Source organism: Balaenoptera physalus, assembly GCF_965194825.1.
Source record: "Balaenoptera physalus genome assembly, chromosome: 19".
NCBI lineage: Eukaryota > Metazoa > Chordata > Mammalia > Artiodactyla > Balaenopteridae > Balaenoptera > Balaenoptera physalus.
Genome location: NC_138900.1, coordinates 6,457,885 through 6,518,832, shown reverse-complemented (window position 1 = coordinate 6,518,832; position 60,948 = coordinate 6,457,885). Strand labels below are relative to the sequence as shown.

At 57.5% G+C, this 60,948-nt stretch overlaps 3 protein-coding genes across 12 annotated transcripts; all 3 read right to left on the bottom strand.

Moving 5' to 3' along the window:
- Positions 1-581: 581 nt before the first annotated feature.
- On the bottom strand, positions 582-8,539 carry JOSD2 (Josephin domain containing 2). Of its 7 annotated transcripts, none has more exons than XM_082437986.1 (5): positions 8,381-8,539; positions 7,567-7,772; positions 5,954-6,079; positions 4,823-5,017; positions 582-4,720 (listed from the first exon to the last, which is right to left on the bottom strand). In XM_082437986.1, the coding sequence occupies exons 1-5, from the start codon at positions 8,420-8,422 to the stop codon at positions 4,621-4,623; spliced, it is 669 nt and encodes a 222-aa protein (XP_082294112.1). In that variant the 5' UTR covers positions 8,423-8,539; the 3' UTR covers positions 582-4,620. The 7 variants fall into 7 exon arrangements, with proteins under 7 accessions (XP_082294112.1, XP_082294113.1, XP_082294111.1 ...); XM_082437987.1 differs by having other exon boundaries at positions 7,613-7,772; XM_082437985.1 differs by having other exon boundaries at positions 7,567-7,775; positions 8,381-8,518.
- Positions 8,540-8,864: 325 nt separating this feature from the next.
- On the bottom strand, positions 8,865-11,598 carry ASPDH (aspartate dehydrogenase domain containing). The gene is made up of 7 exons (XM_082437944.1): positions 11,116-11,598; positions 10,567-10,711; positions 10,224-10,308; positions 9,982-10,131; positions 9,679-9,899; positions 9,455-9,609; positions 8,865-9,041 (listed from the first exon to the last, which is right to left on the bottom strand). Exons 1-7 carry the CDS (start codon positions 11,447-11,449, stop codon positions 8,998-9,000), a joined length of 1,134 nt encoding a protein of 377 aa, XP_082294070.1. The 5' UTR covers positions 11,450-11,598; the 3' UTR covers positions 8,865-8,997.
- Positions 11,599-13,453: 1,855 nt separating this feature from the next.
- LRRC4B (leucine rich repeat containing 4B) lies at positions 13,454-53,928 on the bottom strand. Of its 4 annotated transcripts, XM_082437934.1 has the most exons (4): positions 53,559-53,928; positions 39,873-39,990; positions 37,377-37,708; positions 13,454-16,460 (listed from the first exon to the last, which is right to left on the bottom strand). In XM_082437934.1, exons 3-4 carry the CDS (start codon positions 37,671-37,673, stop codon positions 14,628-14,630), a joined length of 2,130 nt encoding a protein of 709 aa, XP_082294060.1. In that variant the 5' UTR covers positions 37,674-37,708; positions 39,873-39,990; positions 53,559-53,928; the 3' UTR covers positions 13,454-14,627. The 4 variants fall into 4 exon arrangements, with proteins under 4 accessions (XP_082294060.1, XP_082294061.1, XP_082294062.1 ...); XM_082437935.1 differs by lacking the exon at positions 39,873-39,990; XM_082437936.1 differs by lacking the exons at positions 39,873-39,990; positions 53,559-53,928 and adding an exon at positions 40,314-40,552.
- Positions 53,929-60,948: the final 7,020 nt, after the last annotated feature.

The window sequence follows — 60,948 nt, the reverse complement described above, 5'->3', positions numbered from 1 at the left end:
CCGCCCCTACCCCCCCAACACCGGGGCCCAGCCAGCCCAGCCCCCAGCTGCCCCGACAGAGTCAAGGCCCTGTCAGGACAAGGGCCCGTCGTCTGGGGCCTGGCACCGCCTGGCGGGAGGGGGAGGGGGCTGCCCAGCCCAGTCTGCCGTGTCTGGGGGGATGCGGGGCACCGTCTAATCTCTGTCTCTCGGCCTCCGAGTCTCTCCGTGTCTCCGCATCTCCCTGCCTCTGAGATGGAGACGTCGCCCCGTCTCACTCTGTGTTTCTCCGCGTATCTAGGTCCTGCTGTCCCACTGGCTCTCCCATCTCTGAGTCTATGGCCCCCATCCCAGTCTCTCTGTCTCTGAGTCCCTGTCTCTTGCCGTTGCTGGGTCTCCCTCTGCATCCATCTCTCGGTTTTTCTCCCCATCTCCTCCATCTGTCTCTCAGACTCTGTTTCTTGCAGTCTCTGGGAGGGAGGAACCCCGACCCCGACCCCAGCCCCGGATTCCCGACCTCCACCCACCCGGGTTCAGGGCGGGGGTGCTGAGCTCAGAGGCAGAGGGGTGAGAAAGGAAAAGAGGCGAGAGGAACGGAGAGGTGAGGACAGAAACAGCTTTATTCAGCAGAAACCGCAGCAGAGGCCCCGGGCGGCCTCCATCCGGGGCGATGGAGAGGTAGGGTCAGAGAGAGACGGGGAGAGAAAGTCAGGGAGAGGCAGAGAGACAGAGACAGGGAGCGATTGAGAGAGACCAAGAGAGAAGTGAGGAGAGAGACAGACACACACACACACACACACACACACACACACACACACACACACACACACACGGGAGAAGGGAGAGAGATGGGCGGAAGGGTCAGAGATGGGGAGAGAGACAGAGACAGAGAGACAAAGAAATGGAAAGAGACAGGAGAGATACAGAGAGATGAAGAGAGATTAGATAGACATGGGAAGACAGAGACAAGAGAGAGAGGATGGGGCAAGAGAGACAGAGAAAGAAGGATAGAGGCAGAGTTAGGAACAGGATGGGGAGAAATGGAGAGCGGGAGGGTCGGAGATCGGATGAGACAGAAAGACAGATGGAGAGACGAGAGGGAGAGAGATGACAGAGAGAGAGAGAGAGAGAGAGAGAGACAGGAGAGCCGGAGAGAGAGGGGCAGCGCTGTGCAGGCGGGACGCGGGGAGTCAGGAAGGAGCGCAGCCCCTCTCACCTGGCATCGCTGGCGGCCACCCCCCAGGGCCCGACCGGGTGATTTAAGGGGTGCCCTGGGGGCGGGGCTGCACCCCTCACTGCCTTATCTGGCTAGCCCTGGGCTCCGAGAGCTAAATTGGGCCTCAGCTGTCAGCACCCGGGGGGCACGGAACAGCTGTCACCTCCCCCTGCACCTTCCGCGTGACCGGCCCCCCTCCTTCCCTCCTGCAACCAGGCCGGCACTGAGAGGCCCCTGGGGGCCTGTGTGGGGCGCCCCCAAAGGGCAACCGGGGATCCCCAGGAGCCCCCGCCAACCGATGCTCTGGGACCAGCCTGGCTGGGCACCCTGGGACAAGGGACAGCCTGACTCAGGCTTGTGAGAAGTGGGGTGGCCCCAGCAGGTGGGGGCTTTCGAGGCTGCATGGGCCCGTCTGCACCCACCGTAAGGGGCAAACAGTAAGTGCTCAATCCATGCACTGGTCCAGCCTGCCGATCCTCTAGCCTGCAGAGCAGGAGGGGTTAGCACCTGGGGGGGGGGGGCTGGGAGCAGGAGGAGGGAGGCTGCAGGGACCCCCCACGCCCCCTCCCCAGGTCCCACCCTTGCCCTCTGGGCTCCTGCTCTGACCATATTAGGCCACCGCTGAGAAGGCACCTGGGGAGGTCACTCAGGCCCAGGAATAGAAACACTCAGGGAGCCCCGCCAGGCTGTCTGGGACCGGATGGGACAGGCGACAGGCACAGGGGGCAGGAGGGGGCCCCAGAAGCTGAGAGCAACATGGAGAGACAGAAACATCCAGAAAGAGAGCCCAAGAGAGGGACCCAAAGGGAGGAACAGAGGGAGTCAGAGACTGAGTGGGTGTGGGGGGCACCCCCGAGTTGGGGTGTCCCGGGACCCCAGCAGTTTCCCCTCACGTGCTGCTTGACTTTTCACTTTACAAGTTGCCCTTTGACCTCTGAGGTCTTGGGAACCAGAACCCACCAAGCCCAAGTGCCCCCATCACCACGGGTCAGCGTGTCCTGCCGGCGCCTGCTCCCCGCCTTCTTTCTTGTGTCCCTCAGAATTTACTGTCTGGGTGGAGTGCAGCCTCAGGCGGGCTCGGGGAGACGCCCCCAGCTGGGGCCCTGCCTGCCTCTCCCTGCCCACGGCCTCCCTGTGCCTCCAGGTCCCCCATATCTGCCCGCCACCTAATGGGGGGCCCCTCTTTTGCCCATGTTCCTCCTTCACAGTTTTAGGCCCGTGACCCCTAAAACCATCCCCTGGGTCCCTGACCCTGGTCCTCCTCCCCTGATGTCACCCGGCCTGTCACACTCCTTACATCCCCCTGAGCTCAGCATGTCCCCCACACCCACTCCTCCTCCCTCGGTCCCATCTGTTGGGGCGGCCCTACTGTCCCCCAGGTCCCAGGGCCAGACACCGGGTACCTCCTTCCCTGCCCCTCACCCCCAGAGCCTGCCCTGATTCTCTTGTCACCTCCACTCTGCCCCCAGGGTCCTGACTCAGGCCTTGTCCTCTCCCATTGGGACCCTCAGCCTCCAGCCTTCCCCCACATGGCCCCAGAGGGGTCTTTCTGCACCCGGGACCGACCTGCCCCCCCTGCTCACAGCCCTACCCATTGCCCTGGACCAGATCCAGCCCCTCAGCTGCTCTTGGAGGCCCTGTGGGCCGTGGACCTGCCAGGATCCACCCTTATCTCTTTATCACCTCCTCAAATAGCTACTGGAGAAATCATCTCCCTCAACATTCCAGGTCTCAATCTGGGCTGTTTCTAATTCTGGAATGGGCCCTCCCTCCCTTCCCACTGGCTCCCTGGAGAATGCCCCTCAGCCAGCTCCCCCAGGACCCCTCATCTTCCTGTGGCCCCCACCTTGTCCCATGGGACCCCTGTTAAAACACCCCACCACTGGGACTGGGGGTCTTTACCTCCATCCCCTTGTGTCTTCCTCGCAGCCTGAGAGCTGGGGAGGGCAAGCATCCAGCTGCACAGGCCAGACCCGGAGGGACGGGGGGCCCTGGGGGAAGGGTACATGGGGGGCTGCTCAGGGGAGACTGTGGAGAGGACGCCCAGTGGGAGTCTGTCCTTCCCCTGCTCAAATCCCACCGGCCACCATCTTCCCCCTCCGTCACCTCTCCACCCTCTCTCTCCCTCGCTCCCTCAGCTCCAGCCACACCAGCCTGCCTCAGGACCTTTGCACTGCCTGTTCTCTGCCTGGAATGCTTCTCCTGCAGACCTCTCTGTGCCTGCCTCTCTCCCTCCCCTTCTCCCAGTCTTTGCTCAAACACCTCCTCAGCAACACCTTCCACTGCCCTGAGGAATTCTACGCTGTGTTCCTTTCCCTGGTGTTCCTTTCCCTGGCTGCTCTAGCAAACGTAGTGGCTTAGAACAACACACATTGATTCTCTTACATTTCTGGAGGTCGGAAGTCCAAAATGAGTCTCACTGGGTTAGAGTCAAGGTGTGGGCCGGGCTGGTTCCTTCTGGGGGCCTGGGGGAGAATCCGTTTCCCTGTGTATTTCACCTCCTAGAGGCTGCCTGCGTTTCCTGGCCCGTGACCCCTCTTGTCTCAAAGCGCCCCCCTCCGTGTAGCATCTCTTTGACGCTGCTTCCTTAGTCATGTCTGAGATTCTCCTCTCCTGCCTCCTTCACTTTTTTTTCTTTTTTTTGGCTGCACCCCCATGCATGCGGTATTGACCAGGGATCGAACCCGTGCCCCCTGCCGTGGAAGAGTGGAGTCTTAACCACTGGGCCACCAGGGAATTCCCGTGCCTGCTTCACTTTTAAGGGCCCTCGGGATTACATCGGGCCGACTCAGACAATGCAGGGTAGTTTCCCGATTTTAAGGTCAGCGGATTAGCAACTTTCGTTCCCCTTTGCCACGCATCTGAACATATTCGCAGGTTCCGGGGGTGAGGATTTGGACATCTTTTGGGGCCACGACTGCAGTTGGTACATGAGTTGGGAGTCAAGAAGTAAACCCTCTCCTTCTCCTTGGGGCTTATCTCCCTAAACACCCTGGACTGCATCTCTCTGTTCGCTCCTGGTCTCTCCCAGGTGCCTCAAGAGGGCAGGCATTTGCATTGTTTTCCCCTGGGCCCACCCCCATGAGGAAACTGAGGCCCGAGAGATGAGTGACTTGCAGGTGGCCAAGCCGGGAGGTGGCAGAGAGCTTGGATCCTGGCCAGGCCTGCCTGGGCCTCTCTGATAAACCAGCGTAACTGAAGGAAAGGGGCCCCCAGTGAGACTCAGGCCAGGCTGGGAGCAAATCATCGGGTTTATTGAGGCAGCAGTGGCATGTGGGGGGGGAGACGGGATGCGGGGAAGGGGCTGGGACCTCCGCTGGGTCCACGAGGGGCGGGGCCTGGCCCTTCCCCCGGCACTTGGGAACCGGATGTGGACGCGCGGGGGCCACGACCGGCGGGCACCCATGGTCCCCTCCTCCGCGGGGTCAGTCTGCCCGCAGCCAGGAGCCCTTCTCCTCCACCTCCTTGGTCACCACCAGCAGCACCTCGCACAGGCCCTGAGCCAGCGCGGCTGCCAGGAAGGCCCTGGGCGGAGAAACGGGGAGACTGAGGCCTGGGGGGTGCCTGGGGCTGCCCCCCGGGGAGGGGGGTCTGGCGCGCAGCCCTGGAGTCGCCCCCGCCCCTCACCTGACACCGTCCTCGTTGCCCAGGACCTCGGGCGCCCGCAGCTTGGAGTCAAGGTTGTAGTAGACGCCGTCCACCTGGCGCAGGGCCACCCAGTGTCGCCGGCGCAGCGGCAGGGACAGCAGCCCCAGGGACACAGGCGAGGGCAGGTTCAGGATCAGCCCCAGCACCCGGGGCAGCACCAGCTGGGACAGGGGCCTGCATGGCGGGGCAGGGACGCCATGGTCAGGGCCCAGCCCCCGCAGGCGCCCGCCGGCCCAACGTTACCGGGTGTGGGGCCCCAGGCTGGTGGCAGCGGTGGCTGCCCGAGCCCACCCAGGGACTCTCTCCCACCGACCCACCCCTTGCTTCCTTCCACTCACCTGCTCCCCCTCCCCACGCAAACCTCCCAGTCAACCACCCCCCACCCACAACTCCCCCTTCACCATCTGCCACGTGCCTGACCATCCATTACCCGCCCGTTACGCACCTACCTACCCATCCAGCCACGCGCCCAACAAGTCCACCACCCACCCCACTCCCCAGCCACTCCTGACGCATCTACTGCTGACTCTACCCATTATCCATCCACTATATACCACCTTCCCACCCACTCACCCGTCCAGGCCTCCCAGCCACCTAACAACCACCCACCATCCAGCTGCCCATCAACGCCTCACCCAGCCGTCATCCACCCGCTGATTCAAGCAACCAGCAGCCAGCCAGCCAGCAGCCCAGCGGCTTCTCCACCATCCACCCAACTCTCCATTCATTCTTTCCGTCCACCCATCCAGCCACTTACCCGTTCATCGACCCAACCGCCTATTTGGTATCCACTGCCTACCAGCTATTCATCCCTTATTCACTCAACCACTCAACCACCCAACCATTCATATCATCCCATCACCCAACCACCTACCCGACACATCCAGCCGCCCATTCACCATCCACTCACCCAGTCACCATCAACCTACCCCACTGACGACCTAGTCATCCCTCTACCGCCTCCCAACCCCTCAGTCTGTCAGCGTCCATGATCCACCCATGCAAACCTTCCACCCATCCCCTCCTCCTGTTTTGTCCCACACTGACCACCATCACACCGCACCCACTGTGCCAAGCTCAGCACACAGGACGCAGTGCTTTCGGTCGCACCTCCTTCTATCCCACCACACGGCGGCCAGGCCCTGCCCCTGCAGGGCGGCCATGATCACGTTGACGTCATAGTTGCCGGTGCCCAGGAGGCTGCGATGGGGGTTCAGCCGGGAGTCTGGGGCCAACCTGGTTGGGAGGTGGGCAGGGCCTCCTGAGATGGGGGGGTCCCTGGAAAGGCCTCCCCCTCCCCCACAAAGCCAAAGAGTCCCAGGGTCCGTGAGTCACCCAGCCTTGGGACTCTTCCCTCTCTTCAATCCCCGTGACTCATCAGCCCCAAGCCCTGCTCCTGTCCCCTCACTCTCTCTGCCCTGGCCTCAAGGATGTGTGCCCTGTCCCTCACCCAGCTTCCAATCCTCCCCCTCCTGGGGGCTCTTTCTACACCCAGCGTTGCCTCGGCCCTGACCCTGCTCCCGGCCCTTCCTGGCACCCCCGTCACCCCAGGAGAGAGCCCCAGCCCTTCAGCCTGGCCTTGCATGATCTGGCCCCTGCTGGCCTCCTGGCTTCAGGCCCATCCCACCCGTTGCAGCCACCTGTCCCCAACCACATCTCCTGTGCTGCTACCCCCAGCCTTTCGTCCTGCTGTCCCCCAGCCCAAGAGGCCCACCCCGCCACCGCTTGTCTCTCTGGGCTCTGCCTCCTCTGGACAATGGCACCTTTGTTCTGTCTCTGGGCCTTTGGTGGGCAGGGCAGGGGGAGGGGTCGGAGAGGGGAAGTTGTGTATTCTTTTTCTGTGTATCTGTTTCCCTGGCTTCCCTCAGCGCAGGGCTCATAGCGGACTCATCTCTGGGTCTCCAGCATGGACTTGCCATGAAAGAGTTGATTGATCCCTGTTTTGAATGACAGAGGAGATGAATACATTCTAAAATAATCAGTCTGAGGGGCTGGGACTTTGCCTGAGGATGCTGGGGCAGGGGCACGGGCACGGGAGGGCTGTGAGCAAGAGATGGGGAAAAAGGGTCATCTCTGGGTGTAGGATCATGCTGGGAATTGACTGGAGGCTGAGGGGAGGGTCTAGGAGACGGTGGGGCCAGAGCTGTGGGGACAGAGAGGAGGAGATCAGGCAGAGAGATAACAAAGAAGTGATGTTTGAAATCTTGAATAGTGAGGAGGAACATTCCAGGCTGCCAAGAGGAGAAAGCTGTGCCAGACAGAAAGAATAGCCTGTGCAAAGGCCCAGAGGCACCATGGCGGGGCTCTTTCGGGGACTGGAGAGGAATTTGCTTGGAGGGGAGCAGTGAGATATGAAGCGACAGACGGGTGGGGATCACAGCACACAGGGTTTTGGTTATCAGACTGCAGAGCTTGGGACTTCTGCCAGGGGTGCTGGGGAGCCATGGGAGGACTGGGAGCAGGGGAGGGGCAGGGTCATCGCGGGAGCTCTATGTAGCCTGGACTGAACGAGATAAACCGGAAGCTGGGAGGCCAGAGGAGAGTGGGGGATGAGGGCCCAGATAAAAGGATGTGGCCTGATCTGGGGCTGAGGCCAGAGGGGTGAACAGGCACAGGAGGCACTCTCAGTCTCTGAGTCCCAGAGTCCAGGCAGGGGATGGGGCAGCAGAAAGCCCCGGGGCTCTGCCCCTGCCTTGCTCTGAGACCCAGGTGGGTTGCCCCGCCTCTGTGAGCCCTGCTTCTCCAGGGGTTGGGGTGGGTGATGGTCACCTCTTGCAGATCTCATCGGCAGCCTCCTGGCTGAAGAGCTGCTGCTGCAGGACGTTGTTGAGGGCGTGGACGGCACAGAGCTCCAGGCGTTGCCGTTCGTGGTACACGGAGGGCGGGCTTGGCTGAGCCCCTGGGGCCTGGGACATGCCGTCCTCGGCTCCTGCTTGGGGGTGGGGGTGGGGGAAAAGGTACTCAGGGGCCTGGGATCTGGAAGCCCAACCTGCCAGCAGGCCCTGGGGGTACCGTCACTGAGTGAGGGCTCAGGCAGCCTGAGCGGCCACCGGGCCACTGACTGCTCTCCTGGCGCTCTCCTGGCAACAGAGTACCTCCATTCCCTATTTCTAGGAAAAAAGCTCTCTTCTGCTCACTTAGCAACAGAGGACCACCCCCGCCACATCCCAAAGTGAAAGGGTCCCTATGGTGGTCACCTAGCAACAGAGAACCCCCCCTCCCCTGTCCCTAGGTAACAGGCTTCCTCTCTGGTTACCTAGCAGCAGAGGACCCCCCCCACCCCCACCCCACTAGGTAACCAGTCTCTCCTCAGGTTACTTAGCAATAGAGGAAGCCTCCTCCCCTGTCTCTAGGTAACAGGGTCTCTTCTGGTCGCCTAGCAACAGAAGACTCCCCTCCCCTGTCACTAACCAACAGAGTTCTCTCCTCCTGTCACCTGGCAACAGGGCCCCCTCCCCGGACACCGAGTAACAGAGCCCTCTCCCCGACCCGTACCCCAACCGTGGCGCTCGCCCGTTGCCTGGCAACGACCCTCACCCCGCCTGCCTCTCTGTTCCCCCGAACCGGGGGCTCCCGCATCCCCCTGGGCGGCGGCTCTGGCCTCCGAGAACAGGGCGGGCAGCACCGCGCTGACTGGGCAGGAGGGACGGACTACAGCTCCCGGCGGCCCCCGCGAGCCGGACTACGACTCCCGGCGACCCTGGCGAGAGCTCTTGTTCCGCACGGAACGCCCGGGCAGCGTGGCCCGGAAGTCCTCTGTCGCCCCCGAGAACGCGGGACTACAACTTCCGTCGGCCCCCTGCGGTGAGTCCCGGAAATGTGCCCTGAGGCGACCCTCTCCTTCGCACACTTCCACGCCCCCTGCTTCTCGAAGGATTCTGGGAAATGTAGTGAATAGGCTCTCGCGATAGCTTCCAGGGGTGTTGCTACCCTGTATGCCCGCTTCCTGTGATGACATCATGCCTAGTGTGAGGACAAAGCGTGACGTCACAGAAGGGAAACAAGTGATCAGACACCAGACTACGTAGGGAGAAGAGCCTCCAATATTTACTGAGACAGGAGGGAGGTCTGGGGATACTGAGGCAGCAGCGGGACGGTGGCGGTGGGAGGTAAATAATGAGATGAGGACGTCCTCTTGGGAAGGAGGAGGCTTCTTAGCAGAGATGGATCCCCGGCTTGGAGGGAAGGTGGCAGCAACCTGTGGAGGAGATACGGGGAATGAAAGGCTGAGACAGAGAGATAAGGAGTGACAGACACCTGGAATGAAGGGACAGACCAAGGTGGGGACCTAGAGGGAGGGACTGAGACCCAGAGAGAGGGACCAAATTCCAGAGATAGAGGGACAGAGACCTGGGGGTAGACAGAGACTCACATGCTAGAGTCCCAGAGAGAGGGGGACACAGAGGCTCAGAGAGAGGAGACTTGGACAGAGAGAGAGATCTATAAAGATTCAGCGTTGCGGAGTAGAAGGTTAAGGAGACTCAGAAATAAAGATCAATCGATAGAGACAGAATCAGAACTGCAGACTCAGAGAGCCTGAGACCCAAGCTCTGCAGAGCACAAGAGCCCAGGGCTTGGGGAGAGGAGCGCCGGGGAGGAGCGTGGCCGCACCCAGGAGGCTGCGCCAGAAGGTGGTGACGGTGGCAGAGCCGGTCACCGCGCCTGGCTCGGTGGGGTTCTCTCTGTGGGTGTGCACAGCAAAGCTTCGGCCTGTGGGGCCCGGGGGTCCGCTCAGCTCCACATCCACCACATGCATGTCCTTGAGGCTGGGGCAAGAAGGGTGGTCAGTCCAGCTGGCCTGGCCCCAGGCCAGACCCCCGCTCAGCTTCGCTCACCTGAAATCGGCCACAAGCACCCCAATCACGTGGTCGAAGCCCAGGCCGGGGGCGGCCAGGGCAGCGGCAGCCATGGTGTTGGAGTTTCGGGGGGCAAGGGGGCAGAGCCCACGGACAGGGCCTTCATAGAGCACAGTGCGAGGCCCGGGGCTGTGCGCGGTAGCCAGGGGTCCCTCGAGCCGGAAGCCATCAGGGTGTGTGGCCATGGTGACACGGAGGCTCTGGAAGTGAGAGCCAGAGTCGGGGGGACTGGGGGTCTCTGTTGGACCCCTCCGGTTCCCAGGGAGCCCAGCAGGCCCTCACCTGGAGGCCCCCGGCTTCGTCCAATCTGGCGATGTCCTCAGTGCCCCAGAGGGCCCCTCGGGCCACGAACACAGCGTGGCCCCAGCGATGCGAGGCCTCCAGGAGCTGCCGCTCTGTGGCCTGGTCAGCTAGGGCTGAGGGGGATCCCACCTGGGGCAGATGAAGGTGGGGAGGGGCTGAGGTCAGGAGATGGATCCCGCTTTGGGGGGGGGTGATGCCAAGGCGGAAGACACAGAGCTCACCAGGAGATTGGCATAGCGCAGGATTTCTGCCCCAGATTCGTGGATTATTTTGGGATGGGCCACTTCCACCACAAGGTCAGGGTGCCTGGGAGAGGGGAGAGAGGCGGCGAGGGCCTTGAAGAGGTGTTAGATCTCCCCTCCCCAGATTCCCTGAGTCTATGGAGGCCTGTCACTCTTCACCCTGGCCTGGGAGGGGAAATAGGACAGAGGCTTGTCCTATTTCACATTTGGGCGAACCAAGGTCCAGGGAGGGTAAGGGACTCGCCTGAGAGCACACAGCACCTAAGGGAGGCCAGAACAGGAGCTTCAGAGAGTCCCACTCTCTCACGGCGAGGTCACTGACCTCTCCCCGAGGGCAGCAAGGTTCTGGAGCTGAAGGGTAGGGGGCACACTCCCCGCCATTCGTCCTGGGTCACGATTCCAGACAAAAACAAGTTCTAGGCCCAGTTCTGGTCCCTGAGTCAGCAAGTGGGAGACCAGGGACTGTCCTGGGGAGAGGGAAAGAGACTCAGAGAGGGGCACAGAGACCCAGAGAGAGGGGCACAGAGACCCAGAGAGAGAGGGACAGAGGCCCAGAGGGAGGGTGACAAAGACCCAGAGAGAGGGGGACAGAGGCCCAGAGAGGGAATGACAGAGGTGAGGGAGGGAGTACATTGACCCAGAGTTTGGGGGCACAAAAACTTAGGTGGGGGGCAGAGACTCAGAAAGGGGAGGACGGAGATCCTGAGGGGGCCGGAGCCCCGCGGTGAGGAGTGGAAGACACTTAGGGAGACAGAGGCAGCCAGGCCACAGATAAAGACACAGAAGAAAAGTATGTTTGTGGAGGACACACGGGCTTTTGAGGCTCTAGAAAGGGGCCTGGGGAAGAAGCCCCAGACAGTCAAGGACTCACCGACGCGGCCGTAGCCCAGTATCCCCACCTTCCTCGGGACTGTGGTGAGAGCCATGCCCTTGGACTTGGTGGCCTGCGGTCTGAGCTCCGCAGCTGCTTGCTGCCTCCCATCCCCCCACCTCACCCCACACACGAGATTTGGGCAGCGGCTGAGCTTTGGACATTTGACCCTTGAGCCTCTCTGGAACCTTCCCCCTCCCCCCGCTGTGGCCCAGAGGTGGGGGTGTGGGGGGGGGCGCCACCTGGGGGCAGGATGAGAATCCTGGGAGGCAGTGGGCGAGATGTTTTGGGGTTCCAGGGCCCTGTGTGGCGCCCCCCCATGTATCCAGCCCATTCCTTCTCTGCATCACATCCTCTTCCTGCTGATGTGGAAAATTTCCTCTGCAGTCCCCTGCCCCCCTTTCTGGCCGGCCAGGTTGTCATGGAAACTGCATCCTGCTTGGGTCGGGGTAGAGAGGGTTGGGAGCAAGAGAGAGGAGATGGTGACAGGGGACTCTGAGCTCTGTCTGTCCCCTTGCTCCTGTGTTTCCAATCCCCACCCTTGCGGCCGCTACCCACCCCCCACCCCGTGCCTTGGCACCCGTGTTTCGTCAGCATTCCTCCTCCTGTGTTTTCCTCCCTTGGTTCTGTCTCCATCTCAGATCTCTCTCACTCCCATCGCTGTCTCTCCACCTTTTCCCAGATCTCCATCCCTCCGGTCTCCATCCCTCCAGCTGCCGCCCCTGCCTCCTCTGGGCTGGCTGCCATTCTGTCTCCAGCCAGGCCCTCATCTCCCCTAAGGTCCGAGGGAGGCCTGGCCTGGTCATGCCCCTTTCCCCACAAGGCTGCAGGAGCTGGAGTTCGGCTCATCCTAGCCTCAGTGGCCCCCAACCCCACCAGCTCCCATGGAGGGGGCCCTTCCTCCGGCCCCTCCTCGAACCTCCCTCCCTGCAGCCTGATCATCCTTCTTTTCACCTTGACTTCTCACCTTGTATCCTTCTCTCCCCCGGCCACGATGCCACCACTCACCCCTCTTTCGCCCCCTTATATTCTCACTCCCATGCCCATCCGTCCGCTCTCCCCACCTCCCATGGCCAAGGAGAAGCCTGCGAGGCCTGGGGAGTCGCCGAGTGCCCCCCCAAATGAGCCCCAGCCAGGGCGCCTCGCGGGTGCCTGGCATCGGAAATGGCGGAGACTGCGGCAGTGTCGGCTCCCTGCCCCCCACCACCACCTGGTACCCGCTGCAGCGCTACCATGGCAACCAGGATCTGGGGGCCCTGAAAGAGGACAAGAGAGAAAGAGAGCATGAAAGCGGGAGCGAGGGGGAGCCAGGCATCGCACTAGAGGAGAGTCCCAAGCAGACAGGCCAGACAGATAGGGTCAGGGACCCCAGACACGTCGCAGCAGAGGCAGCTGCCACGGGTGATAAGGGAAGAATTTGCTTTAAGAGCTCCAGGTGGGGGCGGTGGGGGGAGATAAGATGCTGTGGGGCAGAAACAGGCAGGGAGGAGGCGTAGGGCCGGGCGCACGGACCCGGTCCAGGCCCTCTCAGAGGACACAGGGCCCCGGTGGGGTCGTAGGGGTTTCCTGCCCGCCCCACCTTCAGTCGTGGACTGCACGGGGCCTGGTCGTCCTGCGCATGCGCCAGGCCTACCCTGTACGCGGGCCAGTCTTGACCGAGGGGAAAATGGGGCTGAGACGAGAGCTGCTCCCGGGGGCCCAGCCCCGTGTGTCCGCAGCTATGTCTGCCCAGAGCAGTGCCTCATCCTGCTTCCACTGGCCTCTGTCTGTCTAGACAGCACGAAACGGCTGCCCTGGGGCGGGGGCCTGGCCCTCTGGAGGCGGCAACGCTGGTACCTTGGCCTGCCCCAGCCGTACCAGCACCTGCCCAAGGGCCTGGCCGACCGCTGGCATTTGCTGGCATTTGCACCCACTCGCTGGCTTTTGTCTCTCCGAGGGCTCTGCGTGTGAGCTGCCCTCCTGAGCTGCAGCGTAGCCCCCCTCCACTTCCTGGGCCTGGACTCTGCCTCCTGCTGCTGAGTTAACCAGACCGACTGCAGCCCCCCTGCTGCTCCGCTGGCCCCAGCTCGAGCACCCCTCCCCACCCCCCAGCTCACTCCTTGCCTCCCCCCCTTCAACGTGACCCGCTTTCTCCGCACGGCAGTGTCTTGAATGGGTTTGCGGTAGACACCGACCCTCTCTGGTTTGGCTCTGAGATGGGATGAATTGCGTCCTCACCTCCACGACCTGTGAATGTGACCTTACTTGGAAATAGGGTCTTTGCTGATGATCAGGACGAGGCTGTACTGGAGTCGGGCGGTTCCCAGTCCAATATGACGTATAAGGAGGAGAAGGAGACAAGGGAGAACGCCCTGTGGAGACTGGGGTGACACTGCCACCAGTCAAGGAACATCTGGGGCGACCAGAAGCTGGAAGAGGCAGAGAAGGACCCTCCCCTACAGGTTCTAGAGGGAGCACGGCCCTGCCCACACCTTGACCTTGGCCTCCAGAACTGAGACACTAAATTTCTGTCGTTCTGAGCCACCCAGTCTGTGGTACCTTGTAACGGCAGCCCCAGGAGATAGGCCCCCTAGGTTTCTGCTGTGAGGTGGGAAGTTGGGGGAGAGGACCCCAGTACCTGCCTCAAAAGGGGTGCAGGCAGAATAAACACAAATGCCGGGCGTGCTGGGTGACCGAGCCCCTCTCTAGGGCCTCGGAGGTGAAAGGGTAGGGGCCTAAGACCACTCAGAGGTGCCGGCTCTCCCACTGACCTTCCAGCTGGGGCCTGGAGTTTTCCATCTTCTCATTCTACTGCCCACCCATGTTCCCTTTCTTTTCTCTCTCCTCCATGCTTTCATAACCAAAAAAAAAATTTTTTTTTTTACTTTTTCCGTGTTTTTTTTTTTTTTAAAGTAATTACAGAGCAGGTAGTCGTTGACGCAAACCTCCCTTCAGTATCAAAAGAGTCTGTGGGGCAGGAGAGGGCTGGGGGCAACGGCGGGGGGCGGGCTGAGGCCGCCCCGCCCCCCGCCAGTGGGGACCAGGGGCCGGGAATGGACTCCCCCGGGGCAGGGCCAGGGGCTCGGGAGGCTCTGACGACGTGGCTGTCTCTTCAGTTTAGAGGGCGGGGGTCGGGGGTGGGACAGGCGTCAAACTGCAAAAAATGAACCGTAAAAGGAGGGCTGTTGGGGGTGAGGGGAGAGGACACCCCTGAAAAAAGCTCCTCTCTCCCCCGGAAGGCGGAGGGCCGGGAGCAGTTGGTCGGGAGAGCGAGGAGGAAAAGCGGAGGGTTCCGGCCACTCCCGTCCTGCGTCCCCTCCCGCGGCCGGGGAGGGGGGCGAGGCCGGAACCACGCGGGTTCCATTCCCGGAGCCCCGCACTGTCCTCGCTGGGGCGAGCTGCCCTGGGGTGCGGACGCGGGTGGGGCTCCGAGCTGCCTGCCCCGACCTCCCCGGTGCGGGGCTGGGGCTGCGGGGAGGGTGCCGGTCCGGCCCCCGCCCCGGGGGTCCCCCCTGCCCGGCAGGCCGGAGGCTTCAGATCTGCGTCTCCTGCACGTTCTCCTTGGAGCCGCTCTTGAAGAGCAGAGGTTCGTGGATGGAGTTGAGGCCGGGCGGACCTTTGCCCCCGCAGCCCCCGCCACTGGGGTTGCTGCTGTAGTGCGCCTTGAAGGCGGCCGCCACGTAGTGGTGGTGGTTGAGGTGGTCGCGCTCCAGGGCGGGCAGGGCCAGGTGGCTGTCCCCGCCCACGCCGCCCCCGCCGGCCACAGCGGCGGCGGCGGCCACGGACACGGCGGAGGCGGCGGGCAGCTCGTCCTCCACGTTGATGATCTCCACTGTGCGCGTGGGCCCGTGGTGCTTGTGGAGCTGGTGCTGCTTGCGCAGCTTGTAGAAGGCCACGAGCATCACGGCGGCCATGAACGTGATGGCCACGAAGCAGCCGATGATGATCTTGGTGGTCTTCATGACGTCGTCCAGGTCCTTGAGGGCGTTCTCCGTCACGTCCGTTATGGGCACCGTGAACGCCTTCTCCGTGGGGCGCGAGGAGCGCGGGGCGGGCGCCGTGGTGGACGACGAGGCCGGGCCGGCCGCGTCCCCCGGCCGGCCCCCGCCCCAGACGCCGTCTGTCGTGGGCCCCGGCGGCTCCTTCTCGGTCCCCCGCGGCTGCAGGGCCTCCTCTCCGGGCTGCGTTTCCAGGGTCTCCACCGTCACCGTGGTGAAGTAGGTGTAGCCGCCGCTGCCCCCGCCGCCGCCCCCGCCCCCGGGGCCGCCCCCGGCGCCTCCAGCCGCCACGGGGTCCACGGCCGAGACGTTGAGCGTGGCCGAGGCGGTGGTGTTGCCGGCCGAGTTCGTCACCATGCAGGTGTACTGGCCCGTGTCCTGCACGGTGACGTTGGTGAAGTTGAGCGTGCCGTCGTGCAGGACGGAGATGCGCACGCGGTAGGAGCCGTGGGTCATGAGGGTGCCGTTGGGCGTCAGCCAGTTGACGGAGGTCATGGACGTGCCCGTGCGGCACTTGAGCTCGGCGGCCATGCCCTCCGTGACGTTGAGGTCCGTGGGCGGCTCCACGATGACGGGCGCGTAGCAGGTGAAGTGCGACTGGTCCAGCTCGCCGATGTAGCGCCCCTTGAGGCCGGCGGGCGCGTGGCAGCGCGCGCAGCACGTCGTGTTGCTGGGCACCGTCTCCTTGAGCCACCAGCTCAGCCAGAGCACGTCGCAGTTGCAGTGCCAGGGGTTGTGGTTGAGGTGGACGCGCTCGAGGCGGTGCAGGGGCGTGAAGAGGTCGTGGGGCAGCGACATCAGGTTGTTGTGGGACAGGTTGAGCTCCTCCAGCGACTTGAGGTCGTCGAAGGCGTTGCGCTCGATGGTGGCCACCTGGGCGTGCATCAGCCACAGCTTGCGCAGGCTGGTCAGGCCCTGGAAGGAGCCCGGGCGGATCAGGTCCAGCCGGTTGCCCGACAGCTCCAGCTCCTCCAGGCGCACCAGGGCCGTCAGGTTGGGGATGTCCTTGAGGTTGCACATGCCCAGGTTGAGGTAGCGCAGGTTCACCAGGCCCTCGAAGGCTGCCTCGGAGATGTACTCCAGCCGCTTGAGCTCGCCCAGGTCGAGGCGGCGCAGCGAGGGCACGCGGTTGAAGGCGTACGACGGGATGCTCTCGATGGGGTTGTTCCGCAGCCAGAGCTCCCGCAGCTTGGACAGGTACTCGAAGGCCTGCGTGGGCACTGTCGTCAGCCGGTTGTCGAACAGCTCCAGGGTGTTGAGGCTGGGCAGCCCGTTGAAGGCGCCCACCTCGATCTTGCGCACCAGGTTCTTACTCAGCTGCAGGATCTCCAGGTGCCGCAGGTGCTTGAATGTGTCCGTCCGGATCACCTGGGGTCGGGAAGGGGAGACACCATCAGTGATACTGATACTAACGGAGTCGACCACAGAGGGTTTTTTAAAAAATTTATTTTATTAAAGTATAGTTTATTTATTTATTTATTTATCTATCTTTTGGCCGTGCCCTGTGGCTTGCGGGATCTTAGTTCCCCAACCAGGGATCGAACCCGAGTCCCCTGCGGTAGAAGCACGGACTCCTAACCACTGGACCGCCAGGGGAGTCCCTAATGTATAGTTGATTTAATGTTAATTTCTAACGTAAAGCAAAGTGATTCAGTTATACATATATGAAAATATATGTATATATTGATATATGAAAAAGAATATATATACACATTCTTTTTCATATCTTTTTCCATGATGGTTTATCACAGGATATTGAATATAGTTCTCTGTGCTATATGGTAAGACCTTGTTGTTTATCCTTTCTATATATACTACTTTGCATCTGCTAATCCCAAACTCCCACTCCATCCCTCCCCCCTCCCCCCTCCCCTTTGGCAACCACGCGTCTGTTCTCTATGTCTGGATCACAAGAGTTTTGAGTGCTGGTGAGGGTGCTGGGCCGCCCCGTCTCTCCACCTTTCCTGTAAGACCATGAGGTCACTGTGGAAAGCAGTTTGATGGTTTCTTATAAAGTTAAACAGAGAGTTAGTTACACAGGACACAGCCATTCTACGCCCGAGTATTTCCCCAAGAGAAATGACAGCAGATATCCATCCAAAGGCCTGTGACAGGTGCTTGCAGCATCTGTGTTCATTACAGCCTAAGCCGGAAATGACCCAGTGTCCGGCAGCAGGTGAGGGACCCACGCTCTATGCTGTAGGATGGAACACTATGGCTCAGCAATGAAAAGGAATGAACTTTCCACACAATGACTTGAATGGATCTCACGGGCGTCAGGTTGAGCAAACGCAGCCAGATGCAAAGGAGCACATGCCGTGGGACCCTGTCCATTCCACAAGCGTGTGTGTGTGTGTGTGTGTGTGTGTGTGTGTGTGTGTTGGGGCAGGGGGAGGACAGTCTGGGAAGGGGCACGAGAGAACTTTCCGGGCTGATAGAAATGTCCCTAGTTGGGGTGGTGCCTACAAGGGTGAATGTAACTGTCAAAACTCCCCAGACTGGGGACTTCCCTGGTGGTCCAGTGGTTAAGAATCCGCCTTCCAGTGCAGCGGATGTGGATTTGATCCCTGGTAGGGGAAATAAGATCCCACATGCTGTGGGGCAAATAAGCCCGTGCGCCAACTAAGCCCGCGCGCCAACTAAGCCCGCGCGCATTACAACTAGAGAGAAGCCCGCGTGCCGCGATGAAGAGCCCGCATGCCGCAACTAAGACCTGATGGGGCCAAGTAAATAAATATTTAAAAGAAAACAAAACTCCCCAAACTGTACCCATAACATGAGAGGCATTTTATTCTATGTAAATTACACCTCAATCAAAAAGATTAAAAATAGGGAACTCCCTGACGGTCCAGTAGTTAGGACTCTGCGCTCTCCCTGTGGAGGGCCTGGGTTCGATCCCTGGTTGGGGAACTAAAATCCCACAAGCTGTGTGGCATGGCCAAAAAAAAAAAGATTAAAAATAGTTATACCAGCAGCTAACATGCATCGGGCACTTCTTGGGTGCCAGACGCTGTTCTGAGTGCTTTAGAGCCGACAACTCAATCCTCCAAACTGCCCTGTGAGATAGGTGCTTATTCAATACACACAACTCTGAAATCCACAGAGCTCCGAAAACCACATTTCTCATAACTTTGGCACCAAACCTGATCAGAACTCATGTGAAGCTGTTCAAAGCTTTTATTGATCCCACTCATGTGACTATTCAAAGATTCCACTCTAGAAACATACCCAGATTTGATAAGGGGTATAAAATCCACTGGGGGTGCTGTAAAAATCTATGCTGTATAGTAATACCTTTCTAATATCAGATGCCCAAACTCAACTAGCCTCAAGTGTTTCACATGAGGGATTAAGAATTATCTCCATCTAAGCAGGAGGAGATGGAGGCACAGAGAGGTGCAGCGACTTGCCCAGGGATGCACAGGAGGCGCTGGCAGATCTGGGATTGGACCGAGGTTGTCTGGCTCCAGAGTCACGGCTCTTAATCCCTGAACTTGGCTGCCACGTCTCAGGGCTGAGGCTGATGCACCACAGAAGGGGCAGTGTTGGGCTGGGCATGGAAGGCAGAATCTTACCAGATTCTCCCCACTGATCACTCAGGTACACTGAGGCACAGAAGACCATGCAGCCATCAGATAGCGTTTCTGAAGCCTAGTTAACGCCATGGAAACACTTGCATTAAAATATTAAGGGGAGGGACTTCCCTGGTGGCGTAGTTGTTAAGAATCCGCCTGCCAATGCAGGGGACACGAGTTCGAGCCCTGGTCCAGGAAGATCCCACATGCCGCGGAGCAACTAAGCCCATGCGCCACAACTACTGAGCCTGCGCTCTGGAGCCCGTGAGCCACAACTACTGAGCCCATGTGCCGCAACTACTGAAGCCCACGCGCCTAGAGCCTGAGCTCCGGAACAAGAGAAGCCACCACAATGAGAAACCCATGCACCACAACAAAGAGAAGCCCCCGCTCGCCACAACTAGAGAAAGCCCGTGCGCAGCAACAAAGACCCAACAACGAAGACCCAACGCAGCCAAAAATAAATAAATAAATTTATTAAAAAAAAAAATTAACGGGATAATGGTGAACTCTAGGTAGCATACTGTGTGATTGTGACTTTGTAGAACTGAAAAAAGCAGCTGAGGAATTAGGTATCTGCGTATATGCACCAAGAAAAGACTGCAAGGAAATGCCCTAACCACTTCTTAGTGGTGAACTCCAGCTGATGAGGATTATGGGCAATTTTAACTCAAGTTATTTTTTTCTTTAATGAACAAAAATTCCTTTTTTTTTTTTTTGGCTGTGCTGCGTGGCATGTGGGATCCTAGTTCCCCGACCAGGGATCGAACCCGTGCCCCTGAAGTGGAAGTGTGGAGTCTTAACCACTGGACTGCCAGGGAAGTCCCCAAAATTACTTTTAAGTAGAAAAACACTGTAAAAACTTTAAGAAAAGACTGTACCTGGGAGGCACCCAGCATAAGGAAAATAATATTCCTGGTACCGTTATCATCATAAGACAATAACAGCCACCATTTCTGCCAGCGCGATCCAACAGAAATACGACACCAGCTACCTGTTTAATTTTAAATTTCCTAGAGGCCACATTAAAAAAAAAAAAAACCAAGACAGATGAAACCAATTTTAATAATTGATTAGCCCAATAGGTCCAAAATATTATGATTTCATCATGTAACCAAGAGGGAAACTTACAAATGAGATATTTTACTCTCTTTTCACACTAAGTCTGCGGGGGTCCGATGTGTGTTTCACAGTACACGCCCTCGGCAGCAGGTCCTGCATTTCCCCTCAATAACAGTATATTGTGAGCGTTTTCCCATATCATGAGTATGCTTCTAAAACCTGACTTCCGTGGCCACCTAGAATCCCTCCCCGGGGCTACACCTCCTTTCTGATGTTGAGATGGAATTGACAAGGTCAGTTTTTTATTTTCCTTAACGTGATTCCGCCTCCTCTCATTTCTGGCAGCGAACACTGCTAATCTTTAGAACTGGACGAGGACCACGAGGGCTGGCCTGGGGTGTCTGCAGCCTGCCGGCGGTGTGGCCGATGCGGCCGTGTCTGTGTGGGGTGAGAAGAAGGGGGGGCCGGAGAGCCTTGGCCTGACAGCCCTCGGGCCCTGGAGCCCCAGCTCTGCTGCGTGGGCTGCTGGAGCCTTGGTTTCCTCCTCTGAGGGACCCCGGGAAGAGCCCAGCCCCTCGCCTCCCACCCTGCTCTCTTGCTGCCTGCCCAACCCGTGAGGCGCTAAACAACAGCACAACGAAAAGCTTTCCTGATCAAACAGTCTGGCCCCTTTGCTTTGCTCGACTCTTGAGTTTCCCAAATATAATAACCCAAGAACCCTTCTCACAGGCTGCCTTTTATCACTGCCCCAGGAAACGCTGGCAAAGCACCAAGCAGGCCTCTAGTTGCTGTTTCTATTAATAATAGTAATAATAATAATAGTGGTAATAATAATAATAAGAGGATCCAGGCATTACTAATCGCTAGGGAGAGAATGAAGTAATGATCCAGTCATTACTAATCGCTAGGGAGAGAATGAAGTCTGAAGGTCAAACTTGAGGGTTTGGACGGACAAATTGAGAACAAAGGGATTGCTGGCCCAGGTGTTGGAGTGGCCCGTTGCCTGGTCTGAGTCACATGTAGTTCCGGGGGCCTCCCCAGTTCCCAGCAAACCCGTCTGCATGCCCCACCCTGCCCCTGCTCCTGCCGGGGTCCCTGTTCTCGGCGCGGCCCCTCCAGCCTGCCTTCCCAGTCGAAAGCGAGCCTGCAGCCTAGAGGCCCCTGCATCGTCCACGGCCCCACCTTGTGAGGGTTGGTCAGCCAGCAAGCCTGCCGGTTCTAATCCTTTTGAATGTCTCACAGCCATCTTCTCTCTGTCCCCACGGTCCAGCTCAGGCCTCAACCTGCCTGGCCTCCAGTCTCTCCCCTCAAGTTCATCTCCAGGGCCTTGCCACACCCAGAGCTGGCCCTGCCTCTGCTTTCCTCTAGAGCCCTCCGTGGCTCCCCAGTGCCCTCCGAGGAAATTCAGCCTGCCTTGCAAGCCCCGCTTGGCCTGGCCTGTAGGCTCCCCTCACTTGCAGCCCTCACTCCGGCTACATTTCAGCCAGTATGAACTTCGTGGAGCTATCTCACAGGCTCTTGGACCCAGTCCAGATGTCTCACACTCATCCATCCGTCGCTTATTTATTGAACGGGGATAAAGGAGCTCTGAAGGGGCAAACGGAGGAGGACCATTCTCTGTGGAAGGGCGTTGTAATGTCAGCCCTGCAGAGCTGTTTCGAGGATGCAAGGTCATCGGTGAGATTCGCTCAGCACAAGGCGTGGCCCTCGCAGGTGGCATCTGGGCTGCAGCGATGAATGCCAGGCTCTGGGCTGGGTGTCCGCATCCATCAGCTCGGCTTGTCCCCACCAGCCCTGCAGGGCAGGTGTTGTTCGCTCCCTTTCACAGAAGGAACCACTCGGCGAGGTTACTCGATGAGGGGTTTGAACCTGGGCAGCCCACAGGCCAGCATCGTGCCCCGTTTCAGAGATCAGGAGCCGAGGCTCAGCGAGGTCAGGCGACTCAGCAGGGCTGCTCACCTTCCCCGGGGGATGTGGGAAGCCCGCAGCTGGGAGTCCAGCCCGGGTCTCCCTGATCCTCTGGACAAAGCAAGTGAAACTACACCATGTCCATAAGGTGCGTCCTGGCAGAGCCCGAGGCTGCGGCTGCTCCTGTTCCACGTGCTTTGTCCCAGTTGCGACGAGAAGGGGGTGTGTGAAGGGAGATGCAGGGGCACTCCCAAAGCGGGTGGGGTCCCCCCGCCAGTCATTTGAATGATGCACTTGGGAATAAGCAGGACGGGGGTGTTGCTGAGAAGGGAAGTCTGGTTTTATTGAGGATGTGCTGTAGGATTGCTTAAAATAGTGAGTCCCTTTATTTTTAACAGGATTCCAGTCTTTTCTCCCTCCTCCTCTCTGCAGGGTGACTGGGGAGCAGCCTAGTGGGCGGGGGTGGGGGGTGGGGGGTGGAGTCAGGGCTGGGTCTGAATCTCGGCTTTGCTGTTGACCAGCTGTGTGAACTTGGCTGAGTGTCCTAACGTCTCTGAGCCCACTTTCCTCGCAGGTCCTGCAGGGTTATTGTGAGGCTTGGACGAGATAGTGAATGCTTGGGACATGGCAAGCAGGCAGTAATACATATTTTTAAATTGTTGATGCAGCTGATAATGATCATCAACAATTGTCCTGCCTCTGGGCTTCCAGTTTCTTCCCCAGCCTCTTTCCTCTACATCAGCTGTCAGAATTGTCTAAGATGCAGTTCAGACCCTGCCAAATCCCTGCTCACAGCCCTCGCATGGCTCCCTTTGACCCTCAGCCTGGTGTCAGAGGCTCTGCAGGACCTGCCCCACTGGCCTCTCCTCTACTCCAGCCACAGGGAGATGTATGGGGTTCTATACGCTCACCATGCTCTGCTCAGCCTCTCTGCCTTTGCACAGGCTGTGCCCTCTGCCTGGAATGCCATCTTCCTCCTAGTTCTCTGGGATGTTCCAATTGTTTTCTGCCAGGAGGCTCTCTTTGGCCTCCTGTTCACTGACTCATCACAGGCATTCTCTTATCAGACCCTTATCACACTGGTTCAATGCATCTGTCTCCTTGTCTAGGCTGTGAGTCTTCATGAGTAGAGACTCCATCTGAATCATTTCTGCATTCCCTGCACTCAGGTCAAGGCCTAGTTCACGGCGGACTTCAGAATGGACAAGGCTCATATTTGGAGAGTACCCACTGTGTGAGTCAATGTGCCTGCATGGCTTTTGGCCTGGGTGACAGCACCCAAAATGTTGAAATCCTCAGTGACAGAACTTGGGAACTGAGAGAGCACCAGTGTTCTGTTTTTGGTTCTGTTTCCAACTTATTCTTCTTTTTGCCTTAAAGTTCATGTGTCTGATATTATTAAAGACACACCAGCTTTCTTTAGGTTAGTGTTTGCCATCAATTTTGCTTTCATCCTTTCTGTCTTTATGTTTTAGGTATGTCTCTTGGATTTTGTTTTTAATTCAGTCTGAAAATCTCTGTCTTTTGACAGGAAGTTTAGTGTGTTTACATTTATTGTAATTACTAATCTATTTGGAATTATTCTTCCTATGTTGTTTCATGCTTTCTATTTGTCCTGATTTTTTTTTTTGCAGCCTATTCATTCCCCTTTCCTATGACCTTTTGCAAAGATCGAGTTTCTTATTCCATTTCCCCCATTTACTATCTTAAGATTTATGTATTTTCTCTTCTTTTAGTGGTTAGCCTTAAGATTTAACATGCATACCTAAAGACTAAAGCCAATCAACTCCTCTCCTCTTCTTCCAAACAATACAAGGCTGATCCCATCTCTGACTCTGACAAAGTGCCATCCAGGGCAGGTTTCTAATAAGGCAAAAGGAGGGAGCCAGTATTTGTTAAGTGCCTAGTATTCACTGGACCCTATGCTAAACACTCTGAGGTCATGATCTCCTTTAATCCTTGTGGAAATCCTGTCACATGGAGATTATCAACCACATGTCCCTGCCTTCCTTCTTCATATTTGATGGTTTACAGCCGAGGGAATGGAGGTTCACTGAGGTAAAGTCATTTGCCCTCAGTCTCACAGCTCCAAAGTAGCAGAACTAGGACTCAAAGTCAGCTTCTCCTGAATCTAAACACCAGGTCTCCACCACACTCACCCACCTAAACCAAGAGGGTTGGGCTGTGTGTGGGTTTTGATGTGTTTTTTGAGCTGCAGAGCCCGTTCATTATTCAAACATTACCCATGTAGCGATTTGCTCATTTGACAGATATTCTTGGAGTGCCTGCTATGTGTCAAGCATCATTCCGGGCTCTGGGGATCCAGCATGGACAAGACAGTCATAGCCAAATTCCCAGAGCCTGACCTTGAGAGGGGAAGAGAAACACTAAACATTATTATGCAAATGATCATTTAAGTGGTAATGGTATAAACGGATCTGGATCTCGGGAGATGCCCTGGTTGCAGGGGGAGAGGCAGACCTGTGGCCCCTTCACAGCACAATTTGAAACCCCCGAGGCCAGATGATCTCAAATCCTCTTTGATGCCGAGGGCTGGCTCACTGATACAGAGTCGGGTAGGCAAGGTGAAGACTGGTTCTCAGAGCAGGCAAATCCCCCTGTCCTCCCAGCCTGACATCTTTGGCCTGATGGGACGCTGACATCCTGTGATGTGGCAGAGGAGCTGGGCCTGGAGTCCTAACTACCCAAGTCACCAAGTCCCCTCCCTCCTTCAGCCCACGTTTGCTAAGCCCTCCCCAACCTGTGCGCCCGGCTCTGTGCTGATTGCCAAGGATGCAAACACCAGTCAGGCACCGGAACATGGTCCCATCAATGACCACCTCCCAACCTGACGGGGGCCTCTCCCCTCTCTTTCCATCCTGTAACTTGGCCTATTATTTAGGAGACTTTCCACTTCGGTGGTGGTAGGTAAACGCTACTAACTCTAGAAAAAAAACCCCATTGTGTTCTCTTGGGATTTTTAAAAAAAATTTAATTAATTAATTAATTAATTAATTTTTGGCTGCGTTGGGTCTTTGTTGATGCGCACGGGCTTTCTCTAGTTGCGGCGAGCGGGGGCTACTCTTCGTTGCGGTGTGTGGGCTTCTCATTGCGGTGGCTTCTCTTGTTGCGGAGCACGGGCTGTAGGCGCTTGGGCTTCAGTAGTTGTGACACTCAGGCTCAGTAGTTGTGGCTCGCGGGCTCTAGAGTGCAGGCTCAGTAGTTGTGGCACATGGGTTTAGCTGCTCCGCAGCATGTGGGATCTTCCTGGACCAGGGCTCGGACCCATGTCCCCTGCATTGGCAGGTGGATTCTTAACCACTGTGCCACCAGGGAAGCCCCTCTTTTGGGACTTTTAAGAAAATAAACTGTCAAGAAATCCCTTATTAAAAATTTAACTGTGGTTGGAAAATGATGAAGTGAATTGTTCATCTTAACATTATTAAGATAAATTGCTTGTATGGGTTTTGAATGTAATGAACCGATAACAAAAGTTTAGTAAGCTTACTGTTGGGTTTTTTTTTTTATCTCGTTAATTATTTTACGTTCATAATTTAAAAGCCTTTTTTTTTTTTTTTTTTCCTCCGTACCAACTGTTTTTATGACAACTCCTCATATTTCTTCCTTCTCTGAGATCAGGGTCTTGTGCATCGCTTTTCAGTCGGGATTTCCCTGACCGCCAGGATGTGGCCAGAGCCGGGCAAGCATGGGGGCTAGTGTAGGCCCCTGCCTTGCTCACTGAGTCCCCCACCCCCCAGGCCTAGACTCGGCCTCCTGGGGCCTCAGTCTCCTCTGTAACGTGGGGACAGGGGCCCTGAGGACTAAGAGAGAACAAGCATGTACCACGACAACACAGCCCAGCCCAGGGGCAGGGTGGCCCCTCAGAATGCAGCACCCTCTCCATCCTCACCGTTACCCCCTCACCACCAACAACAAATCCTAAATTTGTCCCTGATAGGAGGGTCCAGGCCATGCCGGGCAACCCCTCTAACAGGGGAGGGGGGCATCCTAGAGGCTCCATGCCCCACCCCCAGCAGCCATCCTGGGTGAGGGCAGCTGGAACCAACCTCAGCCTGCACCATGGGCCGGCCATCCTCAGCTACAGGAGGCAGGCAGGAGGGGCTCTGGCCAGAGCGAGAGAGGAGACAGCCTGATCCCCACGGGTCCCCAGCTCCCCAGAAGACCACTGTGCTCAGACAGGCCTGTCTCGTCCCCGGCCCCCAACCCTGCCCGGCTGTCACTGCAGGTTGAGCCCTACGGCCTGGTGGTTAAAGCTCTGGGGTCAGACAGCCGGATTCCTGATCCAGACTGCCCTTTACTGCTTCTGTGACTTGGAGCAAATTTCAGACCTCCCGGGGCCACTTCCCCATCTGCACAGTGGGGCTTATAAGATCTACCTCCTAGAATTGGTGAGAGGATGCCCTCAACCCCCAACCCAGGAGCCCAGATGGGTATCTAAACCTGCGTGCAGACAATGCAGGGGCGAGCGCTACACCAGAGGGGGGTGCCAGCCGCTAAGTGCACCCCAGCTTTGCCTAAGATGGTGGGTGGGGGGGAGTGGGGAAGTGGGGTTAGGCTCAGGCTCAAGCCACGCCGCCTCCCCCACTTGCACCTCCCTCTCCTGCTTGACTGTTTCACTCAGCTCATCTCCATCTAAAACACACCGGCATTGGAATTCCCTGGCGGTCCAGCGGTTAGGGCTCCATGCTTCCACTGCAGGGGGCACGGGTTCGATCCCTGGTCAGGGAGCTAAGATCCCACACGCCGTGTGGCACAGCCCAGAACACCAGCACTGGGACTTCCCTGGTGGCGCAGTGGTTAAGAACCCGCCTGCCAATGCAGGGGACATGGGTTCGAGCCCTGGTCCGGGAAGATCCCACATGCTGCGGAGCAACTAAGCCCACGTGCCACAACTACTGAAGCCCGCGCGCCTAGAGCCCGTGCTCCGCAACAAGAGAAGCCACCACAATGAGAAGCCCGCGCACTGCAACAAAGAGTAGCCCCCACTTGCCGCAACTAGAGAAAGCCCGCACGCAGCAACGAAGACCCAACGCAGCCAAAAATAAAGAAGTAAATAAAAAACAAAACAAACAAAAAAAACACTGGCATTGTGCTGTGCACCTCCTGCACTGTCTCTGTTTCCACCCAGCTTCACCAGGGCAGGGACGTGAATCTGTCCTGCTCACTGTGCATACAGCAGTGCCTGGCACACAGTAGGTGCTTAATAAATGAATCAGGTATGTGAACTGGGTGATAGACTAGCCAGGGCCGGTCAGACACGGGAGGGACAGGCATTGTAGGGAGAGGGACACATGAGTCTCAGCCTCCTCTCAGTTGGAGCCTGTTTCCAGGTGGAGACTTCACGGTGGCATCTTGAGGATCACACTTCTGCCCGGTGTGGGCAAGCACAGAAGGTGACTTTGGCTATTCAGGGACAGCGTGTTTTCCGAAGGGAGGGAAGGGTGTCTGAGCCCAGCAGGGGGCGTCCCTGAGTGAGGTGCGGCTGGGACACCCAGTTTGAGAAGGGTCTTCTCTTGGGGGAACATGGGCCGTTTTAAAGCCCAGGAATGACGTGGTGACTCTGGCTGAGGGTGGGGGAACAGACTGTGGCCAGGTGGCCGGAAGGAAGCCGGGGGGAGTGTCCTGATGGGCAAGGTCAGGCCAGAGCAGGGACTCCAGACATGGAGTCAGGACTCGATTACAGTTCTGTCATCAGGTCACCAGGGTGGAGAGCCCAGTAACTATGAATTAGGAAGCATCAGGAATGGCGCTGAAGAACCCAAGGCAATCTACAGATTCGATGCAATCCCTATCAAATTACCAACGGCATTTTTCACAGAACTAGAACAAAAAATTTAAGAATTCGTATGGAACACAAATGACCCTGAACACCCAAAGTGATCCTGAGAAAGAAAAACGGAGCTGGAGGAATCAGACTCCCTGACTTCAGACTATACTACAAAGCTATAGTAATCAAAACAGTATGGTACTGGCACAAAAACAGAAATACAGATCAAAGGAATGGCGCTGAAGAAATACAGTCTTGCAGCCTGCCTGCCTGGGCTAAGTCCCAATTCCACTGACTGTGGCCTCTTGAACCAGAGTCTTACTCCTGCACCTCAGTTTCCTCATCTGTACAATGGGGATAAGAACAGGCCCTGCTCACAGGGTCGCCATGGGAAGGGCTTGGAGCAGTGCTGGGGCTGCATGAATCGTCTCCCACTTTCCGCCTCTGAGGCCCTCAGTCTGCTCAACTGAGAAGTGGGGGTGAGATCTGGGCCTGTGGTGAGGTTCAGAGGCCACATGGCTTGGCAAGACGGCAAGCCATTCTCTGATTCATTAACTTAACAGTTGTATTTGGGGACCTACAGTCCATCAGGCTCTGTGCTGAGTGCTGGGGCCAGCGACGACCACAAGCGTGACCAACAGATTTGGGCACCAGAGGGACCCGTGGGCCTGACTGGACCGGGGGCTCAGAGAAGGTGCCTCTGAGGCCAAGACATTTCTCTGACTCAAGAAAGATGACAGTGACCGACCCTGATGACGGTCTCACTATCAACACTAGCTGGACCTCTCAGGAGCTGACCGCTCGCCAGCCCCTCTTCCCTCATCTGAGCCGCTGAGACCACTGAGTCCCCAGGGCCCCCAAGACCACCCAGCATGCAGTGGTGCTCATTACATGCTGGTCCAAAGGTTAAAGACATGGAATTTCTCGGTGGCTCTAAGACGGAAGGACTGTTATCCCCATTTTACAGATGACAAAACTGAGGCCCAGATGAGTTCCATAATGTTCCTGAGGAGTTGTGATTCAAACCCCAATGGTCCCTTACAATCTTTAAGTGCTGGTGTTACCTAGGTGAGTGGGAAACTGGAAGAGTATTCCAGAAAGAGGGAACACCATGTGTGAAGGTGCTGAGCTAGGAGGGAGTGGAAAGGGCCAGTGTGATGCCCGGGATGCAGGAGGCTGGAGGGGGGAGGGGTGGGGCTGCATCCTGAAGGACCCTGCCTTCATCAGGGTAGGTACCAGAGGGAACACCTCAGGGTTTGATGTTCAAAGAAGCGGACCAGCTCTCTGGCATCAGACTTGCCCCGTGAGGTGTGAGGCAGGAAGCGTGTATCACCCTTTCCTGAGCCGCTCACCAACAGAGTCTGAGGCAGCCTTTGTGCTACCCCCCACCTTCTGCCCCGGCCAGAGGCAGGCAGGCCTCTCTCATGGAATAAATGGGGGAGGGGCTCCACCCACATCTCCTCCGGCTCGAAAAAACTAAATCAAAACCAGGCAGAGTGGGCTTCCCTGGTGGCGCAGTAGTTGAGAATCTGCCTGCCAATGCAGGGGACACAGGTTCGAGCCCTGGTCTGGGAAGATCCCACATGCCGCGGAGCAACTAGGCCTGTGAGCCACAACTACTGAGCCTGTGCGTCTGGAGCCTGTGCTCCGCAACAAGAGAGGCCGCGATGGTGAGAGGCCCGCGCACCGCGATGAAGAGTGGCCCCCGCTCGCCGTAACTAGAGAAAGCCCTCGCACAGAAACGAAGACCCAACACAGCCAAAAATAAATAAATAAATTTATAAAACCAGGCAGAGTGAGAACCCCAAACTGGAGACGATCCAAATGCCCATCAACAGAAATGCATAAAGGAATTGAGGCATCTGCATCAGATAGAACGTGATCCAACGATACAAAAGGAAAAGGGGAAAAGCCACAGCCACAGGAAACACCAAGCATGCGTCTCAGCAGCTGCGCGGAGCCAAGGAAGCCGGACGTGCAGGAGTGTAGGCGCCTGATTCCCGTGGCCTGGAGTGAGGACTCTGGGGAGGGTTGTCTCTGGGGAGAAGGGGGAGGCAATGAGGGGAGAGCACAGGGGCTTCAGGGGCTCTTTATATTCCATTTCTTGCCCTGGTGGCATTGACGTGGCCCTTCCTTTTCTGATGACCTTTTGAGCTGGACATTCACGTCCGTGTTCTTCTTATGTGTGTGTTACACGTGATAATAAAAATAAGTCAGGAAGAAACAGGGCATCTGGAGTCCCATCTGACAGGTGTGGAAACTGAGTACCAGAGGGGGCGAGGGGATGATCTAGGGTTCTGGGGGTGCTTCCAGGGGAAGGAAGGAGGAAACCAGAGTCAGGATGGAAGCTGAACAGGTTGAATTAGGCATCCAGTCCTGGGGGGCCTGGGTGTGGCCCCTGAGGCTGGCTGCTCCTTCCTGCCCAGGTGACCCGAGTGTCCCACGGGCCTGCAGGTGGGGCTGCCCTTGCTGACCTCTAGAGAGGGCCCTGACACACCACTTGGTCCACCATTCCCTTCCTTCAAGGGCTCTGGCTGGGAAAAGTCCATCTGGTCAAAAACTCCCTGTATTTCCTGATGCTGGTGGGATCGGCCACACGGAAAATCACAAACTAGCATGCAACTGAAAAGCCATTTCTGGTGTTTGCCTTGGCCGTGCACTACAGTGTGTTCTTCTTTGCAGCAGATTGACTTTCCTAAAGCTGAACCCTGGCTGGCAGGGCCTTGCTTCTCCACGGCGGCTCCTGGGGCCTGGGGCAAGCCACCGGGGTCACTGCCATCTGGGTGACCTTGGACAAGCAGGTGAACAAGCCACCTGCGCCTCTGTTTCCACATCTGTCAAATGGGAACAATCCCACCATCAAGGAAACAAACGAGTCAGGGCAAATCCTCCACAAACTGTAGTTTCTCCTCCCTTCTCCAGGGAAGGGTGAGCAAATGCAAGTGTAGACTTTTTTCTTCGGCTCGTGTAACATTTTGTACTTGTTTTTTTTTTTAAATTAATTAATTAATTAATTTATTTATGGCTGCATTGGGTCTTCGTTTCTGTGCAAGGGCTTTCTCTAGTTGCGGCCAGTGGGGGCCACTCTTCATTGTGGTGCGCGGGCCTCTCATTATCGCGGCCTCTCTTGTTGCAGAGCACAGGCTCCAGACGCGCAGGCTCAGTAGTTGTGGCTCACAGGCCCAGTTGCTCCGCGGCATGTGGGATCTTCCCAGACCAGGGCTCGAACCCGTGTCCCCTGCATCAGCAGGCAGATTCTCAACCACTGCGCCACCAGGGAAGCCCTGTACTTGTTATTTTTAAGTTGAATTTTTCCTGATTACAAGAAGTATTAAATGCCCTCATTGAAGAAAATTTAGGGAATAAAGAAAACATAAAGAAGAAATTAAGGGAATTCCCTGGCGTTCCAGTGGTTAAGACTTGGTGCTTTCACTGCCATGGGCTCGGGGTTCAATCCCTGGTCAGGGAACTAATATCCCACAAGCCTGGCGGCATGGCCAAAGGCAAAAAAAAGGCACTGTGAAAGTGTCTGGGCGGTCCCTGAATTTTGTTTTAAATTAAATTTTAAAGACACATTGGACATACTCCTTGCATCCTTTGAAAAGCTCAGTATGATCTTCTAAGCATTCCCCTGTGTCCTTCAATAGTCTTCAAAACTCCATTTTGAATCGCTGCATGACATTCTGTCGTAAGGATGTGCAGTGATTCACTGAACCAGTGCCCCAATCATCAGGAACTGAGACTGCTTCTACGTTTTGGCTGTTGTGCCATCCAGCATTCAACACGACTCTCTGAACACTTCTGAGGATCTCAGGATGGGTTGATCTGTTTCTTAGGATGGAAGCATATTTCCTTGTCAAGTGACTCTACACGCCTTGCCCACAGGACCCCATGTTAGACCCCTGGAGGGACCAGGGCAGCCCCCTAAAGGCCTGGGTGGGTCAGTGTACTTTGTGAGGTTAAGTACATCATGTCTTCTGACCCAGCAATCCCCCCGGCGTACATTCCAAACACATTATCATGCCGCAGCCCCCAAAGGGTTCCTAAAGGAGGCTTTGTGGGGGGTGGGGCAGGAAGGGGGGGACGCCCATCAAGGAAATTCTGCAGCAGTTAAAGCACTCGAGTACACACATGCACACACACACACACACACACACACAGGGCGATGTGGATGGCTCTTAACAACCCAGGCCAAGTGAAAACAGTGAGACAAAGAAAGCCATCTATAATGCACCTTCATTCACATAAATTAAAAATACATGCACACAAAGCAACAATAGCATTTTGCAAGAACACACACAAGCAGAAAGATCCAGAGTAAACACATGAGGCTGGCTGTGGGGGAGGGGAGGGGAGCAGAGTGGGGACAAGGAGACGAGGCCGTGACCTGTGACCGAGGAGGGGGGCCCAGGGAGGACCCCCGCCTGCCTGAGGAGGGGTGGGCTGGCTGAGCCCAGCCCAGGGGCACAGCGTCTATGTGGACCCACAGTACACAGGGGAACAGAGGTGTCCCTGGGCCCGCCCGGTAGTGGCAGTTGCCCGGCTTGAGTGGCAACAGGGCTGCAGGGCAGAGGGAAGGCGGGTCCCCAGGGCTTCGCCTAGAAGGCATCTCTGTAGGCTCAGCCCCGTCCCCGTGGCCACTTGGCCACGTGTGCTTGGCGTCCCCGTGCCCCCCGTGTGGTCCTCGCCCTCGCTGGACCGCAGGCCAGGGGTGAGTGGGAACAGGTGATGGGACCCTCAGGGCTGCCCCAGTTCTCAGGGCGGGCACTGCAGGAGTCACCTCCTGCTCCCGCTCACGGAGGTTCCCCCGGTCTCTGCCAGGTCCCCTGGGGCTGGCCTTCCTTTCTCAAATAACTGCTGATCACCTACTGTGCGCCAGACTCTGGTCTAGGTGCTGGGGATGACACAGGGAGCAGGGCGAAGTCCCTGCCCTCATGGCAGGAGCCAGATGACAAGCAGGTGACCATGGACATGGGGGGACTCTCGAATCTCCACAACTCAGGCCACCTCTACGGAGCTTTGGTGCCAGGCCTTGTGTGCGTGCACCTTGGGGCGGTCACAGCCTCTGACCCCACAATCCCACTTCTAGGAATTTATCCCAAGGGCAGAATCCAGAATAGTACAAAGAACAAGAACTGAGGATGTTCACTGCAGTGTTGTTTACATCAATGAAAACGCTGGGTGGCGCAGTGGTTAAGAATCCGCCTGCCAATGTGGGGGACACGGGTTCGAGCCCTGGTCCGGAAAGATCCCACATGCCGCGGAGCAGCTAAGCCCGTGTGCCACAACGTGCGCCTGCGCTCTAGAGCCCGCGAGCCACAGCTACTGAGCCCGCATGACACAACTACTGAAGCCCATACCCCTAGAGCCTGTGCTCCGTAACAAGAGAAGCCACCGCAATGAGAAACCCGTGCACCGCAACGAAGAGTAGCCCCCGCTCACCGCAACTAGAGAAAGCCCGTGTGCAGCAACAAAGACCCAAAAATAAATAAACAAATTTATAAAATAAAACACTGGAAATAAGACGGGACTAGTTAATTAACTGGACGCTCACGCATCGGAATCTAATGCAGTCATTAAAATCCACATAATAGACAAGTATCAGAATCAGGGAGAAAGATATTCATGGTTGAACTCTTAGGTGCCAAAAGCCAGTTGCCAGCCAGTAAGAAATGGGGTGATTCCATTTTTTCTTTTTTTTTTAAAAAAAAGCAAAATATCCATTTAGAGACCCAACCCTGTCGTGCACACAGAGGTGTGCGTGCAGCGTCTCTGAATAAAAAGACACCAAATGTTAATGGGAGTGACCTGTGGTTGTCGGATTACACTTGGCTTTTGTCCCTGTGTTCTTACTTAGGTATCTTTTCTAGTTTTTCTAAATTAATTTGTACTCATTCTATAATAAATCATTTTAAACCACATTTACATAGGCACAGAAAAGAGCCAGGAAGGCTTTAAAACAAAATGTAAACAGTAGTTATGTATATCTAGGTAGTGGGACTAGGGGTGAGTTTTTTCATTTCTTATCTGGATAATTAAAAAGTTATTTGGTAAAACCCCTCTAACGGCGACCCCACTCCTCCCGCCATCTGCAAGGTGTCCACCGAGGGAGGAAGATTCCATTGAACATCTTGAATCTTTCAGTTTTGTGGACTGGACATTCCCTGGCCTCAGGGAATGTGCAGTCTGGGGGGTGGGGTGGGGTCGGAGGTCTCCAGAGAAGGGGGCTGCAAGAATCCCCAGGGGTGAGAAACAAAAGTGTTAGGATTTCAAGACATGCTTGCCATCCTTTAAGGTGGCCATTTTTGTGCAAGCTTTATAATATACACGATCCATGGATGCTGTAGACCTTTGTATGACTTTAGTAATAAAATTCATATATGTATATTCTGGCAGGGATGTGGGTCACATCGTTTGGAGACCAGTGGCCTGGGAGATGGGATGAGAGACACACGAGCAGACAGGTCCAACCAACGGGTCCACTCAGACCTACAGAGTCATCCTCTCTCCTTCTTTTCCCATATCCACTTTGCTGGAAAATCCTGTGGTCTCCACCTTCAAAACAGACCCAGGGGCTTCCCTGGTGGTGCAGTGGTTAAGAATCCACCTGCCAGTGCAGGAGAAACAGGTTCAAGCCATGGTCAGGGAAGATCCTACATGCCGCGGAGCAACTAAGCCTGTGCGCCACAACTACTGAGCCTGCATGCCACAACTACTGAAGCCCGCATGCCTAGAGCCCGTGCTCCACAAGAGAAGCCCGCTCACCGCAATGAAGAGTAGCCACCCTCGTCGCAACTAGAGAAAGCCCGTGCACAGCAACAAAGACCCAACGCAGCCAAAAAACCAACCAACCAACCAACCAACCAAACAAAAACACCACCAAAAAACAGACCCAGAATCTGTCCGCTTCCCACACCTCCACCGCAACCAGTCTGGGCCAACCTGGGGCCACCAGCATCTCTCTCCTGAACTCTACACCAGCCTCCGAACAGGCCTCTCTGCCATCGCCCTTACCCCTACAGTCCCCACACCTTGGCCAGAGAGAGACCCAAGTCAGAGCCCGTCTGTCCTCTGCTCAGAGCCTCCCCTGGCTCCTGTCTCATGCAGAGAAGAGCCCAAGTCCCCACCGTGACCACGAGGCCCCTTTGTCCCATCTCTGTCCTCACCCCCCGCCCTCTCCCCATGGTTCACTCCGCTCAAGCCACGCCAGGCTCATGGCTTTTCCTCCTATACACCAGGCAGGCTCTACCCCAGGGCCTTTGCACCTGCTTCCCCCTGCCTGGAATGCCCCACAAGGCTCCCACCGTCACCTCCTCCAAACATTTGCTCAGATGTCACCTTCTCCATGAGGCTACCCTGACCTCTGTGTCTTTTTTTTTTTTGGCGGATCCGAGTAGCTTGCGGGATCTTACTTCCCCGACCAGGGATTGAACCCGGGCCCCTGGCAGTGAGAGCACCGGGCCCTAACCACTGGACCACCAGGGAATTCCCAGAGAACCACTGTTTTAAAGGCATTTGGTCAATCCCCTGTCCCCATGCAGGCCTCTCCTATCCCAGCCCATGGAGCCAGGAGAGAAGAGAGCTCAGAGCTAAACTTCCCCTCCCCCACTGCACATCCTGGTCTGACCCTGGGGAAGAGGAAGGGATCAGGGCCCCCATCTGACTGTCCTGGACAGCCTGGGGACCAGAGCCCCCCTCTGTGGGGGCAGAGAGGGGACCTCTTAGGGGGTCAGTGCCAAGGGGACTGCCAAAGGCAAGGCTGTCCCTTCCTGGGTGGCCGTGGGGCAAGGACCACTGAAGCTGGAGTTGTGTCACATCACCACACCCCTGCCCCTGCAGGACTGTGTCCCCGGGCTCCAGGCCCACCTCACCAGCTGCCTCCACCTAGAGGCTACCTTTTCTGCTCGTGTGCTCTGAGTCAGCCTCACACACATCAAGCTGCAGTCTCAGCTGCTCTGTCCATGCCTCCCTTTAGGGGGCGACACCCTCCCTTCATTCTCACCATACACCTGCCCCCTTGTTGCCGGTACTCCATCCATCCTTTGTGTATTCATGTGACAGTCCACAGACGCTGCTAGGACCAGCTCTGGGCAAAGCCCTTCCCTGCCCCTGAGTGGCTTACATTCTAGAAGGGAAGAGGCAATCCACCAATAAACAGGGTGGCACGCCAGGCTGGGATAACTGGGAAATGGGAGCCGGAAGCGGGGAGGTTAGAGCATCAAGGATTGCGTCTGCGACGAGGAGCCACTGAGTTCCCACCACCAGCAACATCCCTTTGGAGGAACCGGGCCGTTTTCTCTTTGGGGGGCTCAATGAACAATTCGGTCCCACCAACAGCTGCTCAGTGCCCGGCCCTGCGCTAGGCGCCCGCGCCCCAGTCCAGTGCAGGGCACTGGCTGACATGCGACAGCAACCAAGAGACACGGGTGCCACAGCTCCGCCACCTCCTAACTGCATACATTCAACCCACCCTCCCAGGGACCACCACACAAGCCTGATGGTGCCCTCTGCCTAAAGCCCTGCAGAGCCCCCCGGACTCTGGCATGAAGTCCAGCCTCTTCCGTGATAACCAGTCGCCCTCCCAGCCCTGGGGAGCTGCTCAGACGATCCCTCTGCCTGAATACGCCTCTCTTGGGACCTGGGGTCCCGCAGGCAAACCTCCCTTCACCGTCTTCCTCTCCGGGCCCAAAGCGCCCCAGCATTCCCGTCCTTCCCCTGAACGCTTTGGTCTGTTCAGTGTCTCTTGGTTGACTTACACATGGAAGGCCGTAGTCTAGGCACTTGGGACACATCAGTGAATAAAACTGACAGCCACACGCGCCCTCCCTGATCCCGCATTCCAGGCCTCTGTCTAGAAGTAAACGGGCATTGTGTTAAATGCTAAGGGCCGTGGGGGACGGAACTGGATGGGGGAAGGGGGTGGTGGCTGCAGGAGGAGGGGTTGCTGGCTGCAGCTTTAAAGACATGGAGGTCAGGGGAATTCCCTGGTGGTCCAGCGCTCAGCGCTTTCACTGTGGTGGCCCGGGTTCAAAAAAACCCCAGAAAACAGTGGTTCTCAACTGGGGGGGGGGGGAAATTCCCGCCCTCCCCAGGGAATATCTGGCAACATCTGGAGACACATTTGGAACTGGGGGCGGGACGCTACTGGCCTCTAGTGGCCGGGGGTGCTGCTTCACACCCTGCAGTGCGCGGGATGCCCGCCCCCCAACCCCACCGAGGAGGGTCCAGCCCCAAAGTCAGTAAAGCAGAGGGGAGACCCTGCTTCCGAATAGCACAGCTCTGCCCCCAAAGCATCACTCATGGCCCATCTTAATGACAATTATAATCGGATGGCAACTGCCCCGTCCGAGTGCTGCCAGCCAGGTACTGGGGAGCGCTGGGCTCTCACACCAGCTCCGGGAAGTGGGGGGGGGTGTGACCCCCGTACCGCACAGCAAGTGAGCGCTCGCCCGGGGCCAGAACGGCTCTAAATCCTTGACAAGTGTGACACCCATCAGTCCTCGCACCAACCCCTTGGGGGCAGGGATGGTATCATCGCCATTTTCCAGGTGAAGAAACTGAGGGGCAGAGCCATGCATCATGTGCGCCCGACGCCACGCGGCAGGTGCGGTGGTGCAGGTGGCCCAGGGGCCTCAGGGGAGGGTCACTCCCAGCACGACCTGTGCCTCCGGGGCCAGGCTGAGGGCTCACCTGTGCCGTGCTGTGGGAGGAGGGCAGATGGTCCTGCCCTGGGGCCCAGCGTGCTGGTACAGACACAGGGAGCCTTGTGCCGAGGAAACCCAGACAGCCTCGGCTCAAGTGACTAGGGTGCAAACAGCATCTCATCAGTGCCCAGGGTACGGGCGTGAAGAGCTAGTGCGGACGCCCAGGAGGCTTTGCCAGCTCAGGGGGGAGGGGCTGGCCACCGCCTGGGCCCCTCCCCCACCCCCACGGGCCACCAGCCCGGCTCACCTGGATGCCATTCTCCTGCAGGTTCAGGTACCGCGTGTTGACGGGGATACTGGCCGGGACCTCGGCCAGCTCCCTCCTTGTGCAGATCACCCGGCTGGCCTGGTTGCTGCAGGAGCAGGCCGCGGGGCAGGAGGTGGCCGGCGGGGAGCCCCCTCCGGCGGCAGATGTCCCGGCCACGCCGCCCCCGCCGGCCCCCAGGGGTGGGGAGAAGAGCCAGAGGAAGAGCAGGGCCCCATGGGGCCAGGACATCCTACTGGGCGGCAGTGGGGGGCACGGGGAGCCGCGGGCACGCGCCATCCTCAATGTTCATGCTCCGCCTGGGCGCCGGGGGGCTGTCAGGGAGAGAGAGGGAGAGGCTCAGTGAGGGACGGGGACCCCCCGAGTGGCCCAGCTTCTCCCCGACATCCAGGCCGCTCTCTGCGGCTGCTGCCACCACCATCACCTCCCTGCCCAGTCTCAGAACCCAAGGGGGCAAGGCTCCTGCAGACCCCCTGTGGGGGGAGAGGCCACCCCTGATGATGAGGGCCCAGCAGGACGAGGTGGGCAGAGAGGAGGGCTAGCCCTGCGCACCCTACACTCATCTCACCCTCTCTGTGCTGGGAAGACTTTATGCCCATTTTGCAGAACAGAAAACTGAGTCTGGGGGAGAGGAAGTGCTCACCCAGGGGCGCTTGGCCGGCAAGTGGAGATGTCGGCCAGATTAAAAACTTGGTTCTTTGCATGATTTCAAAAAGGGACATAAATAGGTCGAGATAGAGTGAGAGACAAGACAGACAAGACATAAGTGACAGAGAAGAGGTGAAAAGCCAAGCCGGGAAGTCGGAGTGAGGATCTGGCTCCTGTCCCAGCAGCCACCCAAGTCCCCTCTCCACCTGCACGCACCTCTGGGAGGGGACCAGCCTCCTGGACGCCCCCCCCACCACCACTTCTCCCTTCAGGGAGTGTTTGTAGAGGCCAAGTTTCCCAGCAACCCGGACTCCCCGCCATCACCCATGGTCCGTGCGCCTCGCAGCAGCGGCAGCAGCTGGAGGGATCTGAGTTAGACTCAAAGGGGGAACTGGAAGGAGAAGGTGAGGTGCCAGACAAGGCAAGTGGGGAGGTGCCGGGTGTGGGCAGGTGAGGCAGCTGGGGAGGGAGGACACCGGAGACGATAACGGGGGAGGAGGAGGTGGAGGGCGGCAGGTGCTCGAGGCCACGATGGCGGCTGGTGGGTCCGTGCCAGCGGCTGCTGCGCGCAGGATGGTGCCGGGCCCGCCCGCCCGCTGGAGAAGGGGCTGGGGGGCCGGAGAGCCTGAGCCTGAGCTCTGGGAAGGGAGTGGGCAGCGTGGGGGTCAGGGCCTCCCACCCACATTTCCACAGGACCAGAGACGGAGAGGGGGATCGGCTAGTCATGACAGTAACAATGAAAACAACAACAATAATAATGGCTCCGGAATTGCGAGTCTGCCCCTTCTCCGCGCCAGACCTGCACACGCTCGTTTAAGCCTCCTGGGAGCCCCAGGGGGAAGCTGTTAGGACGCCCAGCTGACAGATGAGGCCACTGAGAAGCACGGAGCTGGCTGGGCAGCGACAGAAGGGGTCTGTAGTCTGGCTTTACCCCTCGGACTCCCAACCCGAACCCTTCCACGCAGCGTCTGCGCCTCGAGCGCACGCAAACGCGCCCACGCCCGCGAGCTCTGCTCCAACACGGCTGGCCCAAGAGTTCCCCACGAGTGGGGCGAACAGGGGGACAGAGGAGCCGTCTGCACAAACACGCACAGCAGCAGCGGTGCCGGGGCGCGCCCTCGCGCTCCCAGACCCACGGACGCAGGGCCGCCGGGCCTCCCCACCGCCCCGCACACGCACGCGCACACACACGCTCCCTCCCGCCGTTTCCAACATCATTTTAACTCAGATAAAAGGACATGTGCGTATGTCTGTGTGCCTGAACGCATGTGTGAGGGGAAGAGCAACAGCTAGACGGAGACACAGAGACAGAGACAGAGAGAGAAAGATGGGGGTGGGATGGGGGCAGGGTTGGTCCTGTGTCTACACTCCAGACTCATTTTTCTACCAGAGGGCTGGGGGCTGTGAGCGCCTCTATCTACGCGGCCTGTGAGGGCGGTGGGGTCTTTGCATACCCCTGAGTGACAGGGAGCGCTACGCTCTGTCCCTGTCCTGTTCCCACCTCAAGACACTGGTGATAAGCCAGCCCACACCCTCGGAGCCAAGGGCCGGCGCAGCCCAAGGGGGCCAGCCTTCGAGGCCGGGGCACCCCCAGAGCGGGATGCCCTTCGGGCGGTGGGAGCCCGCAGCGCCCACCCCAGGTCCAGACCTGCCGCCGCTGTGTCTCTACCTCCGCCTCGGTCCCCATCTCGCCTGCTGCCAGCCCGCACCACCGCCGCCCCCACCTCACCCCGACCAGGACGGCTTCTGCAGAGCCTGGGCCTCCCTCCCCCCCCTCATCGCCCTCCGCCATCTCCATCCTTGTCTCCCCCAACAGAGAGCGACACTCACCCCAGTGGCTCGGCTTCCGCTGGGCCTCTCCCTGCGCCCCAGGTCCCCCCCTCCACATGCCTCCAGCCGCCGGGGGCTCTGCCTCCCCAGTTCTCCAGGGCTTCCCGTCGAGGTTGTGCTGGGGGGGGGCGCAGGGGCTTTTGGGGTCTCCCCGCGCCCCCCCCTCCTCGCCTGTCGCCCTTCCCACCCCCCCGGAGGCCCGTCTAGGCCACTGCAGCAACTGTCTCCTCCTCCCCTCCCTGCTCGCCTCCTCCAGTCTCTTACCCTCTACCTCCACTCTCCCCCCACCGCCAGCCTCCTCTCCCCCCGCTGACCTCAGCCCCCTGCTCTCTCCCTGCCCCTCTGCCTCTGCGCCCCGGCCCCCTCCTCAGGTCCCCCCCTCACGGTCTCGCCACCCTTGGGACCACCAGGCCCCCCTCTCCTTCTCCATCTCCTCCTCACTCTCTCTCCGTCCCCATCACCCTCTCGCAGGTGGGTCGGGGTGCCCGTCTCGGTCGGATTCTCAGTCTGTCTGTCCGTCTGTCTGTCTCCGTCTCCCTCGGCCGGGCTCTGTCTGTCTCTCTCTCTCCGCGATTACAATTTCTAGTCACACGGCAGTGCAGAGCCAAGCTGTGCCTCAGCTCCCTCCCTCCCCACCCCCTCCCTCCTTCTTTCTCGCCTCCTGAGCGGGGAGGGCGCCTCTCCTCCCTCCTCCTCCAGCCCCCCTTCCCAGCGCCGGAGGCCTCCCCCTCCCCCGTTAATCAAAGGCTCCGTTATCTAATTAACCCATTGGTTCTGGGCAGCCGGGGAAGGGCGGGGAAGCCGGGGAGGAAGGTTGAAGGCTGGGCTGCCCAGGGAAGTGGGGGGTGGGGGGCGTCTGGGCTGTGCCAGGCCTGGCCTCCTGGCACAGACAAACTCATCGGCCGCATAACCAGGCTGGGCCAGCGCTGACCCACCGCCCCTCGTGCACCTGCCCCCCAGCCCGAGTGCAGACAACCTGGCGCGGGCTCCTCTGCAGGCAGGCGCTCCCCCAGGACCCTAGGAGCCCCCCCAAAGCCCCCCACCACACCACACAGCCAGGCACCCTGACTTCCACCCCGATACACCAGCGAACCTGGGCCCACGTCACCGTCACCCCAGTCCTTCAGCCGAGGGCCAACCCCTGTTCATGCCACAAAGGAACCCATCCCCAGATGCAGCCCTCTCCCCTGGACCTCAGCTATATCCTGCTATCCGCCTCCTGATACACTTCTGCAAAATGGGCAGGGCAGCCTCTTCCATTCATTCTATCCATCGTTTTTAATCCATCCATCCATCCAACAAATATTTTCTGTGTCCCTACTGTGTGCAGACACTGGTGTAGATGCTGACTAATGCTGCCCCCACCCTCCAAACCCAACATGCACAGGCCCCAAAAGACAAGCAGCAATAATAGAGCACATTGATCAAGTGCCAGGGGGCCTGGGTTTCGGTCCTGGATCTGCTGTTGGTTTGCTGTGTGACCTCAGGCCAGTGACTTCATTTTTCTGAGCGGCAGAAAAATGCTGTGAAACAGGGATAATAATAGTATCTATCTCATGGGGCCACTCGGGGACTGGCTCAGTAAATGGCTCTCTCTTTACAAAAAATGCAGATCTGACCACTTCTCATCCCCGCCACCATCTCCCCTAGATGATCACAGCTGCCTCCTCAGTTGTCTCCCCACTTTGACTCTCGCCCTCCCTCCCACACAGTTCCCACAGGCAGCTGGAGGGGTCCTGACAGCATCCAAGTCAGATCCTGCCCCTCCTCCACTAAACAGCTCTCACGCTCTGTCTCGTGGGGTGTAAGGGCAGAGACTTCACCGAGGTTTAGCAGACCCCTCTCCCCAGGATGGGTTGCTCCTCCCCTGCTCACCCACCCACCTCAGGCCACACTGGCCTCTTCACTGTTTCTGGAATGGCGTGCACAGTCCTGCCTCAGGGCCTTTGCACGTGCTCTTCCCTCTGCCTGGACCGCTCATCCGCAGGCGTCCCTGTCCTCCTTCAGGTCTTTGCCCTTCAGGTCTTTGCAGTGAGGCCTCCTTGCATCTCACAGCACCCCTACCCCACACCAGAACCTTCTCTGCATTGTCTATATCGCTTTTGTTACCCTCTGACCTCTTAGAAGCCCACACACTTGAGTGTAAGCTCCCCGAGGGCAGGGACTGCGTCTGTTTTGTGCACAGTTTGGTTCCCAGCACCTACAATGGTGCGTGGCACAGGGTAGGTGCTCAGTGAACATCGGGTGGAGGCATTAGTTATCAGCGCCATCATTTAGATCCCTCCCCAGTTTCCCCGCCTTCTCTCCTATAGTCACACAGAGACGCACCTGCTTGGCCACATGCCCCTCTCTGCACACCCAGCCCAGGACACACTCACCCAGCTGCACATCTCAGGCTCACCCCACAGACGTCCAGACCCCAGGGTCCCCTCCCATCCCAGGAGGGTCCCCTCCCATCCCAGGAGGCCAGCCTGGCAGACTCAGCACCTCCATACGCCGCCGCTAACACACTGCCTTCAGCTCAATTTCTGCACCCACAGCATGGCGCCATCTGGCTGGCAGGGTCCCAGATACTATACCGTAGGTCCCCAGGGCAGCCGCGTGCACCCCACTAAATGCAGACCCTGAGGGGAGCCACACCTCAGATGCCACCTGTGTGGGCTACCTTCCTGGATATGGCTTTGCGCCGAGGGGACACCTGGCCCCAGTTACAGCCCTCCAACACAGCTAATAGGGGTGCTGGCTAACCCTCTTCTTCTGAGCATGTTCTCAAAGCCAAGGGCTGTGTACATGCCTGACTCATACCAACTCCTTGAATAACCCCACCACCGGTAATGGTAATGTCCACCGTGTGCCTGGCACCAACAGGGCAGAGCCCTGGGAGTTTGACTTGCATTAACTGTAGTTCTCCCATTGGCCCTCTGACAGGGGACTGCTCTTACCCCCACTTCACAGACAGGGAAGCTGAGGCACAGAGAGGCAAAGTCACTTGCTCAAGGCTAAATACACAGCTGGGAAGTGGCCCCTCCCTGGTCAGCCTCCCCAGAGCCAAGGGGCCCCAGAGACGCTCAAGCTTGTCATGATAGAAGGGACAGTTCCCTTGGAGGTCTCCTGGGGGCCTGTTGAACTGTGACCTGCCTTCTGTGACCCTCATTGGCCACGGTCTGCCCCTGATAGTGACGGGAATCTCTGTTGGGCATTCACTACGGGCCTAGGGCCATGCTTAGCCGTGCCCTCGTCTCCAGATGCTGGCTCCCCCCCGCGGCCCTAGGAGGAAGGCATTGTCCCTGTGTCCATTTTCCAGATGGAGAAGCAGATCCTGAGGGCTGAAGGTACTGGCTGATGGTCACACAGCCTGGATACAGGGCAGCTGGGATTGGAACCCAAGGCCCAGCCCTGGGCCAGGTCACCACACTGCCTCTCTCACCCCAGGGCCCTGGGAGAAGCCTCAACACGAGGGTCCTCTACCCCCACCTGGTGCAAGGGACCGAAGCAGACAGAGATGCAAGAGGCCCCAGAGAGAAGAGGTGTGAAAGGCAGAAAGGGGCAGAGACACAGCAGGAGAGAGAAACAGAGACAGAGACCAATGCGAGCCCTGTGAGGTGGCAAGAAAGAGGGAGAGAGGCTTTAAGGGGGAACAGAGGAACCTAGAAAGTGAGCCGAGATCCAGGGGAAGGCAGAGGCATGGAGGACCAGGCACTCGAGGCGAGGGGCCGAGGCCTCACTAGCTTCGCCATCCTCCCCAAGTTCTGGGAGATCTCGGGCATCGTGCCTCAGAGGATTCAGGCAGATGGCAGATTGGAAACTCAGGGGCCCAGGAGAGGTGGGACGAGGAGAAAAGGGGGGCAGGGAACATTCCAGTCAGGCAGACTCATCTTTTTCTGGGGGAAGTTCAGGAGGTGAGAGAAAAGATAGGAAATTGACTGCCATCGCAGCAAGAGGGATGGAGGTTAGATCTAAAGAAGAACTTCCCAACTGAGAGGGACTGGAGCCAGGAGGGTGGAGAGACATCAAAGCCAGGGAGAGATGAACACTTCTCTCTCTGGATGTCTGTCATACGGGCATGGCCGGGAGCTGTTACGGTGGGGGGAGGAGGGGAGGGTACAGGCAGCACAGGCTTCAGGGATGGATGAAACAACTTCACACGTGTGTCCCTCTGAGCCGGTCCGTGTCCTGAATGCTTTTAAAATAAAAGCAACCCCAAAGCCCCGAGAATTGACAGTCCCCTAACTTTTGAGATAGAATCACCCTGGGAAAAAGGTGGCCCAGGCCCCTCATAGCTGCTGCGGAGGAAACAGAGTTGGGGGCTCAGCTCAGGACTTACCCAGGTTTCCTGAGGCAGGGGTCGGCTGGGGAGAGATGACTTGCTTGGTGAGGGGGACTGTCTCCTCCTGTCTTCCCCCAACTCCCCAACGAGAAGCACTGACGGGTCATTTATTTGGTCTTTCATATGTTCATTTAACAAATATTTACTGAGTGGCTCCACCACCCCGAGGCTCCGCCCACACACCGGGCACGTTCCCACCTCAGGGCCTTTGCCCCTGCTGTTCCCTCTGCCTGAAGCGGTCCTCCTTGGGTCTGCGTTGCTCTGTCTCCATTCTGGACTGTTCCATGCCACCTCCGGGAGGGTTTCTTTACCCCCCCCCCCACCACAGCCCATCCCTTACACTTCTCTTCCTTTCCTTCACAACCCTCTCATCAGCTGGCCCGACATCATATGATGGATAACGCCCGGTCCTGCATATTGTCTGTTTCCCCACTAGAAGGTGAGCTCCCCAGGCAGGGAGTTTGTCTGTCTGGCTGCATCCCAGGTGCCTAGGATGCGCCCGGCTCCTACAGCGCCTCATCAATACCCGCAGAATGAAGGAGCGAGCGAGCGCCCCCTACCGGTGGATTCCCTGCCGGCGCCGGGGGCGCAGGGGCGGAGGAGACCTGCCTTTGTCTTTGGGGAGTTAGTGGTCCAGAGGGGAGACATACAAAGGCTGAGTGAGAGGGTGAGCACGGGGTGGAGGCCCTGGAACGTCTGCGGGAGGAAGTGACGGCAAAGCTGAGAGCTGAAGGACCAGCGCGAGGCATGTGGGTGAAGAAGGGCGCGTCAGGCAGAGGGACCCCTGTGTGTAAAGGCCTGGGGGCCAGAGAGGCAGATGGGGGTCGGGGGTCTGCGGAGTCCAGCTCAGTTACAAAGACGTCCTGCTCCACAGCGGGCTGAGAGGCGGGGGTGCTGGGAGCTGAGGGTGGGAGGCTGTGACAGGAGAGGGGCAGGGTCAGCTCTGGGTTGGAAAGACCCCTCTGAGTGGACTCTTGGGAGAGACTGAGGCCGGGCAGGAGCTGGGCCAAAGGTCCAGGGGGAGAGGATGAGGCTGGGACCGGGCCACAGGGGTGGCGAGGAGGAAAAGAATGAAAAGATACTGCCAGTTTGCAAAAAGCGGCAGAACTTGGAGATGAGGCAGAGGGAGGGGGCAGGTTCTTCTTATAGATTTGCGGGTCAAATTCTTAAAGCCAGGAAAGGGGAGAGGGCAGGGAAGAAGGTTGGGGAGAGGAGACTGGAGCGGTCCAATCTTTGCTTGTAGGTGGCGAACCCGCTCATGCCAGCACCCCAGATGCTACGGGTGGTGCAGGGACCCGAAGCCTGGTTGCCATCAGTCGCTGTGGCTGTGTTACCTTGGGCCAGGCCCTCCCCCTCTCTGGGCTCCCATTTCCTCCTTTAAATCAGGACACCAGTGACAGTCAGCGCTGCCCGGGGCTGGGGAACGGGGGCCCAGAAGATGGTCTAGTCAGGAAGTGACCAGCAAATGTGAGCTGGGACTCGAAGTCCTCCTGGTGAGTGGGGAAAGAAGCAAACCCGCTCCAGTCCCAGGCTGCTGCCAATTTTCTGCTGGGAACCATAGCTTGCTGTCCCCGTTTCTTCGTCTGAGAAATGGGAATTGATAACAGGTAGCATATGACAAAGGGCTGGAGGCAGGGGGTGGGGGGAGAACAGCAGCTGTTTGCCAGCCGGTGTGGAACCGGTTCAGTATTTGAATGAGCCGCTGTCCCCCACCGTGCAAGTGCTATCAGCACTGTCGGGTATGGTGGCCACCAGCATATGTGGCCATCAGGCACTTGCCACGTGGTGAGTGTGAGTGAGGAGCTGAATTGTTGATTTACTTTAAATTAATCGAGAATTTTTTTTTTTTTTGGCTGCGCCCTGCAGCGTGCAGGTTCTTAAGTTCCCCGACCAGGGATGGAACCCGTGCCCCCCTCAGTGGAAGCTCAAGAGTCTTAACCACTGGACCACCAGGGAAGTCCCTCTTTAAATTAATCTAAATGTCGATGGCCACACACGGCTGTGGCCGTAGTGGTTACTGGATCGGACAGCGTGGTATGGCCATCCCAGTGCCTCCCGATTCAGCCTCGGTCCCGCTTGGAACCCTGAGTCCCCAGAGCTTGGGCTCCTTCAGCTCAGAGGCTCCGCCCACAACCTCACAGGGCTCTCCCAGGATTCTGGAAGGACTTGGAAGGAGATCAAAGTGAGAGAAACAAACTCAAGTGAGAGTAGGGCACCCAAGCCAGGCTGGCTCTGCCTTTGTCATCTGAAGCCTGCTCTGTGCCAGGCCCCTGCTGAGGCCGCCTTGGGCCCACAGGGGAGGAACTACAGCAGTTCCACTTCACGGAAGGGCAGGCTGGGGCGTGGTGAGGTCCTGAGTCTTTGTAGTACCCATGACCGCCCAGACCCGGGCAGGAACCAAGAGATGGAAGGAAGCCGAATGTCCAGGCCCCCTATACTGTGTGACTCTGGGAGGTGGGGCGGCCGCTGAATTGAATCCACCCAGGGAGAGAGCTAGGACCTAGCCTGGTGTTGGCGGTTTTCCAAACAGCGGTTATTGCCAAGGCTTCGCAGGGGTGCATGGGGGTGAGTTTGCAGGTGGGGAGGGTCCTGGTGTGAGCCAGCCTGACTGTGGCCTCCTGCCCCCCCGCTCCCCTCCCTGTCCCCTGGAAGGGCAACGCTGCCATCTGTTTTCCATCTCAGGGCGTGCAGAACTACTACACTTTAAAAAAGGGGGCGTTCTACTAAAAGTAACCAAAAGCTGAAAACTCCTTGAACGGGATCAGTGTTCCTTAGACATTGGCGCGCATCCAGATGGGCTGGGGGCTTTGTGAAAGTGCAGATTCTGATTTGGTGGATCCAGGACCAGGCCAAGATCCCACGTTTCCCAGGGATGGTGGTCCTGGAGCAAGGTCACAAGGGTCCCCTAAGTGTGCAATCCGCTCCCACGTTCCATTTCCAGATGAGTAATGAACCCTCCCCTCCCCCACCCTGTCTAGGGGTGTGCTGGGAGGGGATGCAGACCGGGGTTAGAACGTCGATTGTCACTCGCATTAGACATGGGGCCTTGGAAAGGGGACATCGCCTCTCATGGCCTCAGTTTGCTCATCTGTAAAATGAGGAAAATAGCTAATCGACCTCCTCGGATGGTGGGGAGTCAGTGGTCCCATATCTGTGATGTTGCTGAGCTCGTGCCTGGCTCATAGAAAGGTCTCAGTAAAACTCTTCTATGACTGTGACTATCCTCCTCCTTCTGGATAGTGTCACACTGTCACTTTAGGAAGGCTGGACAGGTGGAAAGAGCAAGGGTGTCAGGGAGACCTGGGTTTACACCCTGACCCGCCGCTTTCTCGCTGTGTCCCCCTCCGGTCCCCCAGGCTCTGTCTGTGAAGGTAATGACACCTAGCTTGGTGTCATTACCTGCCCAGTGCTGGGCACTTCAATGACAGTGTTATCAGTAATAAATCATTAATAACAGTTATCACTTATTCTCACTGGGTCAGAAGAACCAATCTTTTCCTCCTTTTTACTCCATCCCCCACCACCCCACCTTATGTTAATCCAGTGTTTCTGGCTGGATCAAAAACACCCATTTATCACTGGTGGGGGACCCACAGAATCACCTGAAGGGTCTTTGTTCCCCCCAGACCCAGCTGGACATGGACTGGACACCCCCACCCTGGGAAGGAAAGTCCGCCGTGAGAATGGGCCTGGGTATGTCCTCTCCCCTCTGGGGTTTGAAGGGCATAAACAAGATCGAGAGGCCAGGAGCCTGCGAGTTACCAGAAGTCCGATATCTCTTTTAAACTCTAACCTTCTGAATCTATTACTCTTAACAATCTGATTATTGTTATTATTAATGATCCTAATTTCCACTCGGAGGGCCTGATGGGCCAGCATGTTGCCCTCTCAGTTTCCCCCTTTGGAAAGCAGTGATCTCAGCTGGGGGAGGCAATCTGCAGAGTGGCCAGCGCCCAGGTGTGCAGCCCCAGCTCTGCCACTTCTACCTTGGTGATCTCGGGCAAGGGACCTCATCTCTCCCGCATCAGTTCCCCCTTTTGTCAAACTAAGATGATGATCGTGCCTCCCTCCCAGGACTCCTGTGAGGAGAAAACAGAACAAATCCACATGGGGTCACCAGCACAGAGCCTGGCCCAGGGTAAGCGCTAATGAATGTCAGCTCTTGTCATCATTATCTCCGGCCCTGTGTCTGCGGGTTCCAGGCAAGTGGACGGCAAATCTCCGTGTTTACCGCCTGGGGTTGCCCCTCTGGGAGGGTTGGGGCTGCCACTGCTTTCTGACCTTTGTCACAGTGCTTGAACAAGAGCTCTGGGGCCTAAGCTCAACACTCTGACAGGAGTGTGGGCTGAGGGGTTCAGGGGGACACAGCTGAGACAGGAAGGGAGTGGCCTGGGTCACTGCCCGAGCCCTACCTCGCTCCCTCTCTGCTTGCCATCTGGGTCATACACAGGCTTCTCAATACCCTCACCAGGACCCAGCGTTCTCACTCTCTGCAGCCCTCTTGAGGACCCAGCCGCCCCCTGGGATGGACTTCTGCCTGCAGGGGCCCTACCAGCCCATCTCCCAGGCCTCAGAAGCAGCCCCTCCCCTCCACCTGCCATGACAACAGTTGCATGTAGGTTTCCAGGCAACAAGGGGGCATCTTGGCACTCTTTTTACTCTCCTGCCACCCCCTCTCCGGCAGAGTCACCCCACTCTCAGGGACTGGGAAGGGAAGGGAAAGGGGATTTCTCCCCAGCAAAGACGGAGGGTTCCTAAACTCAGGGATGAGGAGGCTTCCTACACTCTGCCAGAGAGGAAACACAGACATTCTCCCGACACCCCGACAAGGGTGATGGTGGAGGAACTGATGGTGGGGCTGAGCACCGTCATGGCACAAAGGGGACCACTATCATCTGCACCCTGACCCGGAGATGAGACCGAGTGAAGCCCCTCCTCCCCCGGAACATAGCCTCATGTCCTCTGAGACCTGCACTGGGACCAGGTGAACTTTCAACTGTGTACCTGCCCTCCCTTCAACACACAGGGAAACCCACCCCTGCCTGTGGGCTGCAATCTGACCCACTGGGGGACAAGGGTGGGGTCTGGGGCCCACCCTGGCTGTCAGCCAGCCAAGGATGGGCTGCAACAGAACTTGTGTGTGCTCTGCAGCCTGGCGGTCTTAAGACTCTTCCCGCCCTTGGTGTGGCAGGGAGGCCCAAAGCTGGGGCAAAACTGCCCCGAAGAATGATGGGGCAAGAAGGGCAGGCAGAGAGAGCCCCTGGCAAAGGGGCTCTGATTCTGGAAGAAAACCAAGGGTAGGAGTGTGGAGAGAGTGACGGGGGTGTGGGGTGGGGTGGGGGAGGTGGGAAGAACCACTTGGAGAGGAAAGAGAAGAGAAAATAGCAGAGGTGGAAAACTCTATAGTGCTGGGCAGGTAAGAAAGATGGATGAAGCAGGTTAGAACAGAGGAGGGAGGGTTGGCCCTTGGGGTACCTGAGCACAGGGCACTGCTACCCTAGGGGGAGAATTATTCAAAAGAAGCTGATAATCTGGAATTCTGAGATATAATTGAATATAACATTATATTAGCTTTAGGTGTACAACACAATAATTCAATATGCGCAAAATGATCACCGCAATAAGTCTAGTTACAAATCACCACGCGAAGTTACACATTTTTTTCTTGTGATGTGAATGAGTTTTTATGTGAAATTGCTAATTTTTTTAAAAAAAGTTGGCAACACATTAAACACTTTGAAAGCAGTAGGGGGAAATAATCGTGGCCCACAGGACACCGGTGTCAGTGCTCAGGGCTGTGGGGAGGGCGAGTGCGGGGGGGGGGGGGGGAAAGCAGGGAGAGGAGGAGGAAGGAAGACAGAGGGGCGGGTAGAAACATGGCTGGAGGTGAGGGAGAGTGACAACAGAGAAACGGAGAAGAAAGTGCAGGGAGCGAGCGTGGCTGAAAAGAAGTGGAAAAGGAAGCAAGGGTAGACAGAGGAGCCGAGACCAGAAGGCACTGGGCTGGGGGGCGGGGTGAAGGGTCAGCCGAGGGGAGAGAGATGGGAGATGGAGGTGCGGAGATAGAGACTCGAGGTCCAGGTGACACCTCAGGACAGATGCCCAGCCAGACCAGCCAGAGAGGTCGGGGAAGGGAAGGAGGATGCGGAGGGTGTGATAAAGAGAGGGTGCACTGTCCTATCAGAGGAGACAGGTGAGCCGTGGGGGTGGGGAGGAGAGGAGCCGGGGTGCTGGAAGAGGCTGCGGACTCAGCGCTTCCCCTCCCCCCCCCACTCTGGCTGTGCCCCGCAGCACCTCGCCTGGAGACCTGCCTCTCTCCACCTGGCCTCGGTGCGTGTGCTCACGTGCGTGTGCGCGCTGGGCCCTGGCTCCATTTTCCTGAGACGTGTCAATGGCCCTCTGACACCTGACGTCTTAATTCTGCCGGAGCCCTCTGACTCGGGGAGCCCTCTCCCATCTGATTCTGGGTGGGATGCAGGGCGGCTGCTGGGGTCCCTCCAGCACACACGGAGACCCCTCACGCTGGGATCTGAGAATGTACCAGCAACACGTGGGGCTGCATCTTCACAGCTCTGAGACCACCTCCGTGCCTCTCGATGTCCCCGTGACACCTCTTTGAGTCTCTGTGAGTGCGAGGTCACAGGGCGACCAGGAGTGAGGGCCTCTCTGGCAGGGCCTCTCTCCAGGAGGTGCTGCCTTTGTCTCTCCCTCCGTGTCTCTGTGTATGAGGGACTGTGTGTGTCTCCGTGTGTCCAGGTCTTTCTCCCGGCCTCTGGCTGACTCTGGGTTCCGAAGCCAAGTTCGTAACTGGGTCTCTCTGATTCCACATCTGGGTCTCTCTGGCTGCGAGTGAATGACTCTGTGTGTGTGTGTGTTTGTGCGTGTGCGCCCACGCACGTGTGCACCTCTGCCTACACACGCCTCTGTGTCTTTCTCACCCTCTCCCTCCTGCCCTCCGCTGATGGCTGACTCACTCTGGCAAGTTGGGCCCGGTGCCTCTAGTCGCCCCCTGCACCTCTCGGGTGCTGGAGTGCCCTCTGGCTCCTTCTCACCTGCGCGCTGGGTCTCCCCCCAGGCGCCCAGGGTCTGCGGCTCCCTGCGGCTCCCCGTGTCTCCGCCTTGCCTGGTCCCCCGCTCTGTGTGCGAGGATGGTGTGCGTTCCCCTCCCTCCTCTACTTTCCTTTCTTTTGGAAACTGAGTAACTCTGTGTAGGTCTGGCTCCCTGGTGATGCGCCCTAATTGTGTGTCTGTCTGGAAGTCGGGTCCCCCTCTCTCATTCTGGCTCTGCCTCTGTCTCTCTGGCTCCCACCCTTCCCTGCCTTGTCTGAATGTCTCCCTCTCACCTCTTGGCTGCTTCGCTCTCTGTCCCTCCTTTCTGAGTGTGTGTTTGAACACTCAAGTGCCCAGTATTAGAGGAGACCCAGGGAAGAGCGGGAGGGAGGTGGGGAGGGGAAAGGAGGTGCAGGTTGGAAGGAGCAAGGAGACAGGAAGAGGGCGGGGCTGATCCTGGCCACTGCGGGGTGGGGGGTAGTTTTTAGCGGGGAGAGGATCCTGCCTGCGCCTGGACCGGGAGGGAAGCGACTCTGGCTATTCCCAGCTGCCGCTGGAGCCCGAGTTCCTGTCTGGCGGCTGCGCGGCCGGGACTTGGGATGTGAGGTGCATAGCAATGGGGCGCTGCGGAGGCTCGACTGCAGCTCCCAGCTGGGGAGGGGGTGGGGAGGGGGCTGAGGGGCAGCCCTGTGGCTCCCTTCCCCCCTCTCCCTTCCCATCTGGGCTCTCCCCAGGGGATTTCCTCACCCTGAGAAAGTCTCTTCCAGAAAGCAAGGCCCGAGGCTGCAAGGAGCAGGGCGGGGAGAAGGGGCCGGTGCTCCGGAGAAGCGGCAGAGGTGGGGGCGGGGAGAGAGGGGGAAGATGGGAGTGGCAGAGACAGGATGGGGTGGGTGGGTGAGGGGGCACCATGGGCATCAGGACCCAGAGTCCAGGAGAGAGACTGGCTGGGCCCCTGGCCGGAGAGAAGGAAGAGCCCATGGAAGTGGGGGCTTGGAAATGTGGGCGGAACCCTGGACAGAGCCTGGGTCACGGGCTCCCCAGGACTGATGGGGAGTTGGAAAAAGCCGAGGGAAAGAGAAGGAGAGGTTCCAGACAGGAGGCCCCTAGGACTGGGGGGGTCTGGGATTGGGGGATCCCATGAGGTGAGGAGACAGGGATGGGGGGCTCTAAGTGAAGAAAGGTCACAGAAGGGGGTCCCGGACAGAGCAGGATGTAGTGAAAGAGGTTAGGTGTGCTAGGGAGAAGCTCCACCGGCCCCCGCCCAGGTGAGGGTCCTAAGCAGAGCGGGGAAGTGATACGGGGTCCTGAGAGGAACAAGGTAGGGACTGGGGGCTAGAGGAAAAAGAGGCTAAAGTTGCGGTCTCCTGGAGAGGGGATCAAGGGGGGATATCTGGGGGGAGAGAGTGAGAGATGGGGGGATGAGGGGATCCTGAGGGGAAGACGAGGTGCAGTCAGAAGGTCCTAGAAGAGTAGGTATGAGGGTGGGAAGGCTTGGGAGGGCAGCAAATGGGGGAGGGGAGGTCCCCAAGAGGAGAGGGCTAAGGACGGTGGGAGGCAGGTAGTGGTCCCAGAGAGACACGTGCCCAAGGATAGAAGGCCCCGAAGCAGAATGGGGTCAAGGAAGGGGGTCTTGGGATAGAGGGAGGGGCAGGGGTTCGGTTGCCCATCAGTAGGGGTAGGGGGACCCCAGAGGGAGAGGGGCTGAAGATTGGGGAGAGGGTTGTCTCGTTCCCCAGTCACCCCCTCCGTTTTTCCCATTCTCACTTCCCAAACTCCCCGGTTCTCCCCGGTTGCCAGGGCAACCGCTCCTGCCAGGCGCGGTCACCAAGGAAACCCCGTGCCCGCCTCTCCCCCCCCTCCCCATCACTGGCGTGCCCCCCCACCCCAAGCAGTGGCGGTGTGGAAGGTGGGAGGGGCAATGGGGGGGGGGAAGAACCCGAACTCCCGCCCCAGAAAGAGGGGCCCAGACCTACACCCAGTGAGCCACCTCCCCTCCCCCCGCCCCGCAAGCCTACATCCTCAGCCCTACAGCTGGATACACAGCGACCGCCGGACGTACATCCCCCCCCCCACCCCGTCCCTAGGCAGCGGCGACCCCCGCCCCCAACACAGAACTAGCCTGGCCCGGAGGACCCCCACCCGACTACCTCCCCCACCGGCTGCTGCTCTCCATCAGGCCCCGCCCACTGTCCTCTGCCGCCGGCCCCCCAGCCCCGCGGAGGCCTAAGACCACGGTCCCCTAATTAGAGAATGCCCCCCCCCGCGGTTCCTCCTCCCGCCCCCGCCCGGGCCCTTCGGCGGCTACTCACAGCGAGGAAAGGGGCTCCTTCCGGGGGGCAGCATGCCCGGCCCGCGGGGGGAGGACCCCCCAGTGAGGCACAGGGATTCGGGGTGCGAGGCCCGCTGCGGGGAGGCGCGGGGGGCGGGGCTGCGTCCGGGCCCGGGTCGCTCGCGTTCTCCCCCCTCCCCGGCTCCTGGATGGGGAGGGGGCTTCCGCAGCGGCAGCGGTGGGGTTCGGGGGCCGCTCTGCCTCCTCGCTCGCCCGCCCGCCTGCCGCCCGGCCCGGCGCCCTCGTCCGCCGGCCCGCCTTCCTTCTTGCCTTCCTTTCTTTCCTTCTTTCTTTCCTCGCTTCCTTCCTTCCAGCCTTCCTTCCTTCCTTCCTCCCTCGTCGGGCCGCCGGCGCCGCTCTCCCCCCACCCCACCCCCCCCAGGCCCCGGCCCCGGCCCCGGCCCCCGCCTCGGACGGTGCGGCAGCGACCGAGAGCAGCCGAGAGCGGCAGAGACGCGAGCGGAATACTGATGATGGAGGGGGAGCGGGAGGGAGGGGAGGGAGGGGAGGGAGGGCGCCGGGAGGGGGGAGACTTTCCGGGAAGGAACGGAGGGGGGAGAGGAGAGAAGGAGAGGAAGAAGGGGGGGAAGAAGGGGAGGGAGGAAAAGGGAGACGATGGGGAAGGGAGGGAAAGGGGGAGGGATGAGAGGGGGAGGGTGGGGGAGGGGTGAAGCGGTGGGAGAAAGAAGGGGAAGAAAGTGAGAGAAAGAGAAAAGAGGGAAGGAAAGAGGGGGAGGGAGGGCCGAGCGACAAGCAGGAGAGGGAGGGACCGAGGGAAGAGCAGGGAAGGATGGAAAGAAGGGGAGAGGGAGGCGAGCTTGTCCCGGACAGGATGGGAGGCCAGGGGGGGAGAAACTCCTAGTACACCTTCGGTAAATATGTGCGGGGTGAATGCGGAGGGAAGGGGAAGGCAGGGCCAGAGCGAATGGATGGAGGGGAAGCCGAGCTGGGGAGCAGGAGGGAGTAGGCAGAGGACAGGAAAAAGAGGGTCTGAAAGGAGAGAGATGGTTAGGGGGCTGGACGAGGCCCAGGAGCAGGGAAGTGGGGGAAGGGAGGAGGGAGGGGAGAGGTAGGAGAGGGCGGGAGGAAAGGCGGGGAAGCTTTGGGGGGATGTGGGGAGAGGGAGGGAGCAGGGCGGAGGCGCTGGCCTGATGGGGAGAAACAAAGCTGGACACAGATGAGAGGACTGAAGGGGGGGGGAGACCAAGAGAGGGGTGGGGGGAGAGGGGAGATCCAGGGCAGGGGAGAAAGGAGCCTGGGAGCTAGAGCTGTGGGGGTACAGGTGGGGTGCAGGAGCCTGAGGGAGAGCACGAAGGGAATGCCTTGAACCCTCGCTGTGCGCCCACCTCATCACCCCCCACCCCCTTTCAGCAGCCGGACAGAAAGATCCTCTCACCCATTTCCCAGATAAGGACACTGAGTTCTCAGGGGAACGAGGGCAGAATCCAAATGCAGAGTCCAGGCTCTGGATGGGGTATCTTGAAGGAGCTAGAGAAGAGGCTGGGCCCTGGCGAGGAGCCCCTGGTCCAGCCCTGTCAGGTGGAGACGCGTGGGAGAGGGCAGAGGATGGGGCCCACAGCCTCCCCCCACGGAGTTCTCTCACCTCCTCCAGGTGTTGGCAGCAGGTGCTGGGGATACATTTAGAGCTGTGAAGCCCGCATTGCACCTTGGGTGCAGGGAGGCAGGGAGAGGATGCAGGGGCCTCGGAGAGGTCACCTTGCCCTCCCTCTGCCCCATCAACTCCCCTGTCTGCTACCCCTAAAGGCTCAGCCACCAAGGATGGGGGGCATGGGGAATTAGGGGGCAAAGAAACTCAGAAGGGGGCTGAAAAGAGGCAGCCCATTTCCAGTGCGCTGAATTTCCTCCCAGGCAGGAATCTCACCTCTTCTTTGTCCCCCCAAAAAGTCCAGCTACTAACTTTGCATATGGAGGAGAGAGAAAAGATAAAGTGCCAATCTGCCCTTCTTCCGAGAGCCCTGGGAGGGGCAAGTGTGTCCCCTATATCCCCACGGGCAGAAATGGGGTGAAGTGGAAGCCAGTCTGGAGAAAGAGGGGGCTGGGAGGCGGGGAGGGAAAGTGGGTCACATTTGGGTGCATGAGAAGCAGCTGTGGGTGGGGGCGGGTTAATGCGGAGACGGGAGAACTACAGAGAGGGGAAACTGAGGAAGGAGAGAGCGACCAGGGCCTGGGAGCAACAGGTGGGTTGTGGAGCGCTGGGCCCCACCTTGGCGCTACAGAAATCTGGTTTAGGAGGTTGGAGGTGTGAACGCGTGCACCCCAGACCACAGCATAGCGCAGGCCCAAGGTCAGTGGCAATGCTGGTAAAACAATAATAGTAATAACGGCCAGCATGTCATACGTGCTTGCTTCGATCAGACTCGGATGCCATGCCAAGCGCTTCATGAACATCTAGCTGATTCCTTACAACCAGCCTCAACTGGACTTTTAGGGATGTGAGCACGGGTGGGCACAGGCAGAGCAGGGTCTTGGAGGCCCCTGCTGTGCCCAGCATTAACCCCTTAGTTTCTAGAGGCTTGCTGGGGAGAGGCCAGAGCAGGGAAGTAGAGAAGAATTTCCACATCTTACCAAGTCCTGAGGCTTCCTGGTCTGGTCTGAACCTATTTCAGAGAAACAAAAGAGCACTAGGAAGACAGGGGCGGGCAGGGCGGCAGGCTGGAGGTGATGGGGGGGGTGCCTCACAGAGGAAGTGGCTTTGGAGCAGAGATCTAAATGACAATAAGGAGGCAGGAGATCTAAATGAGAGAAGGAGGCAGCTGCCGGTGTGTGCAGGGAAGAGCCCCCAGGCAGAAGAGGTGTGGACAGCAGAGGCCCGGGGAAGGCCACAGGCTTGGCCTGTTTGAGAGAGGAAATAAGACAGGTGTGGCAGAAGCAGGGCGAGACACAGGGAGAGTAAAAAGGGGGAGGAAGAGCCCCGGATTAGCGCAAACACAAAACCAAGCCCCACGTGACCATCTGTCCCCTAAACTTTGCCCTAAAGCTTAATTAACTCAAGCAGCAGTCCTGAGCATCCTAAGCACTGATCCCCATTTTTCATTCACATTTTCAACACTGATTGGGGCCTAAGATGGCCTAGGATGGGCCAGAATCCCTATTACCTAAGAAGGGATGGCAGTGACCTGGGGACCCCACCCCCCCATAGTAATGGAGACTCAAAAGGTATGTTAACTATTTCAAACAACCAAATGTAAAGTATACATTTCCTTTGGGATGGCATTTCAGAGGTTAACCCAAAATCAAATCTCTCTGCTTCAGGCTGTAAAAAAAAAATTGTTTTTCTTTTAATCCACTCAGTGTGTTAAATACTCATCTCACCCTTATCAGAAGTTCTGATGGACAGTTAGGTTTACCTTTGATAAAGAAAATATGGGCCAAGGAAGGAAATTTTCACTTAAAGTAGTTTGGTTTGCTCAGAAAACTCTTTCAAAGTGGGATCCATGGGGGACAATGGCTAGAGGTATCACCCCCCACCCCCGCTGTGTTCAGGTATTTTGTTCAATACACTCCCACTGAGCAGCTACCTACCGTGGGTAAATAAACAAGAAATAAACAAGATCCTCACTGACTCAGAGTTCTAGGAGGTGGGTGAACATCACAGCAAGTGCTCAGCTAAGCCCTAGACCTAACCCCCAGTTCTGACTTTCACTATGCCTCCAACCTAATCCCTAACTCTTAGGAGAGATGGCAACTGCTGACCAAGGAACACAGAGTTGGATGCAGAGTAACACCCCTGTGTCCTGCTTGTCCAATTTCCAGAACATCTGTGTTTGTCCTGTGTCAGCGTGGCTGGCCATATTTCCCAAAGGTGGCTGCAACACTCGCCCCCATCCCACACGCTCTGGCACTCCTCCATGTGCAGGTCCCTCAAAACTGGGAGGGTTTTTGTGACCTTTTCAACCAATGGAGTGTGGCAGAAGTGATGCCATGTGACTTCCAAGGCTAGGTCATAAAAGAGATGCAGCTTCTGCTTTACTTGCTGGAAATTGGCTCTTGTGCCTTTGGTAGCTTAATAAGCTCACTGACGGCCCTGAGGCCACCATGCTGGGAGGAAGCTCAAGCTATCCCACAGGGAGAGGCCACACAGAGAAGCCCTGACGCTACCTGAAGAGGGAGGAATTCCTGGCCAGCACACGGCTGCGTTAGCTCCCCTTCTCTTGCAGCTCTAGCCACAGTCTCACTGTATCCACTTTAGAGCCAGAACCGCCAGCTGACTTTTCCCCAAATTCTTGACTCACAGAGACCTGAAGAGATAATATAATGATTTTGCTGCTTTAAGTCACTAAGTATTGGGTGTGATTTACTGTACAGCAACAGATAACTGCAACAGTCAGTGACACAGAGCATGACACTCTAGTCCTTTACTAGACAGGACAATCTCAAACCATCTATATCCATCAGTGGTGGAAAGTTTGGTTGAAATAAACCATGTACCATCCTGGTCTTGGTTTCTAGATATCGTTCCCCCTAAGATGAACCAGACTTCTTGGAAAAGTGGCTGCTTCCAGGTTTGGGGGCAGGGCAATTACAAAGTAAGCATGGGACATCTTTTGTGCCAAAAAGGCAAGAAAGTGTTCACAATACTAATGGGGTCAGGTCAAAAGGACACAGTAGCCAGCTTGAAGGGGCTCCCATTGGCGGCAGTTGGGACAACTGGAGCACCAAAAAGAATGACTGTGATGCTGGTAACGTGTGAGTGTGTGTGAGTGTGTGTGACGTAGTTCACAGTTTCGACATTAGATTTGTGCTACGTTTTTTGAGATGACTTATTTCTGTGAAGCTGGGTTTTTGGCAGTTCTGTGGTTAAAAGCCAGCACTGCCCTGAAAATCTTTGTGGAATTGGAAATGAGGGTGGTGGTGTCTAATCCGATTCTGAAGTTTGAGAGGTTGTGCAGTGCCCAGCAGGTGCACACATCCCATTAGTGAGCAATTAGAATGAAATAAAATATTTTTCTTTCAATTTATGTGCATTACTTTTTCAACTGGTGCTAACTCATTAGGACATGAATACTTCTTAAGTTGCATGGACCTAACTACTTAATAAATGGAACAGTTAGGTATTCCTTTGGGGCCTTCGGAACACCATGAAAAAATTATTGAGGCACTGAAGGTACTGTGAAGTGAGAATATTTGGGAACCTCTGCTCCAGACTTGATTTCCATCTTACAGAAAATAGGATAGAGGGACAAGTCACCATGAAGAAACAATCAGACAAATCCAGAATGTGGAGCATTAGACAAGGTTATTGGCCTGGTCTCTTTAAAAAGTCAATATCATGAGGGAGGAAAAAAAGGGTAGAGTAGTTGCTCTAGATTAAAAGAGATTAAAGAGATACAACAACCAATTGCAATTGCATAGACCTTGCAATGGATCCTGGTTTGAAAGACAGTCTATGGGCAACTGGGAAAATGTGAATTTGGATTTGATCTGAAAACCTCAGGGAATTAATGTTGATTTTCTCTGGTATGATAACGATATGATATTGTGGTTATGTAGGAGAATGTTCGTATTCTTAGGAGATTCAGCCTGAAGTATTTACACCTGCAACTTACTTTCAAATAGTTCAGCATTTGAAATGTTAACAATTATGGAATCTAAATGGTGGGTATATGAAGGCTAATTCAAATTTGTTGTTCAATTTTTCTGTATATTTGACATTTCTTTTTCATTAAAAAATTGGGAGAGGGGCATTCCGCTGACGGAAGTAACAATAGGGAAAGTTGTCACTGGCAATGAACCCCTTCCCCTTCCTGCATAAATAATGTCTGCCTCTCTACATCAGCATTTAAGATTGCCCTAAAAAAAAAAAAAAAAAAAAAAGGATTTCCCTGCAGGTCCAGTGGTTAGGACTCCTGCAGGGGGTGTGGGTTCGATCTCTGGTCACCGCAAGCCCAGAGGTGCGGCCAGAAGTTAAAAAAAAAAAAAAAAAAAAAAGATTGCCCTAGTAACTCTCATCTTAAAAATAGTCACCCCAAAGTTCCCTCCTTTGAGAACACATCTCCTTGCACCTCATTGTTTGTTCTTTTCAGCAAAACTTCTGAGACAGCTGGAAAGACTCACTATCTCCACTTCTTCCTGTTCTATTCTCTCTTTCAACACGGCTGAGCTTCTGCCCCCCACTACACTAAGCCGCCCTGGTCAAGGTCACCAACGACCTCCATGTTGCAAATCCAGGGGCTACTTCTTGACCCACATCCTACTCATTCACTGAGCGGCACTTGACACAGTACCTCCTTGAAACCGCTTCTTCTCTTGGCTTTAGTGACTCCAAACCCTCCATTTCCTCCTCCCCCACCAGACTCCTCTGTTGGTCTCTGGATGTGGGAGGAGAGCCCGGAGGCCAGGCCCTCTCCGTGGTCTTCGCTCTCTCTCTTGAGTGATCTCACCCAGTTCATGGCTTTAAACTCACAGTCAGCTGACGACTCCCCGGTGTGGGTCACTAGCGCTGACTCTCCCTGCGTGCGCACAAAGGACCTCTGACGTCTCCATTTCTCAAATGCAGCAGGTCCGAAACGGGGCTCTCCACTCCCGCCCCACGCCCACACACCTGTTTTGCTTCCGGCTCCGTTATCTCAGCAAATTGTACCACCTTCCACTGAGTCGTCCTGCGGCTCTACCTCTAAAGAGACTGCACGCAGATAGTCCCTTCTTTCCATCTCTTCTGCCACCATGGCAGCAAAAGCCACCATCCTCCCTCCCGTGTTGGGCTGGAGGCCTCCACACTGGCCTGACTGCTGCAACTCTGGCCTCACTACCGTCCATTCTCCATACAGTGGCCGGGGTGATCTTGTTAACATGTAACTGAGATCATATTATCCCCCAGTTTGATACTCTGAAGACTTTCCACCCTACTTTGAGTTAAATCTGTACTCCTTACTGAGGCCTCTATAGCCCTGTGTGGTCTGGGCCCCTATGCCTCTCCGACATCTCCTGCCACGGTCCCCTTCACTCACTGCACTCCAGCTTCTTCCTCTGCAGTGGGCACCTTCCCACCTCAGGGCCTTCGTACCGGCTGCTCTGCCTGGGACACTCTTCTCCCCTCCCGGACAGTCACATGGTTGGCTCCCTCCATATCATCTCCCCAAAGAGGTCTTCCTTGTCCAACTTATTTAAAGGCACCCTCCTACCCCTTCCTGGTTACTCTCTATAACACACACCCTGTCTATTTTCTTCATAGCATTTATTGATAACTGAACTTTTCTTATTTTTTTACCTACTACTCACTCACTGTCTTCCCTCCCTAGAAGGCAGACCCCATGAGGAGAGAGACCCAGTCTATTCTCAGTGACTATTATATCCCCAGTGTCTAGAATGTGTCAGGAAAAGTGTCTATTTTCATTAAATTTACTGAATAT

Coding starts and splice junctions, on each gene's coding strand:
- JOSD2 (XM_082437984.1), bottom strand. CDS start 8,422: ATGCGGGAGCCCCCGGTTCGGGGGAACAGAGAGGCAGGCGGGGTGAGG. Junction 7,773..8,338: donor GGGCGAGCGCCACGGTTGGG/GTACGGGTCGGG, acceptor ACCCCCAAGCAG/GAGCCGAGGACGGCATGTCC. Junction 5,018..5,953: donor GTGTGGTGGGATAGAAGGAG/GTGCGACCGAAA, acceptor CCCGCCATGCAG/GCCCCTGTCCCAGCTGGTGC.
- ASPDH (XM_082437944.1), bottom strand. CDS start 11,449: ATGGGCTGGATACATGGGGGGGCGCCACACAGGGCCCTGGAACCCCAA. Junction 10,712..11,115: donor ACTGGGCTACGGCCGCGTCG/GTGAGTCCTTGA, acceptor CCCTCTCCCCAG/GACAGTCCCTGGTCTCCCAC. Junction 9,900..9,981: donor ACGAAGCCGGGGGCCTCCAG/GTGAGGGCCTGC, acceptor TCTCACTTCCAG/AGCCTCCGTGTCACCATGGC.
- LRRC4B (XM_082437934.1), bottom strand. CDS start 37,673: ATGGCGCGTGCCCGCGGCTCCCCGTGCCCCCCACTGCCGCCCAGTAGG. Junction 16,461..37,376: donor TGCAGGAGAATGGCATCCAG/GTGAGCCGGGCT, acceptor TCCCGACCCCAG/GTGATCCGGACGGACACATT.